Raw genomic sequence first — 72,089 nt, 5'->3', positions numbered from 1 at the left:
TATTATTATTATTATTATTATTATTAAATAAGGAATGATCTATGACAATAATAATACCATAATACTACACTGCAGTGTGTAACGTAGTAGTGTTTGTTGTAGTTTAGTATTCTAACTAAGGGCCAGATTTACTAAATAAAATCAGGCCTTAATGAATTTTGCACCCACAGAAGCACAGAAGCCTCTTTGCTTGTGCACACAGTGTCACGACTTAGCTTCAGGTTTTACCACACCTGAGACCTGACATGCAAATTAACATCTTGGAGCGATTCACTTTATGTATTTAATGCCAACGGGCAATTGATGCCAGGGCTATTGGAAAAGCATCATATCTCCAGGACTGTAAGGAGAAGGAGAAGGAGAAGGAAAAAACATTCTTACCTTTCAATGGAACTGCTTGTCTTTTCGCAGCTAAGACTCAAATCCTCTGTCAGAACTTTCAGCTTTCTAGAGAGAATTTCCACTTCTTGTCAACAACTATTTGAACTGGGCTCTGAGTGGCTCTGTATATTGGCGTCACTGCCAGTGACATGCACAGACTTTGTTAAGGGTGGGGGCTGATGTACTTCAAAAGGGCATTTTGTAATATTATTTAAATTTTATTTGAAGAATGATCATTTAATTTAGCTTATTATTATTATTATTATTATTATTATTATTATTATCCAGACACAGAAAACTGCAACTATGCAATCTAACTTCATTTTCTATCTGTTTTTTTGTTTGTTTGTTTTTTGTTTGTTTTTTTGCAGCCAGCTCATATCAGCTTATACTTTACATTCCAGGTGTATTACATACAAAGGCTTATTATTCAGTAACTACAGGGTCTTCAGTGTAAACCAGTTGAGAAGTGTGTAATAAAACTTTGGGCCCATGGCCTGTTAAGTGGTTAATAAAAGTGCTGGCAACACTTTCTCAGTAATCCTAAAGATGACTTGGTGATTAACCAAACCATTAACCAAACTCAGATTTGAAAAAAAAAAATCTATAAAAAGTTTTTTTTTTCTTCCTGATCAAGACTTTCAAGCATGGCAGTATAAAAAGCTCCTTGACTTTAAATTTCTAGCAGGGGTTCAACTTTGATATGATGTAAGATATCAGATTACGGAGGGAATTCATTCAACTGGGAATGACTACAGTAAGATGAAGCTTGCACGAATAGGACCACACTAAATCTGGTCCTAAAAGTCAAATATTGAAGAATATGATTTACCTCAGTGCAGGATATACCATGCTGCTTCAGACACTGTAGAACGGTCTCTCTCCTTCTGGCCAAATGCTGCCTCTCCGCTTCACTCAGAGAGTGACCAATTCTCACCTCATTGCTAGGCACACTACACAGGAGTGGTTTCATTGGCAGAAGTATGTAGTAAAAGTAATAAATAATAAACAGATAAACAGGTACCTTTCATACATGTAAAAAGTGATCATCAGTAAATCATCAGTAATATCACTAGCTTGACTTAGTAGAGCTGAGATTAACTAAAAAAAGTGGACCTAGCTGTGGTCATTGTAAAAGGGTAGACAGTATTGTGCACAAATACATTTCAAATATGTGCACCAAACAGTGAAAAGAAATTGCTGTAAAATCATTTTTAAAAAGGGAAACAAATACCCTTGACTACTGCTGGTCTGGCCCATCTCTGAAAGGAAAGGGATGAAAAAAGCAAATGTGAGAAACGTCATTTTGAAAAAAAAACAACAATTATTTCTTGAATATTGTTGGCATTTTATTTACATCAACACAATGTTTAAAACTGCTGTCATAAAGTTGAGTAATTCAGCAGCACAAGAAGGTTGTGTTCTGTTCTAACTCAAATTCTGAAAGTTAAAAGGTAAGGAACACTTCTGAACACTGCTGGACAGAATTAATGAGAAAATGGAATCATCATATCAGGCATTTTACCCACCTACAGGTGAGGAAGTGAAACATTTAGCAAACTTTCTGGCAAAAAACTGTTGGTTGAGAAACTGGTATGACAACAATGACACTGCCCATTTCTCTTTTAACTGTCATAATGAGATATCTATTTGTAAAATCAAAAAGTAGAACACTGCCAAATTCGATTAATGTTAATATCTGCGTTAAGCATCAAAGTCCACAGAATAATCATGATGTATGGTCAAATCATTTGACCATACATAATTACCTGAACTGAGTATGAACAAAACATATGTTTACTGCTGTATACACAAGTAAATTGAGTATTAAATAATTGTAAATTAAATTCACTGCTAGGCGAAACTCATTTTAACACATTCATATTGTATTGCAGAGATTGTACACCGATTGAAAGTCAGTGTTGAAAGAGCTGACATACCAAATTTCTTTCTGCTGAGTGTGGTTCTATTGTGGCTAAATGCTACAGAAACTACACTGTAAAAGGTGGCTCACCAGATCTGCTTAAAAAATGACTTCATGTGGTAACAAGCAATTGAACTAGTTATATTCAACTCAAAAGAAATTGCTTTGATTGAAAGAATCGTTCATTCAAAGTATTTATTTAGGTTGAATAAAACTAGTTCAATTACTTGTTACCACACAAAGTGTTTTTTTTAGGTTGAACTGATGAGGCATTGTTTACAGTGCTACAGTAGTTCATGGTTCAGTTCTGCACGACAATGTTTCCAAGTTAAACCTGCAGGAGTTTTTTTCCTGTTTACCCAAATGTTTGGGGTTTTCCCAATCTGATTTAACATCTACAGCTGAGTTTCAGCCTTTCATGCATGCTGAAAGAAATTTATTTGAGGGAGACTTATCACTGATGTTATGCCAAGCCGGAAAATTTGCATATGCTTTACATTGCAAAGTGGTGTTACACTGTAACAAGTGGCTCATCATATCTACTTAAAATAATTACTTACATTACATACTTACATGTGGTAACAAGTAAATTAACTAGTTTAATTCAACATGAAATAAATACTTTGAATGAAAGATTCTTTCAAAGTAATTTTTGAGTTGGATAAAACTATTTTGATTGCTTGTTACCACATGAAGTATTTTTTTTTAAAGTAGATCTGATGAGCCACTCAGATCTACTTAACATTCTTAACATTACACGGTATATCTGGATAAGTTGAATTTACTTAAAAAAAAAAAAAAATCAGGAAACTGGTTGCTTTAAAAGAGTTAAGCAATGTGTGGTGAAAACTTGAGTTAGCATTACTTGAAATGTCAAGCTGTTATGCCTAAACTTCTACTTAGTATCTTGAGCTCAAGTAAATAAAATATTGATTAGTAATATTCATGGGAAAACAGACGCACTGTACAGTGTGAAATTTCTTCAAGTGGTAAGAAGTAAACTAACTAGTTTTATTCAACCTAAATAAATACTTTAAATGAACGATTTTTTGGATCAATGCCATTTTTTGAGTTGAATAAAACAAGTTAACTTGCTTTTTACTACATGAAGTCAATTTTTTAGGTTCATCTGATGAGCCATTTTTACAGTGCATGCCCAAATCCATTGCCCTAGAACATTTAAGCATAGATGAACAAATTAGCAAGTTTAAATTCAATGTACTTAAAAATACTAAACACTGCATTTTAAAATAACCAATTTTTTGTGTATTAGATTAATGTAAGCCCATGTTTGTACAACTCATAAATTCTAATGATTTTAACTTTTTGAGTTAGTCACTTTGTCTGATTAAGGAATATTGACCACTTTGACAAACAGTGAAGAGTTAACCCTTAGTGTGAATGTGGCCATCCGCCAGCACAGACCTACTCTTAGCAGCAAGGAGAAGAATAACTTGCCCTTTTAGCTAACAATACAAAATCAAACATATGCAAAGTATACATGAGTTATGCAAATATGAAAAGCATACACATGAGGAAGGTTAGCCTGAATGAAACATACATTATGCAAACAGATGGAGCCAGGGGCCAGTGGGAAAGAAGTAAGTTACCCAACAAGATCATGTTAACAAAACAAAATGTCACTGTATTTCACAGCTAACTTAAGTTTCACACTGTAAAAATAGCAACAGTTTTTAGAATATTTGGGATGATTTTGTTCACTCAAATGGCATTTTTGAGTTGAAGCAGCTTGTTGGAATTTAGTCTCTTGCCATGGCAGCTTTGAAACTGTCACATTCAAAAATGAAACTGTACTGCAGTCTTATTAAGGTTACTTAACAAATGTGTATAACTGAGTGCACAGTAAAAAAGCTCATCAATTCAACAAGCATTTGAACTAGACTAGTTTTATTAAACTCAAAAATTACATTGAAAGAATCATTAGTTTGAATAAAACTAGTCAATTTATTTGCCAATCAATTAGTTCATTTACTACCAACTGCAGTACAATTTTTTGAACGTTGCAGTTTCAAAGCTGCCATGATTCAACTCAAAAATGCCTTCTGAGTGAACAAAATCATCAAAAAACATTTGCTTAACTTAAAATAGTTGAGTAATATGTGGGATATATTCAGTTTTATGTACAAAAGGAAAATAGGCATGGTCAGGTATCTGTATGTTAATCTACACTGTAAAAAATGGCTCATCAATTCAACCTAAAATTGACTGTGGTAACAAGTAAATGAACTGGTTTTATTCAACCTAAATAAATACTGTGAATGAAGAATTATTTGAATCAAAGTCATTTTTGAGTTGAATAAATCTAGTCCAATTGCTTATTACTATATTAAGTACATTTTTTTCAGGTTGATCTGATGAGACATTTTTTACGATGTGGTTTTAATAATCATTTATCAGTTTTAAGAATACATAAAGTATCACTGGTCAGACAGTTACAGTGCCATAATTGAAGAAGAGAAATCAACAACAAAAATGCAGTAAAAATGAACTTTTCTTATGTTGTGATCTTACCAAGACTCAGAGCCGAGGGTTAGTTCACTTGGTGAAAGATAGCGAGGTTGAGAGAACAAAAAAGTTGGGAAGACTCTGCATTGAAGTTTGTGAAGTTGTGCTGCTGGTCAGACCAAACATAACACTGCTGTGCTTTAGCTGTTCCTCTCTCTCTCTCACTCTCTCTCATTCTCTTTCTCTCTCTCTCTCATTCTCTTTCTCTCTCATTTTCATCTTCACACGTCACACTGACATCTTTGTTAATTTGTTGATTGATTTACTAAAATATGTTTGTAACTTATCATCCATAACAATTACAACACAAAATAATTATAATATCATAAAATGAGTTATTCATTATTGCTTTACCTATACTCTCTTATCTAAAAGTGTCCTCATTTCTACATCCAGCAATATAAATAACAAATAAACCACACACACACACACACACACACACACACACACACACACACACAAACACACACACAATCTCATGTGTCAAAAAAACACAAAGTAAGAACACAGAGGGAGACAGAGTCAACTCGATGCAACAAACAGCTGTATTAAAGCAGCAAAGTCCAGTCAATACAAATGAAAGTCTTTGATGTGCAAAGACACTCTACGCTGGTGTCAAAATGGGCCTGTGGGGGCGGGTCAGTTCAACCCTAAAAAACAACATAATTGGGGGAAGCATGGTTTATAGGTGCGGGAGTGGTATATGGTAATGAACTGTGACTTAGTGGTCAGGGGTAAGGGACGGATTAGGTGGTGCAGTAGGAGGAGAGGTTAGCTGAGGAACTACAGGAAGGTCAGGCCACAAGGAACAGACCAGAGGGCTGGGAGGAGCTGCTGGATTGGGGACAAAAAGATTGATGCAATTATATTGAATACACAGTACATAGACACAAACGTCAGCACGTAAGGACATCAAAGACTATCTCATTAGGGTCAACCCCACAAACAATTTGAAAGGTCCAGCTAGGTAAATCAGGACCAGTTGGGCCTGGGGACAGAGCACTGAGGCACACTGTAACTGACATGCAGTACACTGCTGACAGTAATGGGAGAGCCCTGTCTGGGTGTGGACACCTGACCATCACATCTTTGTACCCATTCGGTCAAATGAGCATTTGTGAGGTCAGGCACTGATGTTGGTTAAGAAGGCCTGGTTTACAACTGATGTTACGGTTCATCCCAAAGTTGCTCAGTGTGATTAAGATCAGGGCTCTGCGCAGGCCTTTGGAGTTGCCCCACACCAAAATCAAAGTATACCTCTATGGACAGATATGGAAAGATAGTAACATATAATTGCCTATGAATGCTGTAGCATTAAAACTGCCCTCTGCTGTAACTAAGTGGCTGAGCCCAAACCCTGAAAAAGAGCTTACCATTATTCCTTCTTTACCCAGCTTTATACTTGGCAATGTTCATTCTGGTACGTTCTTCTGGCATCCACCAAACACAGGTTCATCCATCCTACTGTCAGATAGTGACACATGATTCATCACTCCAGAGAACATGTTTTCACTGCTCTGGTGCTTAAGACCACCCCAGCTGATTCACAGTTCTTGTGATGACATTAATAGGTGCCAACCTGGGGGGTCGTTCTCCCCCACCTCCTCCTTGCACTTTGTCGCCCTATACTGGTAATATGTGCAATGGCAATAAAGTTGTATGGATGTAAAATCGTTGGGTGCCATCCTTTTGTTTATTAACACCTACAGGGCTGAACAGGGTCTAAATGATTCTTCTATGATACCATGTTCAAAGAGCTTTCATTGTATTGTATTAATGCAATGTTGGATAAAATCAGATCAAGACTCTCAATCTTGGGACAGGCATGTGTCAGACAAATCTACTGCTGGGGTGGGTCAATCAGGGGCGCTGGACATGACAAAGCTGACACTAATGTGTGTTTCTCACGTGGGCAGCCGTACAGAAAAAAACCTTGGTCAAAGTGGCTTCCAAGGCCCAATCCCATTTCTTATTTTTACCCCTACCCCTTGTTTTCAGGTGTCACCTTCCCCCTTGGAACTGAGTTACAAGGTGTAGTGGTTGAAATCATCCTCTACAAAATGGGACAACCCTAAAAAAAAAAAATTACTTATGCTTTTGTTTACATCTTCCATGTATTTTTGTTTTGGTTTCCAGCACTGCCCTTGGTCACACCGCTCACCTGTTTCTTGTTCTTAGCTGCGCCCCTGTCATTGTGCTCAGGTGTCTCTCATCTTGAGTGTTTGTATATACCTCTTGTTTCAGTCTTGTCTTTGCTTGGCATTGAATGTACATTTGTTCTTTCTGCATTGCTCATAGATCAGTTGTAGCTTTGCTGTTATGTGGTTGTTTTAGTTTTTCCTCATAGTTTTGTTTCATTTCTTGGTTGTTTCCTCATGTTCTTGTTTTTCCCTGCTTATTGCTCAGGTGTCTGCCATGGACTTCAATAAAACGAACTTGCACTTGCATCCAGCCACTCTTTAGGAGGCCCTGCCAGTCTGCAGTGATAGTAGAGAAGCGGTAAAGTTTACCTCTCTGCTCGTCTTAAGTTAAATTTAGAGAATGATAAGCCTTCAAATGGTGTTGGGGAGGGGGGGGGGTATTTATTTATTACTGCCCACCCCTAATTTCTCAGTGATATGAAGCTAAAGCTAAAGTCAGCTATTCGCTAGTTTCTTATTCAAAATTTTCCATTCCACCTTAAATGGTAGATATAGATAGATATACATACCTAGATGCCGCGTTGTCTGTTGTTCTTTATCTGAGGCGATACGTCTGTGCGTCCACCATGTTGGAGTGGTCAAGATCCGCTTATGAACAAATTGTATTGAGAGATGATGAGCTCTCAGGATTATATAGACCATAACTTCCTTATTATTCAACCGATTTTCACCAAATGTGTTTTGTTATAATCATGAGACATAGATTAATCTAGGTTGCACAGACTGCTCTCAGTAGCTTTTATTTATTTAATAACTGACCATGCTAATTAGCCGTCCGGACCAGGAGGAAAGTTTTCAGTCTGCACCTGACATTAAAAACCGAGTCCAACGTGAGGTCCGGTAGCAACAAAATCTCACACATATCAGCAAATACATCAATGTGTGAATCATGTCTAATCTTAATACACGTAAAAAATAATATAAAAACCCCCAAAACACAGTAAGAAGGGCAAAGCTAAAGTTGGCCTCCTATTTGCCAGCTCCTTGTTCGAGTTTTCCCGTTCCACCTTAAATGGTGCAGCACTTACTTTCCGGTACCTGAAGCTGCACCATTTAAGGTGAAATGGGAAAATACGAACAAGATGCTGGCTGATGCACCATTTAAGATGGAACGGGAAAATTCAAACAAGAAGCTGGCTAATAAGAAACTAATTTCAGGTTTGTTAGGAACGTTAATCTATTAAGAATATCTACATGGATTAAGGAATTATAACTTACCTAACAACAAAGCATGAACCATCATTGTAAATAAATAATTACTACATAAAGTTAAGATCCCCTGAATAGACTATTAAATGAAATAAGCTTAATATAAAACCAGAGGAAAAACAATCACATGACCAGGTTCTTGAACCACTATCTTGCCTGTCATCATCTTTTTTTTTTCATAATGCTTTTTTTGGAGTGTGCCTCTGAAAAACCTCAGAGGACTGTGTAGCCCTACCACTTGACCCTACCCATCTGTCTCACCAAAAATCAGGAGACCCTACCCCTAGCTGTGAACGCACAAAATGGCGGGGTAAGGGCAAAGTGGTAGGAGCGAAACAGGATTGGACCCAACACTCAGTTCTAGAGAGGGTTAACTAGCCTGGTTAGCCCTTGTCCATTATAAACTGTGATCAGTGTCCTAGCAAAGGCTAATGCAGAGGGTGAAGGAGGCTGTGGTTCAGCAATGCCCACATAAGACTCAGAACAAGCCAGACTGGTAATGCCACCGTTCATGGAGACAAAAGAGAGCAGCAGCAGTTGAAGCAGCGAGAGCTGCATATTGTATTGAAACAAGGTGTTGCAGGGGGAGAAATGCATAATACTTTTGTACAGTTGAAGGGTGTCTGATGTATAAGATCACATGGTGTTGTGTGAAAACGTCCCATTCTCAAATCACAGGTGACTGGAAGTGTGCACAATGTAAAAAATAAAAAACTTATGATAAGGTAGCATCACCAGTATACACCAGGGCCATAATACAACTTTTTATGTCCAATAAATATGGAGTCACTAAAGAAATCAGGACAAAATATTTATTAATGACCTGAGAGACCAGGGCAGGGATAGTTAAACTACTTATCAGTAATCAGGAACAGCCTGGAACAAGTGTCTATCAGGGCATGCTTTCCAGAGCCTGATAGTGTAATTCATATGAAAGGTTGCTCATGCCCCTATTCAACTCTGTTAGTATGTTAACATTAAGCTAATTAAGGTAATTGTCTAAAACAGTCCATGTTATATTTGAAGCTTGTAACAGATATATAAACATATATCAGTTTTGCTGTGACTCTTTCAATAAAGAGTCCTGGTAAAGAGCTACTGTCACTGTTTTCCGATCTAATAACTGAGTGATGTGGGAAAGGTAATGTACACCACCATTAGCTTGGTATTTGTCTTTACTTTGCGCTCTCCAAGCTGGAACTGACTTTTTTAGCACTGACAGTATAACATGTTATTAACACTATTTATAATGCATTATATTAACAATTAATAATGTATAATTTAGTGTAATTCTTTTTTATAAATATTTATAACCATGTTTATAATACCTTTTGAATACATTATAACATGTTATAAATGTGTTTATAGATGCTTACAAAGGTGACATTCATAGAAAGTGTTACCGAAATCTATTTCTTCTCCCTCTTCAGTGTTTTTTTTTTTCAGAGTGTCCAGATTTTTCAGAGTATTTGAACAAAAAGTGCACCAGATTTTGTAAAGGCCCTGCTACGTTAAAAATTTGTATTAGATGTGAACAGGTCTTAACTTCTCTAGTAGCAGATTAAAACATGTTAAAGGGGCCATCACCAAATTTTTAGAATTGAATGCTGGAGAGTTGTTAAATTCAAAAAGGTTAACTCTAGTAGTAAAACTCTAGGGGACTTTGTGTGTGTGTGAGTTGTGGTGGGGGAGAACTGGAGTCGCAGGCTTTCCTGCCAGCATGTGGTAGATGCTCCTCCCCTAATCGCAGACAGCTCAGGTGTGAGAGATGGTGTGATGGTGTGAGAGATGGTTGCTGGCCTCACACCGAGAGAGAAAGACCCAAAGAGTGTGAAAAACTGAAAAAGGACTGAAATGAGTAAGACTGAGGATAGATGTTTAAGTTGGATTATATCACCTATAATGTGTAAATAAAACATGTGGTGTTTGTGTGTGTGTTTCTGAGCCCTTAACAGGTTTTCCAGTCAGTGTGCATAAACCCCTCCCCAGGCTGGCGTCACAGTGTGCTTATGTATGTTCCCTCAAAGAGTCATGTCATATTGTCTGTGTAGTGTACATTGTCTAGATTTGTTCATCTGAATCTTTTTCCTGGTTTATAAAATCTTTATCGGTGTCAACTGTCTTTTGACTGCAGTGAGAATTCCTGTAAGCGAAGACTGCAGTCACAACTTAAACATCAGTAATGCACTGGAACACTCTCTTTAACTGAGTTGTTAACCAGATCACACATACAATGATGCCACCTATAGGTGCATTACATTAACAGCCATTAACTAGTATGACCAATACATACAAACATACATTTTCCTTACTTTACTGAAGAAATACACATCATATTATCTCAGTTATATATTTTTTCTTAATAACAAATTAATCTTAATAACAAAACTAATCTAGGCATCTTATAAGTTGTGGTTTGTGGTATTTTCAGGCTTCCTCCAGAATTTAGAATTTGAGGCTTTTAGGGGATCCAAAGGGTAAATTAGTGTTTCTTACCTTGCAGACCGGTTCTAAGGATGTGGCATATTTACTAGCAATCGGCATATTAAATAGATTTTAGTTGAATACTGAGGGATCTTCTGTGACTTTAAGAACTCAATGACAGTTTATGGTGTACATGAGGATGGTTAGTCAGATTCTGGCTTTCTTGGTGTGAGTTTTTTATAAAAAGCCACACACGGTTTGCTAATTATAAAATATCTTTTACAATTAGGAAAACAAATATTTAAAGTGTAACATACATTCAGACAAAAGTGAACCTATCAGATCCTACATGAACATATACCATATTTTCTATGTGGAGAGAAAAAATTTTAAAATAACATTAAGAAATGTGTGTACTTAAAGTTCTGTCTTGGAGATTTTTCTTTCTGATGTCATCAGGTTTACAGGGAGAGTCATCTTTCCTATTTCATCATACTTATCAAAATGATTTCAGTGTGTATTTTTCATATGTTAACCTTTTTAAATGCTGGCACAAGTTTTAATGAGTAATTAAAACTGTTCAGACACTGTTTTTGAGTAAGACATATTAGGAGGTTATTAAGGTCTTTTAAATAAACTTCCTTAAAACTTGTTTAGCACTATTAGCTTCTAGTAAGTGATGGTTAATCTCTACTTTGGAATATGGAGTACATCTTGAAATATTAGTGACTTATTAAATTCTTATTAGCTTTAATGCAATGAACTCCAGAGGTCACTTGACACTACCAGGACCAGCTGTGCCAAAGACATTAAAAGACACTGGACACACTTCAATATCTGTCAAGGCATCACAGCCCTGATGATGTTCTGACATCAGAGGTGCTTTCCTAATTAAGAAACTGTTGACCATGTATTTAACGATTGTGATTTTAAAGTAAATGTTTGTTTGAAAAATGTAGCATTTTATTATTATTATTATTATTATTATTATTATTATTATTATTATTATTTATTTGCTGTTTATTTAGAGTGTGAAGAGTGGCTTGCAGTTTTGGGAGCTCCTAATGTGATGATTCAGAATGCACCCATGAACAACTCTTCCTCTTTTATGATGTCCTCACTGACTGATGCTAACGAGGAAAGGGATGATCATTATTGTGCTGAATTATCTAATCCTCATCTTGTTTTTAAAAATGCCCCTCTTGATAATCCTGATTTCATTCTTTTTATTGATTTTTCCTCAACCCACACTGATGGTCAGCATAGATCTGGATGAGCAGTAACTGACAGCTTTCAAACTTTGGCCAGTGGTAGTCTTCCTCCCTCTTACCAGCAGGCTGAGGCAGTTGCTTTAACTGAGGCATGTAAACTTGCATAGACAAGAGTGTGATTTATATGATTTATACTGATTCCCAATATGCCTTTGGAGTGGCCTATGATTTTGGACGCTTATACAGTCTCAGGGGTTTTCTCACAGCTGCTGGCACTCCAGTTAAAAATGTTGATTTAGTACAGGGTCTTTTGAAAACTGTTAAGTTACCCACAGGTCTAGCTATTGTGAGAGTCAAAGCACACAGTGGTGGTACTTCTTTTGAAGCACAAGGCAATAGAATTGCAGATGAAGCAGCTAAAAGGCCAAGTTTTACTACCAGCTAGGATTTCATCTATCACTAACACAGAGTGCAATACTTATGAGATTTCTTCTATTCACAAGCTACAGTCTGCCTCCAAAATTGGGAACTCTGGATTTGGCTGGATTCAGATGCAAAAATTGCTCCAGATGGTGTCTGGACCAATGGGGGAAAACTAGTCACACCTGAATCAATACTTCCTTACCTAGCTATGCAGATGCATTCCTTGATTTACATTGGGGTGGAAAAGATGGTAAATCAGTTTTCCCATTCCAGATGGAATCATAAATTCAGGGAACAAGATAAAACAGTTGTTCAAAATTGCGTTGCTTGTAATCAAGTCCATGTAGCACCTCAGATACGAACTTCTATTAAAACAGTGGCACCTCCAGGTCATTTCGCCATTTACAGGTAGATTACATCACATTGCTGAAATGTGAGGGAAAACAAAATATTTTTGGATCATCGTGGGTACCCAACTTCCAAGGGTTCTGCTGCACACACTGCTAAAATGCTAGTGCATGATTTTATTCCTAGGGGATTTCCTGAGCAAATTGAGTCTATGAAAGTACTCACTACACTGGACAGGTAGTGCAGACAGTCTGTAAACTTCTGAAGGTGAACTGGAATTTTCACTGTCCATACAGGCCACAAGCTTCAGGACAGGTAGAGCTTGCAAACTATGTCATCAACAAACGACTGACTAAACTCCACAGTCAGGGAGTAAAATGGACTGCAGCCTTACCTGCAGTACTTTGTAGTATAAGGGTAATTAGCAATAAAACTGTTGGGCTTAGTCCTTATGAAGTGACAGGTGGACCCATGCTGGTTACAGGTGTAATTGATCTCTGTAAAGCAGATGTGCATTTAGTCAGATGCACTTCTTTGCTACTGTCTTACACTAGCACAAGTGGTACAGGCAGCTTAAAATCAGGTCAAAAGTGCTTGGGGTAAAACAGCTGAAGGTGGCCACACCATAATTCCAGGCCAATGGGTCATGGTGAGGAAACATGACAATCTATAGAACCTAGATGGGATGGTCTGTATCAGGTTCTTCTGATTACTGACTCAACAGTGCAGTGTGAAAGAAAGAAAACATGGATTCACAATTCTTACTGTAAGGTTGTGTCTGCTTCACACTGAAATTAGGGTCAGTAGGAGAGGAGGTGAGTCAAGTCTAGAGTCTCAGGGAAGAACGATGATTTCTATTATCATAGGGATTCACCTTGAGGTGAAGACATCTCAACACTGTGCATTACCATAACAACTTCCATAACAACAGTGGGGAACAGCAGGTAACCTCATGTAACTATAGAATGTAAAACCTAAACTTTGATGATGAATGGTTCACTGCATATGCTTCCTTTGTGTATTTTACAGAACCACACAGAAGGTAATCAGCAACAACTATATGTATCCTCGGGACAGTCTGCACAACTGATTAGAGATGACTGTACCTTTAGGACAATGTGCCAAAGCGACTGGCCCTCTGAAGTTCACTAGAGCAACATGTATACATCACAAATTCAAGCACTGTGCATGATCATAACAATGGTCTATGGTGTAAATGTGTGAGATTGCACATGCATGTCCAATGAAGATGTGACATCTCACCATGCAGAAGCAAATCATCCTGAGTTGCACCCATCAGGGATAAGTCTTACCTGAAGACACCATATGTTTCTGGCACTTCTGCACTAGTAAAGACTCAGAAGCAGTAGAACCTAGTTCACTAATGGCAAACCAATATTTTTTAAAATAAATTTTGAATAGCAGAAAAACAAAGCAGACTTAGTAGAAGTGAAACAATGAACAAAAATTCCATTTGTCCTACAATGGAATGGAAGCTTATTTTTCAACAAGATGAAGTATGAAAACGAAGCCTTATACAGATGTAGATGCAGTGATCATGTTCAGCATCACCAACTTTATGCAGATACTGCATTCAGAAAAAGCCAAGGGGGAAGTCATGTTCCAAGCATTTCCTTGGATAACCAAGAGAGAATGTTTTTTCCCCATCTCTTCTCACTTAGTACAACTCTTTTTGGGAAGCAGGCTGTGTGTGTTTCCCAACCTGTGAGTGTAACTGGAGGAATCTCATGGACAGTACATCCAATCTCCAATTGTGAAACATGCTCTGTCCCACAAGCTCATACTAGCAAGCCAGTCAATGTTTCTTCATGTGATCACCATTCCAGTGATCAGTAGCTCCTAGTTAGAAGACATGAATGACAGCATAGGACATAGGACATGTAACACCACTTATGATGGCCAACGTTTCTGAATTTATTACCCCCAGTTTCTTTCCTTCACAGAGGTGAATCATCTCCACTAGGTGAGATTCTGAAACAGTCATGTGCCCAAATCTACATCTTAGAAAGCAAAGGTAATGTCTATAGATACTTACTAAGATCATAATTGAAACTTCCTTCTCAAGCCACTTTCAAAGAGCCTGTTGATGATGAAGACTTTGTACAAAAAGGTGCTCACTGGCATAATTTGCTAGCCTCTACCTGCACCAGTAGGAGCGTACTGGCTCTGTGGAACCACAGCATGCTCTGAACTGCCCTCTAGATTCAATGGCCAATGCACCCTTGCATACCTATTTCCATCCATGAGAAGTGAACGAGAAAAGATAAAACTCACAGCTGGCAGCACTGACCAAAGTGGCACCTGTAGTCTTGGTCTAACCTGTCAACAAACTCTGCGGTCTCGCATTCTAGGGGCCCTAATTCCGTCCTATGCTGTCATTAAATCCCAAGATCAGGTCCGTACCCTTTCAAGACAAATAGATAAATTGATATTGTTTTTGCTCCAGCCTAGCTTTGGCTTCTCACAAATGATGGTTCTGCAAAATTGCATTGCTTTGGACTATTTACTATCCAGCAGAAGTGGGACTTGCTCAGTAGTAGGCACCTGAATGCTGCACTGGTGTAATAAATCCTAGGAAAGATATCTCAAAGATCCTCACTGATTTACACAATTTGTATGACCATGTGGCAACCATGAACAACTCTGATACTTGGGTGTACAGTTACAGCCATTTTAATTGTCTGTTTCTGCCTTCAACTCCTCATTGTACATATGTTTCGCACTTGTAGTCATAATACAGTTTTGGGGGAAAAGGGGGGGACTGGGAGAAAATATTCTTCACATATGTGATTTTTTCCCCTAATGTTATTTTCTTACGCTCTTAATTTTCACTCGCTCCTAGCAAAGAAGTAATAACTGTCACACTCTCACCTTGTCCCCTCACTCCTATGTTTGTATTGAAATGCCCCTTCACTCATGACCTTAAGGTGATAACAATCACCCTCTTATCTCTACCCCTTACTTCTCCTTTTATATTCTCCTTCTACATCCCCCTCCTTACCCCTTCTCAAAGTTCTCTACCTTCCTCCCCTACAGTTCTCAATGTATATAAGGTCCTCCCAAAATATTTCTTGTCAGACTACTGACAGAATGGTGATAGACTGTTGATCGACCATGTTGATCGACAATACTCCAGTCAATGCTGAAGCTCCAGTCTCCGGACTCTTCATGCCAAGTTTCTAACACTGTGTTAAAAGATCTCTTCTGAAGCAGAAGCAGATATAGATAGACAGATACAGCCAAGAATAAAATTAACATGGCAATTCTGTTTAATCATAGGCCCACAAACTCAGTGTACACACCATAAGAATGTTAGAAATTCGGCAAGAAGAGTCAGGAGACTGGAGCTTCAGTGTTGACTGGAGTTTATTTCCACATACAGAGTATGGGTACAGCGTGGTCGATTAGCAGTCAATCAGCAGGATCAGGAGTCTAGTCTTATTCACGTGCAGACAATCATGCACGGGCACAACTTGGTTATCAGTGTGTCACCAGTCTGGTCTGGTCACCAGTCTAGTCTAGTCCAGTCTGCGGTCCAGTCTGGAGTCCAGTCTGGAGTCCAGTCTGATGAATACATGGTCTGACATGGTTTAAGTAGAGATACTGGGGGTTGGGGGAGGAAGCAAAGAGGGAGGGGAAATAGGTGGCAATCAAAAGGTTGGGGAAGAAGGGGAAGGGGGTCTGGGGTCAGGGAAGACCCCAGGGGTAAGGTGAGGTTGTTATCACCTCAGGGGGAACAATACAGATAAAACACCAAAAGGCACACAACTGTAAGACAAATACAGCTGACACAACAAAAAGACAACATGGGTTAGAGCATAGAAGAAAGCAAATGTCAAAAGACCTATACTTTCTCTCAAGAACATAGAACATATAGATGCAGCCCAATTCCCAAAAAAAAAAAAATCTTATTGGTCATGGTGATTTTTTCTTTGTAATTAGTAGTATTTTAAGTTGATGTATTCCTTAGCTTATAAATCATTTATTATTATTCTCATTTAAGAAGACACCAAATAAACAATCATAAATGCAAACATGAAAGAAAGGTATAATCCACATTCCAGATTGTTCCAGAAATACAATCGATGTCAAACAGTCAAAGTTATAATTTCAAAATGATAAACAAATGTGCCAAAATCTGATATTCTGTACTCCATGAACTACGTCTACATTACACACAAATTAATTATTGATTATTTGTTATTTTTCTGATACGAGAACAACTTCAATTTGGAATTAATCACCCAGATCCAAAAAGACTGATTTTCCCCACACTTCTTAACATGTTTTCCTTTATTCATCAGACTTTTCCAAGCTTGGAAGTTTTCTTTTGTCCAATGACATTTTCAATCTCCTTGAGCAGTTTCTCCTTGTTGTTTTTGATGTTTAATCCAGCTTTCTCCAGAAGATCTGTGATCATTTCACGACTGTAGTTCATTTGAAAAGTGGAATATCTTTTCTCCCACTTCTTAATTTCTCCTGAGAAAACAGACATTTGCTGCTTAGAGCACTGCTGCATTTCTGTTACTTCACAATCCACACTATCCAGTATATTACCATTACAGTGAAGCCAATGATATACAAGGATGTATATTTCAGTGTGCTGTAGTTACCTTTGCAGTTAACAGCATTGAAAAGAGGGATGTGAATCACAGTTGGAGCATCGCTGGAACCCTTGAACACATAGAAGTCCTGTGGTTCTGTGTTTTCAGCAGGTAGAACAACCTCAGGGAAAGGAATCTGAAGGTCTTTGCACTTTTCAGCAGTCTGAACCACCGTCTGCAAGACAGGCAATTTACTGTACATTTCTATAAATACACAGTTTGGGACTGTTTACCTGCAAAATGCGTAGAATACAATGTGTTCTACTCTTTGCACCTTTTACTCAACAGTCAGAGGCCAGCTTAGAGGAGAAATGGTCTATCTTCTTTTACTCCATGTGGAAACTCAAATATTTTAAATGAAGCAATGCAAAGCAAAATTTTAGTTTTTATGAACAAAAGAAATTTTCACATCAAATCAAGCTTCAAAAACATTTCAAATCTGCAGTGTTGCACTTTTTACTGTGAACAGGGCATTTTTACCTGGATTGTGAGTAAAAGGTGCAAAGTGTAGGACAAGCTGTCTAATGGCCTTTTGCAGATCATGTTTGAGAACTCATTCTTCTTTTGACAGGTAGATCATGGACATATTGTGTCCTTAATTTGAATTCTCATCAGCAATAATGCTATATCTGTAACCTATAGCTAGCTAACTGCTGGGTCATCGGTGTAATAAGGTTTCATAACAAACTCCATGAACAGGTTTAGAAAAGCTTTGAAAACCTGCTTGCTGGGAGTTTTGACCAGGACTAGGAGCAGCAGGTGAGCAGTTAGATATGTGATGTAGCTGACATATATGTCACCTGCCCCAACTTTAGTCCCACCCAACTCAAATCAAAAAGAAAAAAAACAGCAGAAAAAAGTGATCTCAAAAACTCTAAACAGAAAAGACAAACAGCATTCATTCTCTGCCAGTTCATGGTAAAATCACAAAAACTATAGAAATAGTTAGATGTAAATAATGAAATTGAGCAGATAGGAGCTTGAGATGAATGATGAATGTATTCATACTACTATGCACTGTGTGGTTCAGTAACTCTTCTACTGACAGCTTGCTCAAATGTCCACTGTAATTTTAGTGAAAACTGGATGAAAACACAGATTGTTTTTCTGCTTTTATTTTTCAGAGCATCCAGGAGAAAGAAAACAAACTCATTTACTCCCCCACCTTTTATTAAATAAAATGACTTAAAGAGGAAATAACTACCTGTAATTTCATAAACCTCCTTTAATACAATCCTCTCACTTGTGATACAGGTCAGTGAAAATGCCTCATGATATTTATTTTGCTGTGATATTTAATTAAGCTGAAACAAAGCACACCACAATACAGACGTGTATATTCATTTGGAAGCTCAGTCTTATCATATAGAGGAAAAAATATCATCTGTTTTTCTCTCTCTGTTCATGTCAGTGATGTGTCAAAAGTTACAATTTTGTTTCTTGAGATTTTGACAGTTGTGTCAAAATAATAGCTTTTAAAATTATGACTAAGGCTGTATTTAGACGGTGGAAAAAATCTGCAGGGTGGAAAAGGAGCAGAGTAAATCTTTATGGGACATCATATGTGCCTAAATAAATAGACTAAAGAAACTACCACTGCACTTTTTTTTGGAGGAGAAAGACATACACCATCAGATAAAATGCTAAAAGTGTAAATTGGTACTGATGTACAAACAAATCGCATAACACTGTGAACATTACTCACAAAAGAGTGTGTGTGTGTGTGTGTGTGTGTAGTACCTCAAAGGGATCTCCTTCACTGTAGTCAAGGGAAATGATGAGGTCGATGTCTCGTTCTTTCCTCAGCATTGCGAAATAGGGTGAGTTCAGTAACAGTCCAGCATCTTCGTAATGTCTTGTCTTTGACTTAAGGACACTGGGGTTGATGCTTTCCACTGATGACAAAGTCAAACAATGTTTCGTAAGGATAATATGTCTATTCCATGGCTTCATTTACTGATTCTGTAATTATATTCATTATTATGCCCCCTTCTCTTTCCTTGATCACCTTCCTTGTATCTGGAGTGAAAGGTTTCTAGAATTTTTAGAAGGTTATTTAAGTGCAGGGAGGCAGGTCTCTGGCCTATTTTTCATTCTTGCAATCTTACCTTACAGCATTTATGTCAATATTAACTGTCTATTAACTGTTTATTTTGAGAATTCCTACATGCTGACATGTTGTTGTCATTTAATATACTTCCAGTGCATATATCCACTTCATTACAAAGACATCTCAAAGTTGTGGTTTCTAACAATGGCTTTGCAAGAAGTACTAATATTATTAACTGTTTTGTCTGAATACTTTTAACTATTAATTTTTAAACATAAATTTGTTTAGGAATACATGCTCTTTTGTTTATATGTACAAATATGTACAAACTCAAAAGACATTAAGTGTGTAAATTTGAAGTGGATATATGCATTGGACATTGGACAATAGTGTTCCCACAGGTCCATAAAATGCCTTAAAACAAAAGTCCGAAAATGTCTTGTTTTCTGGAGCCATAAACAGACTTTATCAACAACCTGTAACAATGAAGAATGTTTTTGAGAAGGTAGCAATTTGCTTAAAATGTGTGGAGCTACTTTAAGGTGGGAAATGAAAATGTATAATAGCTGCAGTGCCCATGTTTATGGGAACGTAAAATGCAAAGGTAAAAACGTGTGCATACAGCTATTCTAGTATATTTTTGGCTGTGTGTCACAAGTGTCATGCTGCCAAAACCATGTATAAAAAACACTCCCAACCCAATTTTCACTTGCAAGCTATGACTCAGAGGTGGGAGCAAGTCACTAAGGTGCAAGTAACAAGTAAGTCTCAAGTCTTAACACTTGAGAACCCGAGTCAAGTCCCAAGTCAAGATAGTCGAGTCTCAATTCAAGTCCTGAGTCATTACAGGCAGATTTCAGGTCATGACCCAAGTCCTAATCTTCGGGTCCCAAACAAGTCAGTATGCATCCATCCTTTTCAAAGTACTACGGAACTACAGAAAGACAACAAAATGATGGTGAATGAAACTGATGTTGAATTTTTATTCACCAGCAGCTTCTTATTCGCCAAGCAATACTGGAATTATGAAGGTGAAAAGTTCAGGAAATGTAATGTTACACTTTATAGCCATGTTTATTATACATTATGAATTGTTAATATAATACATTATAAATAGTGTTAATAACATGTTATAATGTCAGTGCCAAAGAAGTCAGTTCCAGCTTGGAGAGCTTAAAGTAAAGACAAATACCAAGCTAATGGTGGTGTACATTGGCTTTCCCACATTGGGTAAAGCACTGATGGCAGCACAAGTTTATACTCTGACATTTGAAGCCTGTAATGTGCTTTATTATGTATGTTTTAGTGTTTCAGTAAATCCTTCAGTAAATACCTCAACATGAAGCCTCACTGGAGGTGGCTTTAGTACAGTGTACTTCACTTTACTTAGAGCGGATAAATACGACTTATGAGCTCTTATAATTTGTTATGATCAGTACTTATAATGTATTATGTTAATAATTCATAATGCATAATAAACATGGCTATAATGTATAATGCATTTTATAAATATTTATAGCTATGTTTATAATGTCTTATGAATGCATTATAACATGTTATGAATGTGTTTATAGATGCTTACAAAGGTGACATTCATAGAAAGTGTTAAATCAAAGATAAATTAGTTAGTTTGTGTGGTCGATTACATCATGTAATCAAAGTGGATATCACTGAGCACACAGAAGCAGTCTAGTTATCAGCCACATTAATCATGTAGTGCCCTAAAGCATGCTCCTCACTCATGCAACAGCAGTAAACATACATGTGATGTTATCGCTTTCAAAAACATCTGCCCATAAAAACTGAGATAACAGAACTTTGTATCTGTATCCACATAAGCACATAACAACAGCTAACAAAGTCTGCAGAGCAAAAGATGCACTACAGTCTATAATTGTAGACCTATAAAGTGCTCCTATACAGTAAGTGTAGCTGATAAAATGGACAATGAGTGTAGAAACAAGGTAGGTGTTCCTAATAAAGTGCTCAGTGACTGTATAGATCACTTTATAATCAAATTATAGTTAATTTCTCACCTTTCATTCTATACAGGTAGTTGTGATTCGTTCCCCAGGTCCAGTGCACAAGTTTTTCCATGGATCTCAAAATAGCAATCCAACTTTCTGATAAAATAAGATTAAATAACACAAAATAAGGTTGACTTCAGATTTCTAATACATTCTGCCTTTAGACTACAAAACGGTAAAGTGGTAAATATGGTAAAGTCATTGAAAAGCTTCCCACGGCTCAGTTTTTTATTGTAAATTACAGTCAGAGCAGTTACCAGTGGACTTCTGAAAAGTAGTGTTACTGTTTTAGTAAATGAATGACTAATGTGCACTCAGAGCTGTCGTGAAGATCCTTGGTTTTCTTACAGTGTATGAAGATAATAATGGAACCATAAAATCTAGATCAAACGTCCAGGCACAAATGCTTCAATGATGTGCACTGTATAAAGAATGATCACTGCACTACATTAACAATGATGTAAAAAACTGAATGTTTTTCTCATTATAAGATTACTGGATGATCTACTTAACTGAAATAAAACACCATCATGGTTAGAGTATCAAAACAAGCATATTAAATGCTTTCAAATGAATTGAAAAAGGCACATTCAGAGCTAAGACTAGGTTTGTAATTTAGTATAATTAAGTCAGCAGATTAGTCTGAGGTGTATTGTTTGGAAAATGCATCAGTAGAATGACTCACCGTCTTTACTACCCTGTTCCTTATACATGTCAGTGATAGAACTGCATGCTCGCAGAGTGTAATCTTTTAACTCCATTTTGGAGATCGTCTTTGCTGATTTCTCTCCCCCCTCTTGACGAAGAGTCATCGTCTCTGTTTCTTTATATTCTGAAGAGAAAGTTGGTTTGTTTTGTGTTTGTTTTGTTTATATATATATATATATATATATATATAACTCACTTGGAATTGAGAAAATTACTTGAAAAAAATATTTTCCTTTGATTGACAACAATCATAACACTAACAAAACTTTCCCAAATGTTTTGCTTGTGACAATTTTAGCTAGTGTTGAGCATAACTCAAAAACACTAGCCAGTACTGATGACCAAACACAGCTTTCAACAGTTGTACACACACAAAACCACAATATTTTTTTTTTTATAAAACACTAAAAAGTTTACTTAATTTTTAGTAGTGACAATTCCAAATGTACACACTGCTTTTCCGATTTTCAGGACCTAATTGCTCACTATGTGGCCATGAGGGACAGGGATGCACTCTTACTTGCTGGAATGAGAGGATTGTGGCTAATATAAGACTCTGTCTATAGACTAAAACTTTGTGTTTTGGTAGTGATATAAAAAATGTTTGTGTGTGTGTATAGGTATATGTGTGTCTGTGTTGTATGTATATATATATATATATATATATATATATATATATATATATATATATATGTTTATACACAGGTGTGTGAGTGCATATTACATACTACTACTATGGATGGATATAGATTTTTAATGTTGGATAGTTAAACTGTCATGTACTTGTTGGATTATTGTATATGTTTTTGGATACAACCTTTCAGGTGTTCATCCATGGCTTTGAGGTGATTTGTAAGATCCTTCTTTTTCAGTGCACGAAGGTTCAGCTCCACAAGTGTTAAGAGCGCCTCAGGAGCTTTTGGCACATCTGGCGTTTGTGATGCTTTCCTTTGTTTTACACTCCCTGTTGTAGCTAAAGAAAATAGTAATGAAAGAAATAGGAAGAGAAACATTAACCTTTTAAACGGCCAGGGCCCACAAGCAGGGCCAAAGTTTTACTACACACCTCTACAACCTAAGAACTAGTTTGTAATCTAGTCTGTGTAAGGGGTTAACTTTAACCCTTTCCTGTCTGAGTGGAACTTTCCATTTTGTGGCAGTAGTGCACACTGAAACAGACAAAAGCATCAAATACAACGTATACACCATTCAAACTAAGATAATCAGTTCTTTAAAATGATGAAAAACTTAATATGGTAAGCCTAGTATTAACCATTAAGTATTAATCTTAAAAAAAACTAAAAAGGTAACTTAAAAATCATTCAAATTTAATTTTGCTATTAAAATATCACGTTTTTAAAACATGTAAATGTAGAGCATGAGAAACACTCATGATTTTATTTTGACTTACCAAATAATCTGAACATACGCATCATCTACCATTCAAAAGTTATAAATAATAAATTTAATGATGACAGCATTATTACTAAGTAACTGCAAAAGCTATCAAAACATTTGCTACAAAACCAATACCAAAAATCTTTTACTGTCATTATTTTTTCTACATTTGTGAGTGGTTGACTATGGTTGAGGGCTGCAAACCTTATTCCAATCTTACACAGCACAACCTGATTTAGTACCCATTAATTCAAATATTTACAATCAGTTAAGGAGCAACAAATGAGAAGATTGTAAAATGGAGAGGTTCATACGTGAGATTAGTTCTTGTAGTTTCTGAAGGATCTGCTCCATATCTGCAAGGACACTGCCACACAGACCTGTACAAATTTCAAAGAAGTAACAAAAAACAGACATCAAGAGTAATTGTCAGTAAGAGTAAGTGTACAGAGTAAGCGTCCAATGTCCAGCCCCAGGGCCAAATACGCCCCTGGACATATTTTATCACACACACATACAAACATATATATATATATATATATGTGTGTGTGTGTGTGTGTGTGTGTGTGTGTGTGTGTGTGTTTTATATGAATGCCAATAGTTCTTATTAGTGTTTCTGAGGTGTCTGACTGAAAAAGTATTCCTGTTGCAAGAACACTAGTGTTGATGTTTGATGGGATTAGTTTATTTTAAGATGTTTCTGCCATGTTTTATGTATGCTGTAAAGCCTTTTGGGTATAAAAAGAGCTTAAGTGTCAAACTGCATGTTTTATCAGAGAGGAGAAAACCAAAGGCAATGGCAAAAAACTGCTACTAAATATTGAAGTTGGTTTACATAGTGATAGTGTTCAGAATTTGGTGCATCTAGGCATCCAGGATCTGTTTCTTTATTGTACTGTAGTGCTATTCTTACTTTTTTGTTAATCCAATGGAATTTTGATTTAGTGTGTGTGTGATGTTTTGAACCATTTTTGAACCAGAACATGATTCTATATAGCACCAAAAATGGTTCTTCTATTGTTACAGTGTCAAGCTTGTAACAGTAGAAGAACCTTTTGGGTACTATGTCAAACCCTTTTCAAAATGTTCTATATAAAACTGTCTATAGCACATTCATGCACATTTTTCATCAAACCAAAAAACCCTTTCATGACACAAAGAACCCTTTAATCATGCAAACTTTGAGAGTTCATGGTTCTATAATCATTTTCTTTACTAAAGAACCCTTGAAGCACCATCTTTTTTAAAAGGTAGTATTGTCATTTTAATTGTGGCAGTATGCCACCTGATAGAACTGGATGAGTTCATCCAGCAGTTCAAGTTGTCTTCTACTGTTTTAATGATGGTGTGAAGTTCAGTTGGAATAACTCAGACAGTCTGTAGTAGTATTTTATTCTTAAGCATGTGATGTTGTTGGTAGTCATAGACATAGGGTGATTTTGGGGTGCAGTATTCCAGTCAGACCTACTTATTGGCCTTATTGCAGATTCATTCCAGTTAACTGTAGTCAAATTTCAGAAAAGTAGGTTTTTGCATATGTTGCGAGTGATGTTTTGGGATGATATGCCAGTGATTTTATCTTTTTGTTACACAGCTGTTACTAGGGGTTCAATAAATAGTGCAAATAATGATGAAAGAGGACATCCTTGTCTTGTACTACAAAACAGAGCAAAGCTTTGTAAAGTTGTATTGTTAGTGATGTTGAATTCCATTAGTGTGGAATAACTTTGTTACTGAGGAATTGTTTTGTTTTAAAATGGTCTGTGTTACCTTGTAAGTACAGCATGTCAATCTCAGGCTGCTTCTTAATTTTGTTTCCATTCTCAAACTGACTTCCCAAACAGGACGAATCCACAAAGACTCCAGAGAGAGAATAACCTGACTCATCTGGAGTGATCTCAAACCAAGGATCTACAGACAGAAAGTACTGTAAGTCTTCCATTTTACCATACACACACACACACACACACACACACACACACACACACGCACACACAAACATACATATGAAACACACAGACATAAGACAAATTACCTGCATTCAGTCTGTCATATTTAGACTGCTTGTCAATCACAGTGTAAACAGGATACGGGTCTTTGGTGTATTTACCCCTCTGCTCTGTGAGTTTGTGCTCATCTATCTGTGAAATACAGAGAATACACACTTCTACAGTGGGATCCAAAGCTTTGAGAAAAGTCTGAGAATTGACACCCCGAGTGGGGTTGTGAGAGCGTAAGGGATGTGGTGTAATCTCCTTTCAGACTCCCTAATCCTGTAAATACTTTTGGGAATCTCTGCTTGAACATCTCTTCTGTATGTTCCACCACATCAAGGCCCATCTCTGCTGTATTTGTATGGTTTGGTGGGAATAGCTGTGTGTCATGCCTCCTGCTGAGCAATGCCTCCTCTACTGGTTCCCTAACCTGTGTATAACCTGTTTTTGTGGTTTTTTTGGCTTTGTCTTTTCATGTTTGCCTGTTTGGTTTGATTGCTGGACATTGTTATTTTTTTGAATTTGGACTGGTTACTGGATTCTCTCTGGACGTCCCCTTTGGTTTGGTTATTGTGCTCTCTGGTTTTGACCCTGGCCTGTCCTGACTATGCTCTTTGTGAAACTCCAAAGCTCCCAAGTAAACTACAACAGTGTCTTTTAATCTGCAAGCGCCTGATCTGTTTTGACCACCTGACACTGTGACAGCAGCAGTGGTATCTATTTCCCACTATGCGAACAAGAAACTGCAGCTGCCACCTGTGCACAACTCATATACTCCGGAGAAATTTGATGATTTAAAGACACCATGTAGTAATGTAATGCAACTGTAGTATTCTTTTGACCCCTATTTTACTCAAACTCAGTCACCCGGTCTTGTTAACTACAGAAGCCCACAGGCATATCCACTACAGTGGAATGCAGACAAAGTTACCTGTAATTTAAATTGTAGCTTATTAGCACAATAAGCAAGCATCCAATCATCAACAATACACAAATTAGCCAGTTATAAATTTATATGATTTCTATTATTTTCTAATTTTACAGGACATCAGCGAGCGAGATGGGGCCGAAAAATATAAATCCTGCTTAAGTTCTTAAAAAATTAGAACCAGTCCGGAATGAAAGGATCGTTATTTGATCTGTATTGAACCTAATGACACTGAGCTGCTGTAGAAGAGCATTGCAGTAATAACCGCTCATAACCATAGCAAAACAGACAAACAAAGTCACACAGGTTAGAAACAAGGCTGAAATTTCACAAGCCTAAGTCCTGTGTCGCAGTCGAGTCATGAATCATTCAACATGTGACCCATCTCTGCTAGAGTGTCTAAATGTTTTCCCAACTTGGGTGAAGACAAGAAAGGGGCTGCTGGATGCTCATTTTTTATTAAGTTGACGCTCTGGGCAACTGATATAATCTTAAATCTAGTTGATATGTCTTTCACGTTTTGAGATTGTTGTAAAAACATGTGTAGAGAATTCCCTCATTAACATGTGTCATTTTGCTCAGGCACCAGTGGCCCCCTCAGACATGTACTGGGTAGCTCTGGGGTCCTAGGCAGCTGCTTCTTTTTTCATTCTCATAGCCCATGGAGTTCAGTTCAGTTTGTGAAAAGCTGTATTGTACCCTTTGAGAGGTTCTGCTCTTACATATATCATTGACAATGTGCAATATGCTTAAAAGTGCAGCTAAAAATATGTTGGTTTGGCAAAAAGGATTGTGGAATGTATCATTATTCAGTTTAACATACAGTTTGAGCTCACCAGTGTGTATACTTAATTGATTAGGTTAATTTGCAAAGAATATATTCTTTATGCTTAATGTGTTTTATGTATCATTTGTAACTGTATACACCCCATGCCCTGCTGGCTAATATAACGAGCTCAAACTGTATTCCTATCCTCTGTGTCGGCTCTTTTACCAGAGTTCCACTGTGTACCACTGTGTATGAAGCACAGGCTACACCTCTCTTACTACCCAATAATAATAAAATTGTTAGATATTGTGTAGTGAGAGAGGTGTAGCCTGTGCTTCATACACAGTGGAACTCTGGTCTGGTCTGAGTTTGTGAAATGTTTAGAATTTTCTATATTTCTGCATAAATTTGACCTAACACTTCATCAGATTTCCTGAAATTTGTTTAACCAAATTAAACAAATAAGACAAAAATATTGCACTTTTAGGTCCAATATCAACTATTTGTTAATGGCAAAGTATGTGAACCATTGCTGAACATTTCTCAGAACTGTTGATTAGTCCTGCACACAGGCTTGGTGGAATTTTAGCTCATTCCTCCATACAAAACAGCTTCAACTCTGTGAGGTTGGTGGATTTCCTCCCATGACCCTCTTGCTTCAGGTCCTTACACGACATTGCTTTAGGATTAAGGTCAGGACATTGACTTGGCCATTCCAAAACATGAACTTTATTCTTATTTAACCATTGTTTGGTAGAACGACTTGTGTGCTTAGGGTCGTTGTCTTGCTGCATGACTCACATTCTCTTGAGTTTCAGCTCACAGACAGATGCCTTGACATTTTCCTTTAGAATTTACTGGTTTAATTCAGAATTTATTTTTCCATCAATAATGGCAAGCTGTCCTGGCCTAGATGCAGCAAAACAGGCCCAAACCATGACACTGCTAATTAACACAAAGGCGTGTTTACTTATATAAAGAAGTTACATAAGAACTAATTTGTACTTCTGTGTTAGTACCATTAATCATCTCTTAATAGGTCTACTGATTTATCATTACATTTTCCTCCACTGTGCAGTGTTGTGTGGAACATAGTCTTTGGGCTTTAATAGACAGTTTTCTTCACCTCCGCATATTCAGCTGCCTCATTATCCTCAGAGCTGTCTTCACATTTTCACCATTAATAACTCCTTATTTCATATTACTTAACCATTAATTACTACTTTATGTGCCCCTCTAAGTGAAGTGATGGTCTTCACTGCTAATGTACTAATTGTACTTTGTTCATGATTAAGTAGCCTATAGACCAAATCAGAATGTTTGTACCCATGAAAATTTACAATATCTATATCAGAAAAGACTGAACTAGAACTTAGTCAAACATAGTAAAATATTGTTGTGTTGGAGGCTACTTCATTTTTTCTGCTGAGAGATAGAGAGGCGGTTGAGAGAGAGAGAGCAGTGAAAAGCATACCATTGTGACTGGGTATTACCTCAGAGCAGCTAGCCCTGGCTCTGAGAGTAAAAAAGTTCCCTTCATCTCTATCTACGACCAGGAAACAGGACTGGAGAATTAGGGAAATGCATATACCCATAACATACGGTATGGTTCAAGTTTAGGTTTTCACTGTTTTCCAGCATTTTTTCCACTAAACACTGCAGTGAAAGAGAATAGCTGGTACATCCTCATGATCAAATGGCAAAAAATGAACCACACTTAATCCAGTTAATGGTGATGTTATCAGAGTGGGAAAATCAGTTTTAAATAGAATTTAACACCACCAGAAAAGCTTTAGTAGCATGCAGCTTTCATAGGTTTGCAAGTATCAACAACAACATTAAGAATATATTGTTTTGGCAGTATTTAATAACGAGTATGTAGAGGTACAAACTAACGTATTTAGATGTTTCATCATAAAACCACTGAAAAAGTTCTGTTTGCTCCAATATTTTAGTTAAATAAATCTAATGATTGGTACAAAATCCTATTGAACCACATGGACATAAGTTCTTTGTACAAGTGATGTACAAATGTTCAAGATGTACAAGTGTGAAGGGCTTGTTTAGGTGTAATAAAAAACTGAATTGTTCTTAATTCATGTTTGGTTTATTGTGCAGAGTCATTTAGAATAAATGTTAATTGATTATGTATGTATGTTTTCCATATTACTTGAGGGGACATAAAAACAAGTAGAAGGAAATTAAGATTAGTATCTTAATCATTAGGGTGTAGCATAATTAGTAGTGAAAAATGATCACTTTACTGGGAGCAGCTTAAGGTAGTATTTCATACTACCTTAATAATAATAAATAATAAATCAGCAGATGAATTAACAGATAATTAACAGCACTAACTCATAAGTACTAATTAGTTACTTGTTACTGCTTTATATGAGTAAACACACATCAGCTCATTAGCAGTGTAATAAGCAGCAGTTAGTACACATAAATGACCTATGAACTAATGGAAAACTAAATTACCATTGAACAGAGTATACAATTACAAATTATTTATAATTAATCAGTAACTAAGTAATAAATATTGTATAATTAACAGTTAAGTAATGCCCAGATAATGAGTTATTAGTTATTACTTAGCATAAAATGATCAATTTGTTTGTGACACAATGTAAAGTATTATAGATTATAACAATAATATCTACAGGCAGATTACGTTTACACTGTTAAAATGGTCACCTTAAAAATAACTTCATGTGGTATCAAGCCAGTTACCTGGTTTTATTCAACTCAAATATTTAAAATAAAAATTCCAAAGCAAATTTTTACTTTAAATGATCAAAAACAACCTCAATTCAAATCTGCAAACCAATTCCAATCAACTTCTGCTCTTTTCCCTTTTTTACAGTGTATATAGTTTAGTACATATTAAACTTGAAACAGTATTTCTAAACATCACTGATATATTTGCAGAACAGGGATATGCTAGAAGTAAATAATGAAACTCGTTAATTGTCAAATTACTATGATTTGTTTTAAGATTTGTGTGAAAGTATGACTAAAGATATAAATTATTCTTACCTCATTCACCATGTTAGACACAATCAGTACTGACCACACATCTGTCAGGCTGAAGTTGTCTTTTTCTGAATAGTATTTCGCCAGCTTTTCACCCATTTCCTTCAAACTCACGCTGCCATCAGCAAGCCTTTGGACAATGTTATTTTTCACAGTGTCCAGTTTGGTGGACCAGTTTGGTTCTTTATATAATGATGCCATGCACCTTCAGAGAACAGATGAACAAAACAGTTTTTTAACGTAATTTAATAATAATAATAAAAATAATAATAATAATAATAATAATAATAATAATAATAATTGGTGTTATCAACAGTCGATATACAAAAAATACAAAATTATCAAACCAAGTTATAGACTCCACAAGTTGGTTGAGGGCAAAAATTACCAGGAACTAAAAAATGAAGATGTCTCTGTCTCTTTCAAAAGACTCAGTTATGGAGAGTAAACTGTAAAACATATCTATTGAAATTGATGTTTGTTTGTGTGTCCATTAGGGGTGGGAATCTCTAGGCACCTCACAATTCAATTCGATTATGATTCAGAGAGCTGCGATGCGATTATAAAACGATTACCGATGCATGTTGACACATCTTTTTTTCTACAAAGGATTTATTTTTTCTTACTGTGTGATGACTTGGTACTTTTAAAGCAAAGTATTTGCAATGATCCATAATGAATTTACTTTCCATATCTTTTATTAATAAAACGAACAAAAGTGATGTGCCAAGTCAACTGGACTGCTCTCATTCACTGCTCTTGTTTGGCGCACATCAGTCGCTAGCTGCCACTCATCTGTGATAAAATGTGCAGTTACGGTGACAAGATCCTGTGGCAAAGGATGTCCACACATCACATGTTACGGCTATCCTACCCATTTTCTTGAGTGATTCCATAACTTCAGTTTTGGTCTCATTGTGGGGGGAGGTGGGGTGGGGTTGCTGTATCAGTAAAATATCTTTGAGATTTGATGCTGTATCTTGGCTCCAAAGTGTGCAACATAGCGTGAAAGCCCTGGTTCTCAATGACTCAGTACAGATGCAAATCCTTGGCAATAAAAGTTGCAATAGTAAGTAAGTAGTAAGTAAAGTTTATTTATATAGCGGGTCCAAGCCCCCATGAACAAGCCAGTGGCGACAGTGGCAGGGAAAAACTCCCTAAGAAACAGGAAGAAACCTTGAGAGGAACCAAGACCTCCTCTGGTCAACACCGGATAGTAAACATTGTTAGTATAAAGTATTATAGTACAAAAACAGGGAAAGAGGTGGAGCTAACAATTAATTTGTGTAGTGAACACTGGCTGAAACTCTACCTCAAGCAGAGTGTTTACCCAAAAGTTAAGGGCCTTTTGGCTCCAGCAAGTCCGGGAGTGAGGCGTAAAGCTGTCGGCTTAATACCCCCAACCCCAGACTCAGTCAGATTTACAGCTGAATTCACCCAGCAGAAAAACAGGACACTTCCTCTGGAATGTGGCAGAAGTACTGTGGACAACTTTTTATCTTTAAGTAACAGAAAGTACATTTCTAAGGTACTTGTCCCCTCCAAACTGCAACCATTTGTTAGAACTCTTTTTAACTAAACTAGACATACCAAAACGGAATTTGTACGACTTTGGACGGCAAAATTCCAACTTTCTAAATTCCCTAGGGATCTCAAGCATGGACCCACAGCACCCCCAAGGGGTGAAACTGCAAATTACCGCATCACCACCGTAAGGACTTGTGCTTATAAAAAGCAAGAAAACTTCGTGCTTTGTCTGCTTGATTCTGCTTGATGATTCGTGCTTTGTCTACTTGATTATCAAAGTTGCTATGATCTGTAAGTAATACTACTTGTGGTATTAATCTTGTTGTTGTGTAGTACCTAAATATTACCTGTATCTTTTTCTATCGTTAAGTGCTAGAAACACGTAGAGTATAACTTTGATAACAGTCAGACCCAACCAGTTAATTGCTATGAGTTTAGACCATTGACCAAGATGTATCCTGAATGTGGTTTTCTTTTCTTTTCTTCCTTTGTTCCTTTCCTTTTATTGTTGATTTTATTTTTTTCATGCATTGGGTCATGTTCAGAGTTGATAGGCAAGTAGTACCTGTGTTCTTTGACATGTATTGTGTATCAGGTAACAAGGGTTAAACTCTCTCTTAGAAACATACCTGAATATCCTAATTGTTCATTCCTTGATTTTGAAAGTTAAACCAATTGGATGATACAGAAATGTTCTTTTCTTTGTTTAAACTAGCTGAAACAAAGGAGGCAGTGATTTTGGGGAAGGCATTCCTCAAACTATGCACAACCAATCAGAGAACCTTAGGTGAAGAGAACCTATCAGCACTCTGGCACCACCTCCAAAGGGTAGGGCCTCCAGCCGAGCAAAACCAGAGTGCACCGCAAATTTGGGGAGTTCCTGCGTTCGCAACAAGTTTCTAAGTTTGTGCCGGCCTAGGTCAGAAAGACAGGTCAGAAGTATTAGGATGCTAAATGATCAGATCTGAAACCTTTGTTTGTTTTGTAACTTGCCTGTTCGTCTACACACCTTAAGTTTGAACCACCCTCAGAGAAGGAAGGTGGATATTTCTTGTCGGGCCAGGGAGAATATATCCATAACTTTCGATTCTGCTAAAGAGAGGTAGTTAGTTAAATTAGTATCACCAGCCTCAGAACCCTGATTGCAACCTGAACCTCGCCAGCGGAGTGGGAGCGGTTCGGACGCCCGGAGACCCAGCATCGCACCCAGAGCCACACACTGATCTGTGAACAGATTGACCCTCAAAAGGCCGCCCAAGCTCCTCCGTCAGACGGCCACGAGACGCCTCCGCCCAATCACTGACGGGAAGGCGCGTGCCCGCACGGAGATGCAGCATCCACGGCCAGCGAGGAGAGGAACCACCGCGTGAGCTCCAGCCTTCGATCGAGTCTGTCCTGAGACGACCCCTCCTGAAATCAGCCCAGACTCCCACGTAAGCTGGAACCATCAATTTGCAGTCAGGGCCCTGACGCCAATTTATTTAATAAGAGAACTTTTATAGGTACATCCAGCCATATAGTTCTTCCCATCCAGGCTTAGGTTAATTCTCTAGAGGCTCTCCCAAGTGACTCCCCAAACCACACGGCCTCATACCATTTAGCCGTGAATCACTCTTAGCTTACTCGAGCTATTTTGTCTTTCATTACTATCACTTTGTTTTGTTTTGTTTTCTGGTTTTATTTTCTATTGTTTATCATTGAATGTAGTCCAAAAGTAGTTTGATATTTAGCCAATAAATTCCCTTTTCTGAAGCATCCTTGGTGCGAGCGTTTCTCTCTCTTGCCCTGGTCTGTAGACTTCAAATAAATCCGCGTTACCTCACACCCTCACATAAGGTTCTAGCAATAATAATATTAAAAATTGCAAAACCCGTTACATTTGAATAGTTTAGTTAGTTAGCAGCAGCAGCAGCAGCATCAGTGGGGTCAATAGACTTTGTAATTTGCTTCGCCCTTTCTGAGTTGAGTGGAAGCTTTGACATTGCTTGCTCGATGGTCTTCTGGTTGGCAGCAACTACAACTGGGTGGAAAATGGGTGGAAACGTGTAATATGGTTTCTCATGGTTATTGTCCCCAAACTATTTTAGTTCAGTGTGACACAACTTGCATATAGTGTGGCTCTTGTCCAGGTCCCTTTTCCCTTCAACTTCACAGAAATCAAAGTACTTCCATATGCTAGCTCAGGGATCGGCAAAAAACGGCTCTTTTACTGCCTGCAGGTCACATAGCAATGCAGACAATCTCACCTAGCTAACTTAGTAGCTAATAAAAAAGGCAAAGATAAAGATTTAATTTACATTTGGAGACAAATGGACTTATTTGCATTTATAAACACTGCAGCTGATTTCCTGGTACATTTAATCTGCAACAAGAAACTGTCAAACAGTAAAAAGTTGCAAAGCTGAAGTCAGCTTCGCTTTCAAATTTTCCCTTTCCACCTTAAATGGTGCAGAAGTTACATTCTGGCGTTTTGGGCACCATTTAAGGTGGAACGGGAAAATTCGAACAAGAAGCTGACTTTAGCCCCTTAAAAAAGTCGAACGTTGACAGACATTTTTCAAGAAACTGTTCTACTTTTGAGGAAAAGTGTCCTGCCAGAGATGAGAGGAAAGCAGCTATAGCTGAGCTATAGCTTAAAGCAGAGCAAAGCAAGTCTGTGTTTTTGTTTATATTTTTTAGCCTGTACTAGGACACTAGCACATACTGAGACATATTGGACATTAAATGTTGTGGCTCCCAAAGTGGTTTGATTTTTGTTGAAGGGACTGTGGCTCTTCTTAACATTTGGGTTGTGACTCCTGACCTAACTTTTAATGCAGAGGGTGCCAGTTGGATTTCTCGCTCATTCAGTTTGTGTCTTTGTTATGTGCCGCCACAGACTGTCCAGGCTCTGCACTTCCACACGTCCAAGTTGCGTCTTTTACGTTCCATCATTATGAATTAAAATTTAGAAAATTGACCATTGACCTTTGGCCCAAGGAGCTCTGGTACCATGTACACTTGTGAACATCCATACATTTATACTTGGTGTTCGTTATGGACAATCCATGCCTAGCACAGAAGTCCAATAACAGTTCACCATTCGAGTTTTGATCAGGCAGGCCGTTCTTCCCAATCACCCCTCCAGGTCCAGGAAATAAAAAACAATGAAAATAGTTTTCTGTTCTCAATATTTCCTTGACAAACTAGGATGATCAGGGGTCTAGCCAACTGACCAACAGTTATGCACAGTGAGACAGTCAGCAATCTTCAATAAAGTAGCAGTCATTGGAGAAAAGATGTTCTACCTGCCCTGTGCGAACAGTTACACTTACGGAGGAAAACTGTCATCAGGGCAGTTACTAATCAGCTATAATCAACTGATCTCACTGCACTCAATAATCAGTACAGCTTGCTATGAAAACTACTCTCTTCATTTTGTTTAATGTGGCAGCAAACATTGGTTTAATATATTGGCAAAACAAAATTAACATAGATATCGATATGGTACAGAACTTTTGTTATTGTTGTTTTGCTCATTGGGGATTACAGGACATGGATGACATGAAGATTTTCACCAATATACTGAGCACAAATCATTTTCTGCTTTTTTGTGTGTGTTCAGGCTAGAAACATCTGACATGAATCAAGTATAGAGGCGAAATGTTTTTTGCTCAACGTATGTAAGTCTGACACCCAGCCAAAGGATGTGTGCTCATAATGTTACCTTATACTTTACTGTGTGGCTGCTTTATCAACAGACTCATGAATTATAATAATGACAGCCTAACTCCAGCTACTTAAAATATAATGTAATGCACTGGAAAAAAGTGATGCAGTTAATTTACTTGATTCAAATGTTTTCTTAGTTCCTCAGTTCAGTTTTTTTTCAGTGGTAATTGTGTTTAAATTTGACATATTTTGAAAATTTATACTTCTTCTTATACTTATATTACATTATACTTATATATGTTTAGTAACTCAGGTTAACATCTACGAATATGAACTTGGACACTCTGAATAAAATGAAAAACAGCTGATTCAGCAGACTATAAATAAATTTTATTTACTTGGTTAATTAAAAGTTTCTTACAAAGCTACTAAATATATTTAGATGCTTCACTGCTGCTAATCATTATGTTTTTTGATATGTTACTGTGAGTCTGTTGAGTGTGACCATTTTTTCTTTGTCACCCCAATGAATTCACTAGGTCTAATCTGGCCACCCCATTGTGAAAGTTCTGGCTATAACCCTGAACATGATGCACACCATCCACTGAAAAAAACTTCATGTACTGTGTAGAAAATTTGTATTAGTTTATTAGCTCGTCTGCATGGGTATGATTTTTATGTATACATCTCTGCCAGCTGTTAATCGCTCATTTGAGGTTTTTGTTTGTTTGTTTGTTTGTTTTTTATGAAATGTTAACATTAGGTGATAATAGTCTAAATAAGTAATTAAATAAGTAAATGAAATATCTGGTAAGTTCTGGATCAGTACCAGGTAGATCCTGAAACTCCACTCAGGTACATGATGCAGTCCAGCAGTCCCTCTTCTTTCAGCTGACACAGTGACCCCAGCAATCCAACCATAGCTCTCAAACCTCCACCAGAGCCCAGCACTGCAATGTTAGGCATCTCATCCTACATCATTGAAACACAAATCTTAAATACTTAAAAAAAAAAAACAAAAAAAAACAACTGTAGTGCTTCTACTGCTCATCACTAAAACATGATGAAGGATGAAATGTTGCTAGATGCATAAAATAATGCAGTCGTTCATAATACATTTATTTTTGAGTAATTGCAAAGCATTTTGAGCTGCAACTGGCATGAAAAGTGCTATATAAATATAGATTATTATTACTATTATTATTTAATGAGAAATTATCTATGAGAATAGTGATACTATAATAATATACTGCAGTGTGTAATGTAGTAGTGTTTGTTGTAGTTCAGTATTCTAACTAAGGGCCAGATTTACTAAATAAAAACAGGACTTATTGAAATTTGCAACCAGAGAAGCACAATGAAGCCTCTTTGCCTGTGCACACAATGTCATCACTAAGTTTCAGGTTTTACCGCACCTGAGACATTCAAATTAACAGCCTGGAGCAATTTACTTTATGGTTTTTAATGCCAAAAAGAAGCACAAGCAATTGCTGCCAGGATTTCAGGAACTTCATTTCATCACAGTCAGACAAAAGCTTCATATCTCCATGACTGTAACTCAGGAGAAAGAAAAACATTCTAAACTTTTAAAGGAACTGGGTAACATTTTCTATGAATGTCACCTTTGTAAGCATCTATAAACACATTTATAACATGTTATAATGTATTCATAAGGCATTATAAACATGGTTATAAGTATTTATAAAAATGAATTACACTGAATTACACTTTATAGCCATGTTTATTATACATTATGAATTGTTAATATAATGCATTATAAGTAGTGTTAATAACGTTATATTGTCAGTGCAAAAGAAGTCAGTCCCAGCTTGGAGAGCGTAAAGTAAAGACAAATACCAAGCTAATGGTGGTGTACATTACCTTTCCCACATTGTGTAAAACACTGACGGCAGCACTAGTTTAAACTCTGACATTTGAAGCCTGTAATTTGCTTTATTGTGTATGTTTTACTGTTTCAGTAAATCCTTCAGTAAATACTTCAACTTGAAGCCTCACTCTTAACAATGGAGGAGGCTTTAGTACAGTACGCTTCACTTTACTTAGAGTGGACAAATACGACTTATGAGCTCTTATAATTTGTTATGATCAGTACTTATAATGTTTTATGTTAACAATTCATAATGCATAATAAACATGGCTATAATGTATAATGCATTTTTATAAATATTTATAGCTATGTTTATAATGTCTTATGAATGCATTATAACATGTTATGAATGTGTTTATAGATGCTTACAAAGGTGACATTCATAGAAAGTGTTACCAGGAACTGCTTGTCTTTTAGCAGCTAAGGCTCGAATCCTCAATCAGAACTTCCAGCTCTCAAGAGAGAATTTCCTCTTTCTCCATTTTCTTTTGTCAACAGCTGTTTGAACTGGGCTGTGAGTGGCTCTGTATGTTAGTGTCTCCACCAGTGACATGCATAGGCTTTGTCGTGGGTGGAGGCTGAGGTATTACAAAAGGGCAATTTGTAATATTATCAAACTTTTTATTCAAATAATGATAATACTAATTAACTTATCAGTGAAACATTCCAGTCATAATACATACAAATGCTTATTATTCATTAACTACAGGGTCTTCAGTGCGTACCAGTTGAGCTAATCTTAAGTTATAGAAGTGTGTAAGTAAATTTCGGGCCCATGGCCTGTTAAGGGGTTAATTAAAGTGCTGGCAACTACAACTACACTTTCTCAATAATCCTACATGTTTGTGACTTGGTGATTAACCAAACCATCAAACAAAAAAGCTATAAATACTAAAAATGTCTTCCTGGTCAAGACTTGCAACCATAGCAATGTGCGAACAGCTGGCTTTTTTAGGCTTTTTAAACTTAATTTCCATCAGGGATTTGACTTTGATTAGATATTGGATTACGGAAGGGATTAATTTAACTTGCAATGACTACAGTAAGATGAAGTTTGCATGCTCATTAGTAAATCTGGCCCTAAAGCTTATATATTGAGGAATGTGTTTTACCTCAGTGCAGGTTATGCCATGCTGCTTCAGGCACTGCAGAACAGTTTCTCTCCTTCTGGCCAAATGCTGCCTCTCAGCTTCACTCAGAGAGTGACCAATTCTCACATCACTGCCACACACACTACACAGGAATGGTTTCAGTGGTAGAAGTGTGTAGTAAAAGTAATAAACAGATAAACATTTTTTTAAACATTTTATTTAATTCATGCAAAAAGTAATCAGTAAATCATCAGTAAAATCGCTGACTAGCTTGACTTAGTAGAGCTGAGATTAACTGGAAGACTGGACCTAGCTGTGGTCATTGTAAAAGGGTAGACAGTATTGTGCACAAATACATTTCAAGTATGTGCATCGCACCAAACAGTGAAAAGAATTAGCTGTAAAATCGTTTTTAAAAAGGGAAACAAATACCTTTGACTACTGCTGGTCTGGCCCATCTCTGAAAGGAAAGGGATGAAAAGAGTAAATGTGAGAAACATCATTTTGAAAAAAGAACAATTACAACAATCTTCAATGCTGATGTCATACAGTGTAGTAATTCAGCAGCACAAGAAATTTGTGTTCTGTTTTTATGGTGAACTGAAAAAAAAAACAGTTTGTCAGTTCCACCACAAAAAAATACTTCATATGGTAACAAGCAACTGTTAACTGTGTAACTAGTTTTATTTAACTCAAAACATTACTGATTATTGATTGAAAGTATCATTCATTCAAAGTATTGATTTAGGTTGAATAAAACTAGTTGATTTCCTTGTTACCACATGAGGTAATTTTTAGGTAGATGTGACGAGCCACTTTTTACAGTGCACAGGTGAAGAAGTGAAACTTTCAGCAGAGCAGACTTTTGGCAATAAACTGTTAGTTGAGAAACTGGTATGATAACAATGATGGCCTATTCTCTTTTAACTGTCATAGTGTGATATTTTAAAGTCAGAGCTAAAACACTGCCAGACTTGATTAGTGTTGATATCAGTGTTAAGCATCAAAGTCCACAGAATGATCTTGAGAAGAAATTTCGGTAACACTTTCTATGAATGTCACCTTTGTAAGCATCTATAAACACATTCATAACATGTTATAATGCATGCATAAGGCATCATAAACATGGCTATAAATATTTATAAAAATGCATTACATGTTATAGCCATGCTTATTATGCATTATGAATTGTTAACATAATACATTATAAGTACTGTTCATAACAAATTATAAGAGCTCATAAGTAGTATTTGTCCTCTCTAAGTAAAGTGAAGCATACTGTACTAAAGCCTCCACCAGTGTTAAGAGTGAGGCTTCAAGTTGAAGTATTTACTGAAACAGTAAAACATTCATAATAAAGCACATTACAGGCTTCAAATGTCAGAGTTTAAACTAGTGCTGCCATCAGTGTTTTACCCAATGTGGGAAAGGTAATGTACACCACCGTTAGCTTGGTATTTGTCTTTACTTTGCAGTCTCCAAGCTGGGACTTCTGGGACTTCTTTGGCACTGACAGTATAACATGTTATCAACACTACTTATAATGCATTATGTTAACAATTCATAATGTATAAAAAACATGGCTATAAAGTGTAATCCAGTGTAATTCATTTTTATAAATATTTATAATCATGTTTATAATGCCGTATGAAGGCATTATAACATGTTATAAATGTGTTTATAGATGCTTACAAATGTGACATTCATAGAAAGTGTTACCGAAATTTCCAGAAGATTGAAACCTGGCTCCATTCAAACAGAACATCTTCTCTTTACTGAAACTGCTTCAGAGATTTGTAACTTCTTCAAACTATTATGTTATTTTTATTTGTTATTTTTCCTTTTTTGCTTTGGAAAGTCAAGAGCCTACTTCTATTTACCTGTTGAATTCCAGCATCCATCTTAGAAAGAAATCTCTGATATTTATGTATGTTATTGACATTATAAAATTGTTTGCTGTTGAAAATAATAAATGATTTAAGAGACAATGTCAGGGCAAATATAATTTTTTTCATGTACTTCTAGAGCTAAGTGCTGGATGTAGCACAATCAATTAGAATCATCTCATGAAACACCTCTCTCAGAGTAAACATTTCTGCTTTCAGCATTCATAAATACATAAATCTGTGCTTCACTGATAAACAAATATTGATGATACAGTATATATGTGTCTGTGTGTGTGTGTGAGAGAGAGAGAGAGAGACAGTGGTCTTTATCCAACTCCAACTGGCATAGAAACAGCTACAGTAGTAGTCAAAGGAGAAAGGTTGAAGCATAAGCCTCTGAGCCCAGAGCAAGCAGATTGCTTGGCAGAAGAGTTCAAACCTGGCATTCAGAATGATCCAGAAAGTCAGTAAACTCAGCTCATTACTGAAAAAGTTTTACTGCATGAGGGCTATTCTGATTGTGTATCTGTTGAGGATATGATGAGCAGTAAAGTTTGTGTTGCTCAAAGAGCTGATAGTGAGACTTCACAAGCTGAAGTGTCCCAGCTGCCCATAACTGCTGTGTTACAGAATGTGTCCCATGGAACAGGGAGTCTGCAAAGCCAGGGAACACATGGGAATGCATGCCGCTGTTGCAGTCAAATGGGTCCTTGCGTATGCAAAAAGAAAAAGTTTGAGGCAAAGAGTAAAGTGAGTATTGGGAAAACTCAGACCAAGTCAGTTTATATTTAAATTCTGTGGGACAATGTTCCAGAATTAAATGTGCAGGTTTTTTTCCTGTTTACCCAAATGTGTGAGGTTCAAATTCTGTGTAAGCTTTTGTGAGCTTTTGGGTTTTATGATTTTATTTCTGCAGCACCATGGTCATGCTACTGGTTGAGCACATGTAGGTGTGATTAAATCCCAAAGAAGTGGCAATTGGCTCTACTCCCACAGTTTCTAAAGTTTTATAAATGCCTTCAAAAGAGTTTAGATCTCCAATCCTTATCATTAACAAGGACTGTAATGTCTAATTCTGAAGATGAGATTGTTCAATAATGTTATGATTGTGTAAAGCTAAAATACCACATTGCTTTGGGTATTTGGGAAGTTTCAATAGAAAATCCAGATTTGATTTAGTTACTGGTGGCTCAGCAAAGAGTCTCAATGGCTGTAAAGTTGTCTCCTGGATTATCTCAGTTTAAACGTCTGAGATGATTTAGTCCATGATTTGGCTGCATTTAGCTGGATCCGATGTTTCAGGGCAATTTCTTGTATCACGTCAGAGTGTGAACTTCCAGCATGTTTGGAAGCTGTTAGAAGGAAAAAGCATGCAGTTTATTTCAGGGTTATTATAAGGAGGGGGTGACACACCATTGGAAGTGTGACTGAAACCCCAAGGTGGGTCATCAAGAATCACACAGCTGTTCCATTGGAGGCCAAATGGGAAAGGCTGTTCTAAGTTGTTTTAGTAGCAGTATTATGCCAAGGATAAAAATTTGGCTATGCTTTAAATTGCAAAGTGTGGTTAATTTGGATTATTAGCAAAAAGAGCCCTGAGCAGAACTGCTGGCATTTACACTGCAGGGGCTAAACCCAGGGTGAAGACACCTAATTTATCCTTTACCCCAAATGTGCGAATAGCTCTCCTCACGTCTATAGGACCGGTGGTTTAGGCAAAGAAAGATCAGTGTCCCACATGAAATGTGTTGCATGAAGCCCAGAATGATTTAATTTGTCTTTGTGACCGCGGTCAGATACTGCTGCTACTGCTGTTTGCTTGTTTGTGTGTGTGTTTCCAGGAAAAATAAGTCAGTATGTGAGGAACTCAGGATGCTAAAGTGGATGGACCAAGGATTGCTGGTTTTTTCAAAGGCCCATTTGACCATGTGACCTGATCAAGAAACACTGCTGGAATGATGGACATCTGGTGTATTATGTTGGAGCATTCATCCTTGATGTCACCAAGACATAATGAACTAAAATGTTATGAGAAGCAGTTATGATCACAAAGTGGAGTTGTCCCTTATTTTGTGTGCACTAAGATGGACTCAAAGTTTGAGGGCACCTGTCCCCAAAGTTGACAGAACGTTGTGGATGCTATTCAATCTTTCATGGTAGACTTTGTTTTCAGAACAATGTGTTTGGATTCCTCATCCAATTAGTGTCTGCTGTTATAGCATGGAGAGGATATATAATTTCTGAAGGTGATACAGGTGTTCTGCTATACAGTGATGCTACAGTGAATGTTAGTACAAATGAAGTTCTGGTTTAGCAGCGTGTAACCAGACATATGTCACCATTTTAGGGCTAAAATCTTTTATGGGTAATAGCACTTCCCATAAAAATGAAACAGCCTCATAGCAGAAGTGATAAGAGACTGTATCTATGATACAGTCTATAGGTAAAGTGCTGATTATTACATCAGTTCTGTAGTATCCCTGCTCTATGGGAACATTTCGGTCATGTGGAAGCATAGCCGTTAGAGAACGTCCTGCTAAGTTAATAGTCAGCGTTTTGATTTAGAGACCCATTTTTGGTTCAAAATGCCAACAAAATTTATGTCAGTTTCCAGTTAGAAATTTATTTGCATATCCCGAGTACTTGTGGGCAAGTACGTTCTTAGCACACTGTAACACAAGATTAGCTTGTGAATGATACTGCATTAGCTTTAAGCTCATATTCACTAATTTGTAGCCACACAGAACTATAATAATGCAAAACAAGGCTAGTTTGGATTACAAACAATGGCAAAAGTCATTTTTTACAGCACAATAATCATTCAAAACACTGTTAGCTCTTTGTTCTGTTACTGTAGAACAAAGATAAACAAAGGAACTTCACCTAATGGCATAGAACCAGAACAAAAATAAACAGAACTTGTTGTTAATACATTTCATTCTATGGTTGCTACTTCTTATTTAATATATTTAATGACTGTTTCAAAATGATTATGCAGTTGTGAAAAGCTTATACGCCTGAGGAAAGTTAGTCTGAAAGAAACATACAAAACGCAAACAGCCAGGGGCCATTTGGAAAGAAGTCAGTTTTACCCAACAAGATCATGTTAACAAAACAAAAATGTCACTGTATTTTACTTAAACAACACAGCTTACTTAGTTTCACACTGTGCAAATATGGCAACAATTTCCGGAACCTTTTTTGATGATTTTATTCACTCAAATGGAAGTTTTGAGTTGAAACAACTTGTTGCAATTTGGTATCTTGCCATGGCAGCTTTAAAACCAACACATTCAAAAAATGAAACTGCACTGCTGTTAGTTTAAATTGTTTCTCCCTCATCACAGTTACTCAACAAATGTGTATAACTGAGTGCACAGTAAAACAGGCTCATCAATTCAATCTAAAAAACTACTTCATGTAGTAACAAGCAATTGAATTAGTTTTATTCAAATCAAAAAATTACATTGAAAGAATCGTTAGGTTGAATAAAACTAGTCAATGTACTTGCCAGTAAATGAGTTCATTTATTACCACCTGCAGTACAATTTTTTTTAATGTTGTGGTTTCAAAGCTGCCTCACTGTAAAAAAAACATCTCATCAGATCAAGCTAAAAAAATGACTTCATTATCTGCACTGTAAAAAATGTCTTGTCAATTCAGCTTAAAAAATTACTTCATGTGATAACAAGTAAATGAACTAGTTTTATTCAACCTAAATAAATACTGTGAATGAATGATTCTTTGAATACATATATTTTTGTTGAGTTGAATAAAACTAGTTCAATTGCTTATTACTAAATGAAGTAATTTTTTAGGTTGATCTGATGAGCCATTGTGGTTTTAATAATCATTTATCAGTTATTCAAAAATGCAGTAAAAATGAACTTTTCTTATGTTGTGGTCTTACCAAGTCTCAGAGCTGTAGGTTAGTTCGGTTGGTGAAAGATAGCAATGTCGAGAGAACGAAGAGGTTGGGAAGACTCTGCGTTGAAGTTTATGAAGTCGTGCTGCTGGTTAGACCAAACATAACACTGCTGTGCTTTTGCTTTTCCTCTCTCTCTCTCACTCTCTCTCTCTCTCATTTTCATCTTCACACGTCACACTGACATTTTTCTTGACTTCTTGATTAATTTACTAAAATATGTCAGTAACTGATGATCCATAACAATTATAATACAATATCATTATAATATTATTTACAACCCCATTTCCAAAAAAGGTGGGACGCTGTGCAAAATGTAAATAAAAACGTTGAAACTGAGAAATTTTATTGTTTTTGAAAAATATATGCCCATTTTGAATTTGATGCCAACAATAGGTTCCAAAAAAGTTACGACAGGGGCATGTTTACCACTGTGCTGCATCACCTCTTCTTTTAACAACTCTCTGTAAGCATTTGGGAACTGAGGAGACCAATTGCTTTAGTTTTTCTAAGTAAAATGTTTTCCCATTCTTGCTTAATATTGGATTTCAGCTGCTCAACAGTTCAGGGTCTCCTTTGTTGTATTTTTCATTTCATAATGCGGAACGTTATCAGTGGGTGACAAATCTGGACTGCAGGCATGTAAGTTTAGCACCTGGACTCTTTTAATGTGGAGCAATGCTGTTGTAATACATGCAGAATGTGGTTTGGCATTGTTTTGCTGAAATAATCAAGGTCTTCCCTGAAAAAGACATCATCTGGATGGCAGCATATGTTAAAACGTATATATCGTTCAGCAAGAATGGTGCCTTCACAGATGTGCACGTCACCCATGCCATGCGCACTAATGCACCCCTATACCATCACGAATCCTGGCTTTTGAACTGTGCACTGATAACAAGCTGAGTGGCCTTTAGCCCAGAGGACACAGTGTCCATGATTTCCAAAAAGAATTTCAAATTTTGATTTGTCGGACCACAGGACACTTTTCCACTTCACTTCAGTCCATTTTAAATGAGCCTGGGCCCAGAGAAGGCGGCGGTGTTTCTGGATCCTGTTAATATATGGTTTCTTCTTTGTGTTTTAGAGTTTTAACTTACATTTGTGGATGCAGCAACTGTTTTCACAGACAGTGTTTTTCAGAAGTGTTTATGAGCCAATGCAGTGATTTCCACTACAGAATCATGTCTGTTTTTAATGCAGTGCCGCCTGAGGGCCCAAAGATCATAGCCAGCAAATACTGGTTTCTGGCCTTGTCCCTTGCATACAGAGATTTATCCAGATTCAAAAAGTCTGCAAAAAAGTTCTTTGCTATTTTACGTTGAGAAATGTTAATCTTGAATTGTTGCACTATTTGCTCATCCATCCCAACTTTTTTGGAACATGTTGCTTCTATCAAATTCAAAATGGGCATATATTTTTCAAAAACAATAAAATTTCTCAGTTTCAACTTTTGATATGTTGTCTTTGTACTATTTTCAATGAATAGGGTTTAAATGATTTGCACATCATTGCATTTTGTTTCTATTTACATTTTGCACAGCATCCCAACTTTTTTGGAAATGGGGTTGTTGTACATACAGTCTATTGACCCATGATTCCTGCTCTTACTTCAACTTTTTTTATTTTACACTTTTTTGTTTTCATCTTTTTGTCATCACACGCACCATGATGGTACTAAAAACCTTAATACAGATAGTCCAGTCCACATCTTTAAGCTGCACTTTTTGTTTTATCATTGCTATTGTCACATAGGGAAAGAACAAAAGAGGTCTCTTTGGATCCACTCATTGACAGTCTATATAAACTGGACACAGTCATCCTGCTGTTTTCCTGATCAGCTTCTCATGCAGTGGATAGCAGGGACATGTGAGACTGCTCAGACACCTTAATGACACAAATCTAAAGCGAGTGGAGGTTTGTAATGATGTGTAATACACAAATAAAAATACTCAGAAAAGTATCTAATTCACTCTGGTTATTGCTTAAATATGCACACACAAACCTCTAGCTGTTAAGTAAGTAAAGTATATCAACACTGGACTGCACGCTTGTAGAGTCGATGGTGCCCAGTGGAGAGTTTGCCAGCATTACCAAGGATTGTCATGACTTCACTTTCTAGTGAGGTATGTACCTTAAAATCTATTGTAGTCCTTGTTTGTTAGCCCTGGAGTTTGAGTGCATTTTTATATAGTAAATTGTGGATGATAGTGAATAACTGACTGTTTGTGAAGCCTGGTGATTCTACACATGCTGCCTTGTGCTAAGCATTTTTCATGTTTGTAACATAATCGATATCCACAAGAAAGTGTAGTTAGCCAGCCTGTTATCATGTTTGTATCAAGATTGATAAAGCTGTTATAAAGTCATGCATAGTTTACAACAAATGACATGATTTTTAAATATTATAATGAAAGAACATTTTTATAACATTTTTACATGCAGAAAAGTGAAATATTTAGTTAAATGGGCATTTTTTATTTTATTTTTTATCTGTGAATGCTACGAAGACCAAGTGAGCTGAGTTCAGTTGAACTCCCATTTTATTAACATGTTATTACACATTTATTGATGCTAATCAGTGGCAATTGAGTATGAGCATACCTTTTTTGTGTCACTTTTAGTAACTTGGATTTTCATGTACTATATAGTTAATACTTAATTGCGTTAACCTTGCATGTGTGTTAATAATAATAAAGAATAATATTGTTTTAGTTCTGCCCTGCGATGGACTGGCGACCTGTCCAGGGTGTATCCTGCCTTCCGCCCAATGACAGCTGGGATAGGCTCCAGCACCCCACCGCGACCCAGAAGGATAAGCGGTTTAGATGATGTATGTATGTATTGTTTTAGTTCTTCCTACTACTTCTATTTCTTCCTTTATATGAACCCTGAATATGACCCTGTATTCCACAACTCAATACTTGTATAATGTAAGAAAAGCTAAAATCAAATGGTGTCTATTGTCCCCAAGTGAATATTACTTGATGGTTTTGGTTCTACGGTGGTTGTTGTGTTCTGTCTTTATGTACATTTCAGCTGTCTGATTGTAATTTATGTTGACTTCATTGTAGTAAATGTGTTGCTTGTGAAGAGCGGATTCATGATTTATTGAGAAGTGTTGCATTGGTCGTTGGGTTTACACTGATGGGCCATGTCATTAGACCACCTCTGTGTATCTACACTCATTGTCCATTTTATCAGCTCCACTTACCACATAGGTGTGCTTTGTCAATAATAATGCCCCAATATTCTGGGCATATAATAGCCCGGTGGATCATTCCCAGCACTGCAGTGACACATGTGGTGATGGCATGTTAGTGTGTATTGCACTAATATGAGTGAATCAGACACAGCAGTGCTGCTGGAGTTTTTAAACATTGTTCAGTCATTGTCCACTCTATTAAATACTCCTATCTTGTTGGTCCACCTTGTAGATGTAACGTCAAAGACAGTAGCTCATCTGCTGCTGCACAGTTTGTGTTGGTCATCCTCTAGGCCTTCATCAGTGGTTACAGGATGCTGCTTGCTGGCTGGATGTTTTGGTTGGTGGACTATGCTCAGTCCAACAGTGACTCTGAAGTGTTTAAAAACTCCAGCAGCACTGCTGTGTCTAATCCATTCACACCAGCACAACAAACACTAACACATGCAATACCACATCAGTGTTACTGCAGTGCTGAGAATGATCCACTACCCAAATAATAACTGCTCTGTGGGGGTCCTGGCCGTTAAAGAACAGGGTAAAAGGGGGCTAACAATATGCAGAAAGAAACAGATGGACTACAGTCTGTAATTGTAGCACTACAATGTGCACCTATGTGGTAAGTGAAGCCAATAAAATAAACAATGAGTGTAGAAACACAGCAGTGTTTTTAATGATATAGTTGATTGGTGTATGTTAACCTGTGCTCTTGTTAATGTGGGCATATTCTTGCTATTGTTTTGTCTCGATTGGAAAAAAAAAACAAAAAAAAAAACATTAATTTGCCCAACCCTGCAGTTGCTGTGCTGCCATTGTAATGCTGCATAGGACTTGTGTAACCTGCTGTGATAAAAAAAAATGAGCCACATTTCAGTTAAGGATTGCTGCAGCCCTGTGAGCTGCTCCTTAGCCACAGGACCCTGTAGTTCCTCATTCGAACACTAGATGGAAGTATAGACATTAGGCTTTTGACTACAGGACTTGTGCAGGGCTGCAAAATACTACATACTACAATTTTACATTACTTCATAATAAACTTTGATTACACTGATTATGCATTTTAAAAAGACTTGTCGACTGCAACTCATTTTTAATATGGAATTTTTACATGTTGTGTAGTACTTACAGTAAAAACACAGAACTATGCATATAAAAACTAAGAACATGTTCACTCTTTTGAAGCAGATATAAGCCAATCATTTATAAATAATGTATGTTTATAAACTTTAATGAGACAACAAAAGGGACAGTCATGAATGTAAAAAAGAAAAAAAAACAATCACTTCAGATTCTTTCAGAAAAAAACAGTTATAATTTCAAAATAATAGACAAATCCACCTAAAGCTGATAGACAGTACTCCACGAAACTAACTACTACTTGATTATTTATTGTGTTTCTGACACATGAAAAGAACAGTACCACTTCATTTTGAGAGTCCACTGTAGACGCTTTGTAGATACTCAGTGTGTCTTTAGTTAATATTTAACTAAATATCTATTAAATGCAACTGAACTTGAGGGTGAGTGTGGTAGTTTCTTTTAAAACTAACCCTAACCTTAACTTCAACACAAAACCTACACTTACTCCTAAACCTAACCCTAACCATAATGTTGTTACTAATCAACTGAGTGCCACCAAAAAAGTGTGTTAATAATTCAGTAACTGTAAATCATCTATAGCAGACTATCAAAATAAAGCATGACTGAATGAACTAACTACCCAGATCCAAAAAGACTGATATTTATCTTATTGTTTGGAAGTATTTATATTGATGTGTTTTACTTCACTTTTCACATATTTCCAAGTTTGGAAGTTTTCTTCTCTTAAATGATGTTTTCAATCTCCTTGAGCAGTTTCTCCTTGTTGTTCTTGATGTTTTCAGCAGCTTTCTCCAGAAGAGCTGTGATCATTTCACGAGTGTAGCTCATTTGAAAAGTCTGATATCTTTTCTTCCATTTCTCAACTTCTCCTGTGGAAACAGACATTCACTGCTTAGAGCATTGCTACATTTCCTTTACTTCACAATATATACAGTCCAGTCAGTGGGGAACCCTCAGGCCTTTCTAGACTGTCAGAGAAAGCCTAATGATTTCTGAGAACTAAAAAGTGCATGTGAGTCATTTTTAGTTCATTTTTATTCAATAGAATTATGCTTGTATTTAAACTCTGCATGTATTAGAATACTGCTCCTTTTATTGTCAACTATAGGCTAGAAACAAAAGGGTTAAATTCTTGATATGGTGAGCAAAAAATTGGCCAATCAGGAATTGTTTTTTCTCTGTGGCAGAAATAGCCAGAGATGTTATAAAGGTGGAGACAGGTCACTAGTTTTTACATGAATGGAAAAGCTCGTAACACTCATCACGGCATCTTCTTATAGAAAAAAATCCCACCCTTCAATAAAACGAGCCAGTTAGCTTGCTGGTAAAGTTGAAAGCAGGAAGAGCTCCCTCTTGTTGTGGAAATATACACATGCGCAGTAGTCAGAACAAGCTGAAAAACTGTGTTTTTTGAGCATTATTTGAGCCAAATGCTACAAACTGTTCATATCTTTTTGTCAGATTTTATCAGTGATTTTAAATATGTTTTTGAAACATAACTTTTAATTTTAGTTTTATAGGTCTTTCAAAATTCAAAGACATAGGAGTCTGGTCTTGTATGACTGGAAATAACTGCCTGGGGGTGTTGCCAAGATGGGTGTTGAGTTAACAGACTTTCCTATAATCACTTTGATATAACTCAACACCCATCTTGGCAACACCCCCAGGCAGTTATTTCCAGTCATACAAGACCAGACTCCTATGTCTTTGAATTTGAATTTGGTTAGGACTTCAAGAGCTGAAAAGAAGTTCTAACGCATTAGGTTAACCATCACCATAATAGGAAGTGGCAGAGGAATCAACCAATCATGTTTTGACTTCCAATGGGTGGAACAATTTGTGAGAAAAAAAACATCACTCTAAGCTTCTGGACATCTTAGACACGTCACTGACTGAATACAAGTGGTAGCCTAATCAATGCATTGTTAGAGATGGAAAACTGAAAAAGTCACTGTGAAACTGCTAAAGGTAAAGTATATGTCTATCTTGGTATCATGTCTATCACAACCTTCAAGTAAAACATGGAATTTCTTATAGACACTTCACATGTCTGTGTTTAATCTAGAATGTGTTGTTTTAAATATTCCATCCCACTTTAAACGCTGTAGCAGTTACATGATGGTGCCTAAAACAAGAAGCTAACTTCAGCCTCATCAGAAAGTGTTCATGTGAATCACTGTTAGCTTAGCACTAACAAACTGCTAGAATCCTATGGGGCCTCTAGCAGAAGTTAGCATAGCATTGCATAGTTAGGTAGATGTTTTCCTCATGTTTTGGCCAAATTGAAGGCCTAGCTCTAACAGTCACAGTTCACCACTGAGTGCAGGATACTAACATTACAGCAAAAACAATTATATACAAGAATGTTTATTTTCAGTAACCTGGAGTTACCTTTGCAGTTAACGGCATTGAAAAGAGGGATGTGAATCACAGTTGGAGCTTTGCTGTATCCTCTAAACACATAGAAGTCCTGTGGTTCCACATCTTCACCTGGTACAACAACTTCAGGGAAAGGAATGTGAAGATCTTTGCATATGTTAGCAGTTTTAACCACCGTCTGCAAAAAAGAAGCAATTCTCTATTAAATATTAACTCCTGTAAATACACTGTGATACAGTGATAAGAACCCAAGAGCATGTTTTTATTTGTCAACCCAGGTAAAATGTATGGAATGACTTGTTTACTGTCAAAGTGGAACACGGCAGAAGTTGATTTGAGGTGTTGTTGAACTGTAAAGTATTGCTTTTGTTCATCTAAGTTTCATTTTTGTTGAATAATTGTTTTCAGTTAAACTGTCTGAAACTGTTTTTTACTGTTGACATTAAGTGACTGATTTGTTCATATTGCTGTGCACTGTGTAGTCCATTCACTTTTCTATTGACAACTTGCATAAGTTCACTGTAATTTTAGTGATATATAGCTTAATATGTAGAGCAGTTGAAATGATACTAAGTGTGGCCATAATGACAAATCAATGCTCTAAAGAAGCAGATTCCTGAAAGGTTCCTATAAGGGATAGACACTTTTTTCATAATATATGTAGTGGGAATACATATTTAAAAAACAAATTATTAATTTATAATATGTATTTGATCATCTTGGGGGAAATCGGTAATTTCTCATGAAAATACTGTTTGTTTTTTATTTTGTAAATACCAAATTATGACAACAAGTTTAAAATCATAAAAGCTTTTACAACTTCTAATGTAGAGCTTTGCAACTGAAGTTTGAATGTCTTCCTCGTCATGATGCTGAGAATTTGAGAATTAGCTGTGATCTTTGATCTGACAGTCACGTGACTAGTGAAGCGCCAATCCGACCCTCTGGATCGGTTCAACGTCGAAACTGACCTTATTAAACAAATGTGATGTCAGCCAGATCTGATATACATCAATACAGTGTGTGTTCATACATTTGCAGTAGACAGATGATGGCAAACCAGATATTGCATATTTTTCAAAACAGCTGCAATGCAATCTAGATGTCTTTAAACATTTAGATTTTGCAGCTTAATTGTTGCACTGGAAAGTTTACTCTGAAATTATAATTATGGTTTATTTTGCTGGTGCATTATCCAGAATTCTATATTAATAGCAAAGCTTTCTGTAATACTTCAGTCAAGTTTTTTCATTTTTATTAGTTTTTACTTTTATTACTCTTTTGCTCTAGTTGCAGCCTCGTGTTAGACACATGAGGTATACAGAATTGAAATAAAATTTACTGATATCAGTTTGGTACTCTGGCAGATACCCAGAGTTCAGGTATCTGAATCAATATTGTAAGAGAAAAACTGGGATCAGTACATCTCTACATGTAACCTGCAGATCAGCCAAAATCAAGGAAAGAATGTCAAAAAGAAACATTATGCAAACTATTCCAGAACCATCTCAGATTAACCCATAAGACACTGCCTCATGACATCACATTCCCAACCATATATGAATAAGATCACGCAAAATGATACTTTCTCTGTGTACTGTATAAAAAGCGTCTTAGTTTAGTCAAAAGTTCTCCTAACTCTTATTTCTAGTTTCTCAGTCAAGCAAACAACAAAGAGTTGGTTTGTTACTCTGTTTCCCACTAGCTGGGACTTTTATCACACAACCAAAGCAAGCATTTTCTCTTCCTGGGCTCCCAATATGGACAGCTGTGGGATCGCTGGGATTCAAACTCACAATCTCCTGATGTTGTGGTGAATTCATTGCGCCACAATACTTTTGAAAGTTAATTCAAAAGTAATTCAGGAGTTTGTGAGCTCCTGCAGCTTGTGAGTTTAAACCCCAAATGATGCCATAGCCATCTATAACTGGGAGTCTAAGAGGAGAAAATGCCTGGTGGGATTGTTTGATGGAGAGAGTCATGGCTAGTGGGGACACTGAGTAAAAACAACATGCATTTCATATTGTTTACCTAACAGAGATGCAGAATTAAATAATATTAGGAGTTAGGAGAACTTTTGACTACTCTAATAATTTTAAGTTGGGAGAACTTTATTGCCATTAGTTAAACTCAAGAACAGCAGTTACCTGGCTTCTACTTTTTTACAGTGTGTGTGTGTGTGTGTGTGTGTGTGTGTGTGTGTATATATATGTAGTACCTCGAAGGGATTTCCTGCACTGAAGTCAAGGGAAATGATGAGGTCGATCTTTCGTTCTTGTCTCAGCACTGAGAAGTAGGGTGAGTTGATTAACGCTCCAGCGTCTTCGTATTCTCTCGTCTCTGAGTCAAGGACACTTGGGGCGATGTCTTTCACTGATAACAAGGTCAAACAGTACTTTATAATATATTGAAGTACACATATTTCACTCTTTAATTTTTCAGCTTAATGTAATTCCTTGTGTTTTTCGAAAGAAATCTGTGATGAGTTGGGCAACCTAGAATATTCTCATCTGTGATAAAAGAGCCATTTTCTGGGTATTGATTCTATATCCAAATGATAAGACTATCTTATCATTGGTTGGTTGACTCAGCTCAGGGTTGTGCTCATCATTCCACTGTTGTGTATAGCTCAGCATGATTTGTGATTGGGGCCTGAGCTTGATTTTGTGGCCTGCCTGAACTAAAGCTGTGCTCAATTTCAGTAAAGACCACTTCGTAAAAGAAAATACTTTGTTTCTATTTGCAGTATGGATCAGTTTTGGTATTTCTCTGCTCTTCCATTTACATACATGGAAAGCCTAAAGCAGGGTGAACAGCAGTAAGACCCAAACAACAACCATACCAGGCAACTTCAAGCCAGCAGACAGCAAACAGATGCAAACAGATTACAAAACATATCAATTTTACACTCAAATGAAATAAAACCCTTAATTACTTTCTTTGGCATCATGAAGGCATAGCTATCCTGCTGAGCCAGCTGCACAAGCTTTGCTAAACTCAAACTACTATGCGTAGCCATGTTACTACTACTCTCTGAGGCAGCAGGCTACTGTATATACTAAAGTAGTGTACTTACCCTGAATAATCTAGAAGCAGGACCTATTACTTATGTAATATTCATAGAAAGACCACCAAAATGACCATGCCAGGCAAACTACCGGACAGTAGCAGCTTAAATAAATGGCCTGAAAAATTTAGCCAATTGTTTATCAAGCAGGCAATCATGTGATCTATCCCACACCTAACATTTAATTATACTTCATTTCCCACCTGTCATTCTGTAGAGGTAGTCATAAGTTGTTCCCCAGATCCAGCCCACAATCCTCTCTATGGATCTCACAATGGCAATCCAAATTTCTGACAAAATAAGATTAAAATAAAAAAATAGATTGACTCCAGATTTCTAATACAGTCTGTGATTAGACTACAATAACTGGTAAAGTCAATGAAAAGATTCAACAAATAAAATGCAATCAAATGTATAAATCTATTTCAGGAAAAGGCACACGCAGACGATTTAGTATCAATTACTAAATTAATACTGGTATTATAGTATTAATACTAATACTAAAATTAATTTCAGTATAATTAAATCAGCAGAAGAATCTGAGGTGCATTGTTTTAAAAATGCTTCAGTAGAATGGTTCTACTCACCATCCCAAAAATCCTGCACCGTGAACATGTCAGTGATGTAACTGCATACTTGCAGGGTGTATTCATTTAACTCTTCCTTGGAGATCGTCCTTTCTGAAATCACCATCTTCTCTAGATGAACAGTCATCCTTTCTATTTCATCATGCCTATCTAATGAAAGAGATTTTCTTCAGTACATATACACATATACAGAATTATTGGCACCCCTCAAGAAACCGGGCAAATACAATCATATAAAATAAACAAAACATATAATGATTCAAAAGTTTCTCAAAGATGTTTAGAGAAATTCTGCACGATTTATGTAACAGAAATCTTTCCTACAAGAGTGTTGTTTAATTTTAGCGATGTTTATTCAAAACAATTTTAGTGGAAAAACATCTTTTTATTGCTTCTAGTTTCCAGGAACTGTTGTCTGTTACCATTTCCTGTTTCCCTGTGCTTTAAACCCCCTTCAAAATCTCTTGAACATCCATCAACATTGATAAAAACAAACAGCGGTCAACTCAAATGGGACAGAACATTGTAAATCTGCACACACACAAAAAAATTCTTAGGTCACATTTTGCACAAAAATAAAAAAAGTAATAATGGGTTGCCAATATTTTTTAAATTTAGATTTTTGGAAAATAAATAAATAAATAAAAAAAAGGTTACTCATTTGTTGAAGCCCAAAATTTCAGTCATTGCATGTGTCGTTTATTTAATATATTCATTTTTATGAAAGGTGCCAAAAATTCTGGATTTGACTATATATGCATGTATTTACTGGCACAAACAAGTGATAAAAGTTAGTTAATACTAAAAAATATATTATTACAAAACAGTCTATTTAATGTTGGCGTAGTTGAACTGTCATGTGTTCTTTAGATTATGGGATATGTTAGTGAATACTACCTTTCAGTAGGTCCTTCATTGTTTGGAGGTATTCTGTAGGATCCTCCTTTCTTAACACACAAAGGTTCAGTTCCACAAGTTGTAAGAGGACCTGGCAACCGTTCTGCACATCTGGTGATGTTTGACTTTTTTCTGTGCCTTCTATTTTGTCAGGAAAAATTATGAAAGAAGTATAGAGACATTAACTTTGCCCCTTTCTTGCCAGATCAGAACACAAGAAACTACTTGTGTGATTATGATGCACTGCAAATACAATACACACATCATTTAAACTAAGAGAATCAGTTCTTTACAATGAAGTAAAACTCAAGTGTGGTAATTTAAGCCCAATATTTACTAATCTTTTAAAAGACTAAACTTAAAAATACCTTCATCATTCAGTTACATTTACAAATACAATTTTGTTTTTAAAATATCACATCAGAATTGATGCATTATCTATCATTCAGAAGTTATAGTGACTGTGACACAGAATTATTAATCAGTAATTTCAAAATCCATCAAAATATCTGCTACCAAATCAACAGTAAAACCTCATACTGTCTTTTTAACTCTCATATTTTATGATAAGTGGGTGGTTCACTGTGGTCCAGTGGTTAAACGTTGCGAAAAATGTTTTTGTCGAGAATTTGCACAGCATAACCTGATTTTGTACCCATTAACTAAAAGATTTACACTCAGTAAAGGTGGAAAAATGAGAACATTGTTAAACCAAAAGAGGTTCATACTTATCATCAACTGTTTTAGTGCCTCAAACAGGTACTTAATGATCTCTTCCATATCCGCGATGGCACTGCCACACAGGCCTGTACAAATTCCAAACAAATAAAAAACAGTCAGTAAAATTACAGCACTGAGAAAAAGTGTTGAAAATGTTTCCCTTGAACATTCATGACCAGTCAACATACTCTTAGCAGCACCCATTACATGACCTCAGTATAGTCCAGATGTTCTCAAGTGAATATTTGATGATTCACCCACCAAGCTACAGTCATATGCAAACAGTTTGTGCATCCTTAGTCAAATTACATGTCATTTTTTGTGTTTCTTTAAGTGAAAATAAGTTAAAACATCATCTCTAAAGAGCATACTTATTTTCAATCACAGTTACTGTACACAATTTAACATATTGGAAAAATTAAACATAAAATATGGCTTATGTAAACGTCATAGGAAAAAACTGGGAAAATGTGGACAGGCTTGAGGTCTCTGAACAGGGCTCCTGGAGCCATGGGGGGCGAGCGGGCATTTGATCCACCACGTTTTTAAAATACTGGGGCAAAGACCCACCACTTTCTGATTGAGTTCAGGACTTTTACACCATAAAAATATTAAACTACATGAAGCACTGACCAATCTATGAAACAATGCAAAGCTTTGTGAAGTTAAAATGACGATGGATGTCATGGATGTGGAGTATAGTATTTTAATCCAGAGTATATTTACCTTGTTACTGAATTGTTTTGCTTTTTAATGTGATATTACCTTGTAGGTACAGCATGTCAATCTCAGGTTGGTCTTTAATCTTCTTTCCATTCTCAAACTGACTTCCCAAACAGGAAGAATCCACAAAGGCTCCAGAGAGAGAATAACCTGACTCATCTGGAGTGATCTCAAACCAGACATCTACAAACAGAAAAGTTTTCCATTTTACCACCCAAACACACACACACACACACACACACACACACACACACACACACACACATAGATGCACATAAAACATATGCACACACAAATTTACCTGCATTCAGTCTATCATATTTACACTGCTTGTCAATCACAGTGTAAATGGGATAAGGGTCACTGGTGTAGTTGCCCCTCTGCTCTGAGAGTCTGTGTTCATCTATCTGTGAAAAATACAGAAAATACAGACTCCTACAGTAACGTCCAGAAATCTGAGACCACTAGTGAAAAGGCTTTTACTTTGCATTCTTTTCTAATTTGATGCAAATTTTTAATTACGAATAAAATGACAAGCACAACAATTTGAGTGAACAGAAATCTTTGAAATTTTAACATTAATTTCATATTGTATGCATTAATGACAGTGTGCATATGAGCATTAACAGGCCTCTGCTAAAAACTTCTAAGTTATTACTAGGTTATTACAATCATGTTGCTTGAACAAAAAAAAACAAACACAGATGCAGTGTTACCTCATTTTACAACACAGGTTAATGACTTTAATTCAGGTTAGATACTCAGAATAAAACAATAAAACAAGATCAACGTAAATGTAAATCTCAAATCCAATTCCAATCAACTTTTGCTCTGTTCCACTATTTACAGTGTATATAGTTTCATTCATATTAAACTTGAAACAGTATTTCTAAACATCAATATTATACACGCATCACAGTCAATAATGCAGGAAAACTTTAGATTATTTTTTAAAATGTTTCTATGATTTGTGTGTATTTCTATATAACATGACTAGAAGTATAAATTATTCTCACCTCTTTCACCATGTTAGACACAATCAGTGCTGCCCACACATCTGTCAGGCTAAAGTTGTCGTTGTTTGAATAGTAATTTGCCAGTTTTTTACCCATCTTCCACCAGCTGACACTTCCTTCAGCAAGCCTTTGGACGGTGCTATCTTTCACAGTCTCCAGTTTGGTGGACCAGTTTGGTTCATTGTATAATGATGCCATGCACCTTCAAAGAACAAGCACAAGACATGGACAAGACAATGTTGTAATTGATTAAATAATAATAATAATAATAATAATAATAATAATAGAGGTGATCACTAATTAATATACAACATAAAGTTATCAAAAGTTAAGTTATATCAGACTCCACAAGTTGGTTGAAGGCAAAAAATGACCAGGAACTAAAAATTGAAGATGTATGAGTCTCTTTCAAAAGATTTAGAGTTATGGAGGGTAAAATGTGAAACATATTTACTGAAATTAAGGTCTGTCTGTATATGTCCATGAATGCAGAGTGCCACGAAAAAGTATTTGCTCTCCTCCCAATCTCTTCTAATTTTGCATATTTGTCACACTTGTGACAATGTTTCAGATCATCAAGTAAACACAAAATGGTGTTTTTAAAAGGGTTCAAATTATTGCTAAAGATCTGGGACTCCTGAGTTGGATTATCTGAAACATTTCAATGCGACAAAGTAGTAGAAATAGAAGAAACCAGATAAGGGTCAATTACTTTTTCACAGCACTGTATGTACCATGTTCAAGATGAACATGAGAAATGCTGGAAGTTCTTTGTCACATTCTTGGCTGGAGATTCCCCTCCCCGCCTGCAGAGGTCACTCTCCTGAATTTTAATGTCAGACTATCACCTGAAGCTTGTTTTCTCATTACTCTCTCTATTTATAGCTTGTATTTTAGCTAAGGTCTTTGAAGTCTTGCCAGATCATACCTTGCAATTCTAAGCCTTATTATTTATTGTTCTTGGTGTTTTTCATGTTAATTGACCTACTGCTTGTCTATCTTTTTTTCTGATTTTTGGATTTTGTCTCTGTCTTCGTTGCCTCGGACTGTTTGTGTTACTCAGCAGCTGGTTGGAAAACTGAGCCTGCTGGGCCTGAACGCCTCCCTCTGTAACTGGGTCCTGGATTTCCTGACTAAGAGACCTCAGGTAGTCAGGATAGGTAATAACTTCTCCAGCACCACCATACTGAGCACCGGTGCCCCTCAGTGCTGTGTGCTCAGTCTGCTGCTGTTTACTCTGCTGACTCATGACTGTGCTGCAAAGTACAGCTCAAATCACATCATCAAGTTTGCTGATGACACGACTGTGGTGGGTCTGATCAGCAAGAATGATGAGTCAGCATACAGAGAGGAGGTGCAGCGGCTAACAGACTGGTGCGGAACCAACAACCTGTCTCTGAATGTAGAAAAAACTAAGGAGATAGTTGTTGACTTCCGAAGAGTGTGGGGTGACCACGCCCCACTGACCATCACTGGCTCCGCTGTGGAAATCATCCAGAGCACCAAGTTCCTCGGCATCCACATCACAGAGAACCTCACCTGGTCCCTCAACACCAACTCCATAGCCAAGAGAGCCCAGCAGCGCCTCTACTTCCTATGGAGACTGAAGAAAGTTCATCTCCCCCCTCCCATCCTCACCATGTTCTACAGGGGGACTGTGGAGAGCATCCTGAGCAGCTGCATCATCGCCTGATTTGGGAATTGCACCGCCTCCGACCGCAAGACCCTACAGCGCATAGTGAGGACAGCTGAGAAGATCATCGGGGTCTCTCTTCCCTCCATCATGGACATCTACACCACACGCTGCATCCGCAAAGCCACCAGCATCGTGAACGACCCCATCCATCCCACACACAGACTTTTTTCACTGCTGCCGCCTGGCAGAAGGTACCGGAGCATCTGTGCCATCACTGTCAGACTCTGCAACAGCTTTGTCCCTCAAGCAGTCAGGTTTTTAAACTCACAAGGACTGAACTAATCCCCCCCCACCACTCATACACACCTCTTCTGATGCTCTACTTGCACTACAGACTTCCATCTATCTGGAACATTGCTGCCAATACTGTGTTTACACTGTTTTACTATCTCAGTAATTGTCATTTTTTTAAAACCTCAGTAACTGCTGTGTTTATGTATGTTATCTGACGTAACTTACAGATCACATCACGTTAAATATGTCTGCACCTTATTCCACTACCTCATGTCCAGAAATCTGTGCTGTGTCGGTGCTACACTGTCCGGTCTGTTTACTGTGTCTAATGTCTGTTTAATTTATTGTATTTATTGTATTTTTTTCTACCATAATTTTTGTTTGCGCACCGTCTGCACGTTCGCACTTTGTAATTTTGTACTTTTTGTTCCTTGTTGCACCGTGTTGTTCCTGGAGGAACGTAATTTCACTCCACTGTGTACTTGTACATAGATGAAATGACAATAAAAGCCTCTTGACTTGACTTGACTCTTTGGTGCTTGGATCCACCTTCAAGTCTATTTCTTGATGTTAATGCTTATGTGTTTATCATATTTATTTCTTTTTATTTATGCCCACTTTTAACACTGGACCTGTTTTTTATTCAGTTAACTGTTCCTAGTGCTTTTATTTAAATACCATTCAGGTGTTTATGGTGCATCACAGAAAGTCAAGGGGTTGTCCACCAACAATTCAGTGAAAACTGCAGGTGGAGCAGATGTTCAGTCTGTGTTTATTCTGTGTTTAGACTGACTTTTCGTCAGTTATTTTGTAAGACCCCCTCCCACACCACATCACTGCATCCCCATTTCTGTCTGTTCATCTTAGAAAAGGTGGCAGAATCTGGTTAGTGACCTGTGCCACTAGGTTATAGTATTGTGGGAAAAAAACATGCTGTGCTGCCATAAATCTTTACAACACACATGCTACAACCAGAACCTATGAATAATGGATGAGCCATCTTCTTAAAGATTTATATAATACTAGTAAACTACATTAAAACTCCCATGCAGGTTACAACTTCCATGCTTTTTCAAACTTTTGAGTCCACCTTAAATGATGCTTTAGAGGCAACATTTGCCTCATTCCAGCTTATGACAAAGAACAACAGGATACTTGACTATTCTTAAGCAGCCAATCAGTATGAACCAAATGCCAAGTGTTCATAAGTTTGTAACTTCGCTATCCCCTGGACAAAAGAAAAAGAGACACGGGAGTTTGATGCTCGCTCTGGCCAAATGCAAAGTATTTTGAGGGAAATCAGATCTCATGATTAAATGCAAAATGGTTTATGTTGTACTTTTAGTCGATTCTTTAAATATGGTAAGCACTGATTCTCGTCACCACAGCTCTGGTTAGCTCTAGTATTAGTGTTAGCTCATCAGCTCTTCTGAAGGAGCATGTTTTTAACAGATTTTAACATGTGTTTTTTTTTTCTAGATACTTGAATATCAAAATTGTTCAGAATGTACATCCTGGGTTTGTACTTTCCAGCCTTTTTATTGTTATTACCTTCTATCATCCCTGCACCATAAAGCACATATGCCACATCATAAAGCCTAGATATTTCTGCTTATGAATATAAATGTGTTTAGTCTAAATGTCTGGACCTAAATAAGTAAATGAAATATCTGATATGTTCTGTATCAGTACCAGGTAGATCCTGAAACTCCACACAGGTACATGATGCAGTCCAGCAGTCTCTCTTCTTTCAGCTGACTCAGTGACCCCAGCAGTCCAACCATAGCTCTCAAACCTCCACCAGAGCCCAGAACGGCGATGTTGGGCATGTCATCCTGCCATCATTGAAACACAAATCATAAACACTTGAAAAAAAAAAACAGTTGTATTTCTATTGCATCACTGAAACTTGATGTACGATGAAATGTGTTGTTAGATACAAACAATAAAGCAGTTGTTCATGATGCATCTGGTATTGTGTAATCTTAAATACTCAAATAAGAAATTATCTATGACAATAATGATAGCATTACACTAAAATACAGTGTATACTGTAGTACAGTGTATTGTAGTATAGTTTTCTAGGTAAAGCCCAGTTTTACTAAATGTTTGCGATGTCCCTAATGAATTTTGCACAGACAAAAGCACCAAAGCCTCATCTGCCAATGAGGTCGCCACTGAGCTGCAGGTTTTAGCACACCTGACTCAATGGATATACATTTTAAGGGACAAGATTATGAAAATTAACATCTTAGAGCAATTTACTAATGTGAACTGCAGGGTGAAGGACACACAACTACTCTGAAAAGTGCTGCCACTCTAAAGTTGTAAGTGAGAATTATAGGAACTACAAATTTTAATGGAAGTGCTTATCTGTTAGCAGCCGGGATCTCCATCATCAAAACTTCCCCCTCTTTTAGAGAGAATTCCTTCTTTCTCTCTTTTCTTCTGTCAACATCCATTTGAATTGTGCTCTAAGTGCCTCTGTATATTAGCATCTCTCCATTTCACATTAGCCAATTTGAGGGTAAAATCTTTTAAATAGCAAGTTACACTAACTCAAACACAAACTAGAGCCAGCTGCACTCACTAAATTTTAGTACATGCTGAAGCTTTTGCACGCTACTTAGTAAAACTGGCCCTAAAGCTTACATATTAAAAGATATTATTTACCTCACTGCAGGTTATGCCGTGCTGCTTCAGGCACTGTAGAACAGTCTCTGTCCTTCTGGCCAAATGCTGCCTCTCCACTTCACTCAGAGAGTGACCAATTCTCACCTCGCAGCTACACACATTACACAGGAGTGGTTTTAGTACTAGAAGTGTGTTATAACAGTAATAAACAGGTAATACCTTTAATTAATTTAGAATACCTGCATGTAATGAGATTCAAGCCTTTCATTCTCAGTTTTCTACACCTGTAGAATAACTGACTATCTTGACTGAGAAGAAGTGAACTTCTTTTCTGAACTGAAAAGAGTTCAACCTAGCTATGGTCATTGTAAATGTCGTCGTATGCACAAATACATTTCAAATACTTCAGCACAATAAAAAGTGAAAAGAATTAAATGTTGTAGGAACCAGTTGCCAACCAGTAGGTGTCAGTACCACTGGAAATGCTCAAAGCAAGTTCCCCTCAAAGAAGGAAAGGGGGTGTGTCTAGTAGCAAACATACCCAGGTGTTAAAAGACCACTCCCAACACTTTTTATGAGGGAAAAGGTCGAAAGAAGGTTCCTACAACTTCTTTCTCTCTGACCTTTCCCTTATAAAAAGGGTTAGACTTCTAGCAGAGAACCCCTCCTCCATTTGGCCTTTTTGGATTTCCAGCACCACATGGACAGTGCAACAGAGAACAAAGGAACTTCCAGTAGGTCAATCTTACTACTACAGTTACTAGTGACTGCATCCTGAGCAGCTGACCACCATCAAGCTTGTGAAAGGCAGTCAGCGGCCTTGTTATAGTGATCAAGTTCTTGAAATGGTGGACATAACCCTTTTCTTGTATCAATTTCCAGAGGATTAAACTTATTCCCAGTAACCTAAATGATGTCGACTTTCACCCGTCAGGGGACGGTGAAAATCCCTTCCACATTCCAAACAGGAATTTTGTGAGGATGACAAACTTTCGATATCCATTACTTGAGTCTGAACCCCTAACATTTAGGCATAGCATAGTTAAGGAACCCTCAAAGTCTGTTAACTTTAAGGCATCTTGTAGGTATTGATGCTTTGGTTTTAACCACCTTTGTTAAGATCATCTAAACTTAGAAATTTATGCACACAGTGAATTCGATCTCTTGTTGATGCATGAAATCTCTCCTGTACGGAGAAAGATCAACAATATCTCAGCATTATTCCAGCTTTATAAAGCTGCACATTTGTTTTTAAGCTGGGTTAATTCTCGGTGCACTGCATGTGTTTAAAGTGAGACACTGGCTTTGATCTAACACAGACTAGAACAAAGGGTCAGCTGTTCCCATTACTGAACAGTGAAGCTGCTTGCGTACCCCCTGCGAATGCCACATATTACTATTTGAAAACGGCACTATTTTTATCTCTGTTTAGAGAACAGAGTTAGTAATACTTCTCTTACATAATCCCATGCTCAAATGTACACCCCCTCCAGCTCTCTCTTACTCATGCAGACAGAGTTGCACTCTCTCTCTCGTGCTCATGCGCACATAGGCACTGTAGCTCTCTCGCTCATGTGCACACAGGCACTCTCTATCTCTCTTGCTCATACGCAAACAGGCACTCTCTAGCTTTCTCTTGCTCATGTGCACTTAGCTTATATGCACTGTAAATATACTATTGATCGTTTGTATTGTATAACGTTTGTGTCTTAGCATAGATTGTGTGCTAATAAATGTTTTATTTTCCTTCACCAAGTTGTCTGTCTTGATATCTTCCAAATATTGGTTGCTATACATTGATAAAGATCTTTATAAAAGAAATCACATTTATTAAAACTTCAGAAATCAAATCACTAGTTTTACTTTCTTTAGTTACAAATTAGAGATTGTGATATTCAGGATTTGATTATATATAAGACTGATGAATTAAGGGACTGATTAATTAATGAGACTGATTAATATTTATGAGGCATGGCACTCTAATATTTACGTGTATGTAACGAAACCTCTACATTGTATGTAATTACAACCTCTAAAATTCTCTAGCTGAAAAAATAATTTTAAAAATGGCAAAAAAATACCTCTGACAAGTTCTGCTCTTGTCCATCCCTGAAAAAAATGAGGTGAAAAGAGTAAATGTGAGAAATTATAATATTGTAAAAACAGTTCTTTTTTCAGTTACTGTTTAATCATTGCAACTGTGTAGCAGTTTTACAACACAAGAAAGTTGCATTTTGTGTTCATATAGTGACATACTTACTCAAATTATGCAAGTTGAGTTCAGGAACACTTCCCCACACTGCTGGACCGTTAAAAACCAGAAAACAAAAATCATCATATCAGGTACTTTTACAGGACAAGTGAAACTTTCAAGCAGAGCAGACTTTTGGCAGTAAATTGTTGGTTGAGGGACTGGTGTAATGACAATGACGTGGCCCATTCCTCTTTTACCTGTCATAATGTAAAATCTACCAATAAATTCAAAAGGTACAACACTGCCAAACTCGTTAAGTCCAGAGACTAATTGTGAGAAGAAATTCTAAGGAACATTGACTAGTAAGTCTTATAGTAAATGATCTGAAATGTTAGCAAAAATTACGTTTTTTCATTATGACTGAAATCTGGCTTGATTCAAGCTGAGCAGCTTCTCTTTAAATAAACTACTCCATAGATTTACAATTTACAACTTTTCAGCTACTTGTTACATTTTATATGGTATTTTTACACCCCTGGCTATTGCTTCAAAAGATCAAGAACGAGTCCTGTTGATACTGATATCAGGCCTTTCCTGAGGTAACACAACCTTTTTTGTGATTCATTTTTTTATTCCCCATTTAAAGAGGAAAAAAAAAAAAACCTATAGAGGATAGCCAATGTTGGATGCTAACTTTTTTGCTGCAGTTTAGCCAGCCAGCCATATTTTCTGGGATTTTTCCGTAATGGGGAATTTAGAGTTATCATTAAGTCAAATCAAGTTTATAGCCCGTGGGGAAGTATGTCTTAGTCAGAGAAGAGATAATCAACAACCTCCTCCCAAAAGCATAAACTTTTGGGCAGTCCTACGTTATGTTCATGAAAGTCCCCAGAGTCCCATGTGGACAGAAAGGACAGAAGGGGTGAGGGCTTGAACCCATCAAGTGTCTTACAGTGGGTGTCAGAAAGCCCTGTGGCATATTTGCAGATGGATAGGGGGTTATGCAACACCCTAAAAACATTAGCCCATGCCGTTTCCCTTCTGTTTCATAACTCTCTCTCATTCCTTCTGCCTAGAGATATTTACAGATACATGTGACAAACTTGGCTTACATAAAAAAATACTGTTCTTTTGGGAGCCTCTGTGATCCAACGAATTATTTGATTTGTTATTGTACTGTATTGTTATTATTGTAATTAACGCCACTTGACATTTGATTCAATGCAGATGTAAGTCTAAAATAAAAGAATAAAAAATGCTTTGATAAAAGGTTTGTTACCTGTTGAAAGGTTATTGTTAAACTGGATTGGAGATCATTTATGTGATTTAATATGCAACCCCAGGTACTTCTCTGCTGCTTTAAAGGTTTGAAGCATAAGTAACTTCAGACCACTTTTATTTCAGAACAAAGAATGTACAATCTTTATGTACAATATCAGGAAACATACTCAGGCTATTTTTTATTGTTAAACATTTCAAACATTAGTATGGCAGCGTTCATCATCATCATTCTTCATCAGCCACCTGCTACCTACCTACTATATTCACAACATTAATATGGAAAACATATTTATGTAACTTAGTATTTTCTTAGTTTCTTCTTGCTCCCCTTTTTTTTCATGCTGCTACATATAATATTATTTACATATTGTTTTTTCAGTTGTTTGTTGTGAATTTTTACTTTATGTGAAGACATGTTCTTTAATGTTCTTTTTTGCCATACTCTGTTTAATTTATTTTGTTCTGCTGTTTTATTTACATGTGTTGGGAAGCACTTTAACCTGCATTTTAAGTATGAAAGGTAAAATAGCAAAGTTATTCTATTTCAAGGCAACAAAGTGCAATATACTTCTAAGCTGAGTTTGCAGTTTTTTTAGCTGAAACTGAATATTTTCAGTAATTAACATAAGTCATTTTTAATTATATGAGTGCTATACTTAATTCACCGCTGCTGGCATAAATTAGTTTCATGAAAGCTACATACCTGCACTTCTAGATGCTGAAGTCCTTAAGAAAACTTTAAACTGTGAGGGCTTTATAGAGTGTGAATTTATAGTGAATGTGCTTTGGGGGCATGGCACAGGGAAGAAGGAAATACACAGCACTGGACTGGGCTGGAATGTCACAATACCAGTGGTGCAGGTTTTTTTTTTTAGATTATTATTCAATGTTCTTACAGTTTCAAGGTTAATCTGCACTGTGTGTGTGTGTTCGTGGGGAATGAAGGGAAATTTGGCCGTTGTCAAGAAACTGTATATATTTGTCACACTAGGTTGCATTTTTGGAATAAGGAAGGAGGGCTTTCATCAGAAGAAATGAGTCTAGCTTTTTTAAACGTGCCAATCTGATATGAAGTTATTTACACAACTTGGAGCATGCTGAGTGACATTGTGTCAACTTATGGGTGTAGGAGAAAGATAAGAAAAATCAGAGAAGCATATGACATTGAAATAACCTTGCAGTAAGAATGTTACATATCAGTTTTATGTAAATACCGAACAAAGCAACAAATTAGTTTACTTCGAGTGTACCACAGTGGGATTCAACAGTTTGGGCACCCTTGGTCAAAATTTCTGTCACTGTGAATAAGTAAGCGAGTGAAGGATGATCTGATTTCCAAAAGCCATAAAGTTAAAGATGACAAATTTCTTTGTTATCTTTGTCTTTTTTAAAAACAGGAAAAGGGCACAAGCAAGAGTTTGGGCACCGTGCATCGTCAGTACTTAGTGAATATCACAGCTTGTAAATGCTTTTTGAAGCCAGCTAAAAGTCTTTTGGTTCTTGTTTGGGGGATTTTTGCCCATTCTTCCTTGCAAAAGCCTCCCAATTCTGTGAGATTCTCTGTCTTGCATGCACTGCTTTTTTGAGGTCTATCTACAGATTTTCAATGATGATTAGTTTAAAAAAGGTAGTCAGTTGTGGATTTTGAGGTGTGTTTGGGATCATTATCCTATTGTAGAAGCTGTTATGCAGCTTTTTTTACAGACTGTGTGATGTTTGCTTTCAGAATTTGCTGGTATTTAATTGAATCCATTCTTCCCTATATCAATAAAATGTTCCCTGTGCCACTGGCTGCCCCCTTGCTTAACAGTTGAGAAGTGAAATTTCATAAAATGATGGTCCCTTTTTCTCCAAACTTACTTATGTTTATTGTGACCAAAAAGTTCAGGGGTTTTGATTTGCATTTCTAGCAATCTTTTGAGCAGTTCTCTCAAAGGTTTTTTGGTCTTCCCAACCTCAGCTTGACGTCTTCCGCTCCTGTTAACTGCCATTGCTTAATTATATTACAAACTTAGGAAATGGCTACCTGAAAATGCTTTACTATCCTCTTATAGTGTTCTCATGCTTTGTGGGCATCAATTATTGAAATTTTCAGAGTGCTAAGTAGCTGCTTAGATGAGCCCATGGCTGCTGATTGTTGGGGCAAAGTTTAAGGAGTCAGAATATATGTGAGGTTTTGACATTGGCATCACCTGGCCTTTCCTAATAATGCTTGTTCACAGGCCATGGCCCAAACAAGCTAATTAAGGTCTGAGACTTTGGTAAAAGTTATGTGACAGCAAAAATCTTTCGGGGTTCCCAGACTTTTGCATGGTACTACTTTTTTCACTCTAAATTGTACAAAACAAAAATGATACACTAATTTTGCCTAAAATCAGTTCATCTTCCACTCACTTAATTATTCACAGTAACAGAAATTTTGACCAGGGGTGCCCAAACTGTTGAATGCCACTGTGGCACACGTTGGTAGTAAAATAATTTATTGCATTGTTCAGTGTTTACACAAAACACAACTGTGTGAATGTGTGGCATTCTTACAGCAATGTCACTGCATTGTCATCTACTTCTCTAATTTTCCTGATCTTTTTTCCTCTCACACCCATAACGTGACACTAAATGTCACTCATCATGCTCAAAGTTGTGCAAATAACTTCATATCTGATTGGCAGGTTTAAAAAAGCTAGACTCACACATATAAACAAACACTAGCCTCGAAACTGTACAAACATTAAATAGTAATCTATTTCCAAATAAATTGGACTGGGGTGACATCCCACCCCAGTCCAATGCAAAATATTTCCTTCTTCTTTTTGACATGTCCCCAAAGCACATTCACTTTGAATTCACACTACACAAGGCCCTCACAATTTGAGGTTATTAAACCTGGTGGACATTTTCTCCTTGTTTTTCTTCTCCAGAAAGAAGCGCAAGAAGTGCCTGGTCCTTTAGTCTATCTAGTTAGTGATGTTTGCTGTTCCCGCTAATAACGATCTGCTCCGCCCCTTCACCACTTTGCAAAGCTTGTCATAAGTGGGTTCCTCAAGGTTCAGATCTGGGTGGTTTTTTGGGTAATACACTTCCATGTGAATGCACACTTAGTCATAACTTTGAGATAACAAGCTATTATTTTGATATAACCAGTCATCTTAAAACTTTCACCATATTACTATCATTAACAGAGAAGGGAACAAGAGGCTATTTTGTTCTTCCCTACTTGGCAAGAATAGACTTCCACATTAATCTATGCTTCTGCATTGTAGCGTGCCTTGTTTCAGTTTGAATAAATATCATGGCAAAACATTTTCACTGATCTCCATTACAGATGAGAGGTTTGTTTTTCAGTAGGTTCATTAAATTACAGGATCAAAATAACATTGTAATTTCATGTTCCCACACGAGTCACATTTTCATACACATAATAAGTCCCCAGTTTTATTGGAGGGGGAGCAAACATATACCTTTGCCCCCCCCTCCAATAAAACTGGGGATGCATATGCTCCACTTGTTCGACTCCTCAGGCGCTTATGCCTATAAGGCTACAATAATGAGTAATCTACGCAGAATTGAGTAGGTGTTAGTGTAAATGACTATAGTGTACCTTAACAGTTAAATCATTAAACTCTAGCTGATTTTAAATTAAGTGCATTAGCTAGATTTGGTACATTAGTTACCTTGGATCGAGCATTGATACAGTGGAGAAGGGTTTGTTTTGAAGAGTGTGTTTTGTTCTACATCAGAAAATCACTTCTTTACACACACACACATCATCTAAACCGCTTATCCCTCTGGGTCATGGTGGGGTGCTGGAGCCTATCCCAGCTGTCATTGGGCAGAAGGCAGGATACACCCTGGACAGGTCGCCAGTCCATCGCAGGGCAGACAGACAGACATACACATTCACACACACACTCACACCTAGGGGCAATTTAGCATGTCCAATTGGCCTGACTGCATGTTTTTGGACTGTGGGAGGAAACCCACGCAGACAGGGGGAGAATATGCAAATTCCACACAGAAATTACTCTGGTCGTCCGGCCGGGAATCAAACCCAGGCCATTCTTGTTGTGAGGCGATAGCGCCACCGTGCCGCCCTACTTCTTTACAGCTGAGACTAAAGTACGATTGATAAAATAAGATAGCAAGGCACTTAGGAAAATAAGTAACTAGAAGAGAATTAACAAGCAAGTAATTAACCTTGTTAATCACTTAACAAGGTTACAGTTTGTAACTTGTTACTGTACAAACAATATACAGTGGATATAAAAAGTCTACACACCCCTGTTAAAATGCCAGGGTTTTGTCATGTAAAAAAATCAGACCAAGATGAATCATGTCAGATTTATTTAAACCTTCAATGTGACCCATAATCTGTACAATTCCATTGAAAGACAAGCGGAAATCTGGTCTGTTGAGACCAAGGTTGAACTTTTTGGCCATAATTCCAAAAGGTATGTTTGGCGCAAAGCCAACACTGCGCATCACCAAAAGAACACCATACCCACAGTGAAGCATGGTGGAGGCTGCATTATGCTTTGGGGCTGTTTTTCTGCAACTGTCAAGGTGGAGGGAATTATGAACAGTTCCAAATATCAGTCAATTTTAGCACAAAACCTTCAGGCCTCTGCTAAAAAACTGAAGAGGAAGAGGAATTTCACCTTTCAGCACAACAATAACCCAAAGCATACCTCCAAAATCAACAAAAAAATTGCTTCACCAGAAGAAGATCAAAGTTTTGGAATGGCCCAGCCAGAGCCCACACCTGAATCCCATTGAAAATCTGTGGGTAGACTTGAAGAGGGCTGTACACAGGAGATGCTCTCGCAATCTGACTGATTTGGAGCGCATTTGCAAGGAAGAGTGGGCAAAGACTGCCAAGTCAATATGTGCCATGCTGACAGACTCTTCCCCAAAAAGACTGAATGCTATGATAAAGTCAAAGGGTACTTCAACAAAGTATTAGATTAAGGGTGTGCATATTAATGCAACCACATTATTTTAGTTTTTTTTTTATTTTTCCACTCTAAAATATTTCAGTTTGTTTTTTCATGCTATTGTACATATTATGTCACATTGAAGGTGGAAATAAATCTGAAATAATTCATCTTGGGGTGAGTACACTTTTTATATTCACTGTATATAATACTAAAGGTAATAAAATCTGATAAAAAATATAAACTCTATCCTTCACAAAAAATGTACAATATAAACAATTATAAGCAAAAAATATTTACACTGTAAGGATATTTTACCCAAATTGCACATGAAATATTGATTTATGTTATACATGGGAATGTTGAGGAATTAATAACAGACATCATAAATAGAAAAGCAAGAAATCTTTACACTATAGAGATATTTTGCAAGTGTTCCACATGGAGTATGGCTTATATTACACACAGGAAATTGTGATGAGTTCACAGTTTATGTGCTGTAGATGTGTGAGGTCTAATGGGGTGGAGGAGGGTTCTCTACTGGGAGCACAGTCTCTGCTGGTTGTACAGTCTAACAGCAGCAGGAAGGAAGGACCTACGATAGCACTCCCTTACACGCTTGGGGTAAATCAGCCTGTCACTGAAGGAGCTGCCCAGTGCTGCCAGAGTCTCATGCATGGGGTGGGAGCTGTAATCTCCATAATAAATAGCGGACACCACGGTGTCAAAAAAGGTCATCAGAAATGCCCCCTGCACTCCAAATGACCTCAGTCTCCTAAGCAGTTAGAGTCTGCTCTGGCCTTTCCTGTAAAGTGCACTTATGTTATCTGACCAGTCCAGTCTATTGTTGAGGTGAAAACCAAGGTACTAATAAGGGTGTACTCTCTCAATGTCCATTCCCTGGATGTTCCCTGGTGGAGGTAGGTGACTGTGCCTGCATATTTTTATTTTTTTTTCTCCCCAATTTAGTCGTTTCCAATTCCACCCGCTAGTTAGGACCCCCCCAATCACACGATACTATCAACGCTAGGAGAGAGAAGGCTAGCATAGACTTCCTCCGAGACCTGTGAAGCACCACCACATCTTTTCGAAATGCCGCTCACGCAACGTCACTGGACAGCTGAACGCGCTCGGAGAAAAATGCCAACCTCCAGATCTGCTACGTCTTTATTTTGTGAGGTTGTGAACACAAATTACAATGCTGTAGGCCATGCTACTCAAACAACTAAACCAACTTACCAGTTCTGTTTATTACACGCATACTGTTTATTACA

General features: G+C 37.0%; 2 protein-coding genes across 3 annotated transcripts in view; both read right to left on the bottom strand.

Moving 5' to 3' along the window:
* LOC118804945 (cytosolic phospholipase A2 delta-like) overlaps positions 1–5,012 on the bottom strand; it is a 22,093-nt gene extending 17,081 nt beyond the window's left edge. Inside the window, exons 1-3 of the mRNA XM_036565537.1 lie at positions 4,838–5,012; positions 1,616–1,643; positions 1,214–1,334 (exon numbers count right to left, since the gene is read on the bottom strand). Of these exons, the coding sequence (XP_036421430.1) occupies positions 1,214–1,334; positions 1,616–1,641 (147 nt within the window). The 5' untranslated portion in view covers positions 1,642–1,643; positions 4,838–5,012. The remainder of the gene's footprint in view (positions 1–1,213; positions 1,335–1,615; positions 1,644–4,837) is intronic.
* Positions 5,013–16,391: 11,379 nt separating this feature from the next.
* On the bottom strand, positions 16,392–66,672 carry LOC118806033 (cytosolic phospholipase A2 gamma-like). Of its 2 annotated transcripts, none has more exons than XM_036567294.1 (21): positions 66,588–66,672; positions 64,670–64,708; positions 64,491–64,518; positions 62,449–62,560; positions 61,468–61,610; positions 57,846–58,047; positions 57,131–57,236; positions 56,872–57,012; positions 38,772–38,799; positions 38,361–38,481; positions 36,190–36,332; positions 30,186–30,387; positions 25,491–25,596; positions 25,226–25,366; positions 23,770–23,835; positions 22,875–23,030; positions 22,035–22,181; positions 21,359–21,445; positions 19,013–19,167; positions 17,282–17,447; positions 16,392–17,147 (listed from the first exon to the last, which is right to left on the bottom strand). In XM_036567294.1, exons 3-21 carry the CDS (start codon positions 64,514–64,516, stop codon positions 16,969–16,971), a joined length of 2,427 nt encoding a protein of 808 aa, XP_036423187.1. In that variant the 5' UTR covers positions 64,517–64,518; positions 64,670–64,708; positions 66,588–66,672; the 3' UTR covers positions 16,392–16,968. The 2 variants fall into 2 exon arrangements, with proteins under 2 accessions (XP_036423187.1, XP_036423188.1); XM_036567295.1 differs by having other exon boundaries at positions 64,670–64,711; positions 66,588–66,640.
* Positions 66,673–72,089: the final 5,417 nt, after the last annotated feature.

The sequence above is a fragment of the Colossoma macropomum genome, unplaced genomic scaffold (genome assembly GCF_904425465.1).
Source record: "Colossoma macropomum unplaced genomic scaffold, Colossoma_macropomum, whole genome shotgun sequence".
NCBI lineage: Eukaryota > Metazoa > Chordata > Actinopteri > Characiformes > Serrasalmidae > Colossoma > Colossoma macropomum.
Note: the sequence above shows the minus strand (reverse complement) of the source record. Positions and strands in the feature narration are given on the sequence as shown.

Excerpts from the sequence above, each read along its gene's own strand:
- LOC118806033 (XM_036567294.1), bottom strand. The coding sequence starts at position 64,516 with ATGGACAAGAGCAGAACTTGTCAGAG. Across the intron at positions 61,611-62,448 it reads ACGGCATAACCTGCAGTGAG|GATGACATGCCCAACATCGC; the intron begins GTAAATAATATC and ends CAATGATGGCAG. Across the intron at positions 38,482-38,771 it reads CAGACCAGCAGTAGTCAAAG|TGTGTGTGGCAGTGATGTGA; the intron begins GTATTTGTTTCC and ends ATTCCTGTGTAG.